This window comes from Anastrepha ludens, chromosome 6 (assembly GCF_028408465.1).
Source record: "Anastrepha ludens isolate Willacy chromosome 6, idAnaLude1.1, whole genome shotgun sequence".
In the NCBI taxonomy this organism is placed as follows: Eukaryota; Metazoa; Arthropoda; class Insecta; order Diptera; family Tephritidae; genus Anastrepha; species Anastrepha ludens.
Window position 1 is genome coordinate 47,242,744 of NC_071502.1, and position 72,089 is coordinate 47,314,832.

The 72,089-nt window shown below is 36.5% G+C and overlaps 4 protein-coding genes, 1 non-coding gene and 1 pseudogene across 5 annotated transcripts; 2 read left to right on the forward strand and 4 right to left on the reverse strand.

The window, feature by feature from the left end:
• Nucleotides 1-2,459: 2,459 nt before the first annotated feature.
• On the reverse strand, nt 2,460-9,102 carry LOC128867041 (uncharacterized; annotated as a pseudogene).
• A 23,571-nt stretch (nt 9,103-32,673) lies between these two features.
• LOC128867042 (uncharacterized) lies at nt 32,674-33,279 on the forward strand. Its single transcript, XM_054108133.1, has 3 exons — nt 32,674-32,751; nt 32,869-33,042; nt 33,124-33,279. Exons 1-3 carry the CDS (start codon nt 32,674-32,676, stop codon nt 33,277-33,279), a joined length of 408 nt encoding a protein of 135 aa, XP_053964108.1.
• Nucleotides 33,280-40,750: 7,471 nt separating this feature from the next.
• Nucleotides 40,751-41,430, reverse strand: LOC128867043 (uncharacterized). Its single transcript, XM_054108134.1, has 4 exons — nt 41,425-41,430; nt 41,251-41,352; nt 40,986-41,159; nt 40,751-40,906 (listed from the first exon to the last, which is right to left on the reverse strand). The coding sequence occupies exons 1-4, from the start codon at nt 41,428-41,430 to the stop codon at nt 40,751-40,753; spliced, it is 438 nt and encodes a 145-aa protein (XP_053964109.1).
• An 8,703-nt stretch (nt 41,431-50,133) lies between these two features.
• LOC128867044 (uncharacterized) lies at nt 50,134-52,217 on the reverse strand. The gene is made up of 4 exons (XM_054108135.1): nt 52,197-52,217; nt 50,623-50,775; nt 50,361-50,534; nt 50,134-50,289 (listed from the first exon to the last, which is right to left on the reverse strand). The coding sequence occupies exons 1-4, from the start codon at nt 52,215-52,217 to the stop codon at nt 50,134-50,136; spliced, it is 504 nt and encodes a 167-aa protein (XP_053964110.1).
• Nucleotides 52,218-58,390: 6,173 nt separating this feature from the next.
• LOC128868386 (uncharacterized) lies at nt 58,391-59,199 on the reverse strand. Its single transcript, XM_054110416.1, has 3 exons — nt 59,050-59,199; nt 58,758-58,931; nt 58,391-58,677 (listed from the first exon to the last, which is right to left on the reverse strand). The coding sequence occupies exons 1-3, from the start codon at nt 59,161-59,163 to the stop codon at nt 58,522-58,524; spliced, it is 444 nt and encodes a 147-aa protein (XP_053966391.1). The 5' UTR covers nt 59,164-59,199; the 3' UTR covers nt 58,391-58,521.
• A 9,460-nt stretch (nt 59,200-68,659) lies between these two features.
• On the forward strand, nt 68,660-68,733 carry Trnat-agu (transfer RNA threonine (anticodon AGU)). The gene has a single exon. It is a non-coding gene; the product is annotated as a tRNA-Thr (tRNA).
• Nucleotides 68,734-72,089: the final 3,356 nt, after the last annotated feature.

Here is a 72,089-nt window from a genome sequence, read left to right on the forward strand (position 1 = left end):
TTTAAGTAGGTAAACCGAACCTGGACTAAGGAAGTTAGTCACGAAGTTTGAATAGGCAATACAAGGCAAAAAAACACAATTGAATTGAAAATATCGCTGTTGTAAGGTAAATTAAAAAGTAGTAAAGTTAGGTTAGGTTGACATGGCTGGTTGGACCCTAGTGGTACCAAATGGAGCTTGACCCTTACGTTTCCTTGTAGGAGATTTCTTGTAATATAATAAGCCTGCGTCTTTTGCGAACCTAAGTGAGCTCTGAAGCTCTACTCCCGAGCATCATTTTAACCTCTCATATTGTAGAGCTTGTAAACATTTCATTCGGGATCTAGCTAATGCAGTGTTACCTTGCTCATTAGTGTTACCTTGCTCATTAGTGTTACCTTGCTCATATGTAGTTACCTTGCTCATTGCATTGCATGAACTGCAAGCGAAAGCGCGGAACGAACGACAAAACAAACAAAGCAAACGAACGGCAACGTTCGACATCTTGCTCTCTCCTACTTAAGTGAGCGTATATATGTATGTATATGCGCATATGTACATATATAAATTCACGTATTTGTATTTGCATATGCCTTCTTATTGATTATTATTAATTTGATTCACTTGAAGAATTTAAAATAAAACCAAGTTTGTTAATAATACCTGTTGTTTTAATGTTATAATTATTAATTTTTTTATTATATATGAAGGAAAAAATGTATTTTAATATTTACCATATACCTTATAAGATATGTTGTCTATACTAATATTATAAAGAGGAAAACTTTGTTTGTTTGTAATGAATAGGCTCAAAACTACTGGACCGATTTTAAAAATTCTTTCACCATTCGAAAGCTACATCATCCACGAGTAACATGGATTATATCTTATTTTGGAAATAGGGCTCGAGATATAGGTCAAAACGTGGACCAGGGTAACCTTCGGATGTGTATATACAATATGGGTATCAAATGGAAGCTGTTGGCGAATGTTTTAGTCCAGAGTATTTTTCATGCCGCTCCGTGACTAGGATCTCGAGATAGAGACCAAAACGTGGACCCTAGAATGTGTTTGTACAATATGGATATCAAATTGAAGCTGTTGGTGAATGCTTTAGTACAGAGTATTTTTCATGCCGCTCCGTGACTGGGGTCTCGAGATATAGAACAAAACGTGGACCCGGGTAACCTTTGGTTGTGTATGTACAATATGGGTATCAAATGAAAGCTATTGATAAGTGCTTTAATACGGGGTAATTTTCATACCTATTGATGACTAGAGTCTGGAAATATATGCCAAAACGTGGACCCGCCGTGTCTTTGCACCGAATTAAACCAAACTTACACACATTGTTAAGTAGGTATTGAAGATGATTTCCGTATAGTTTGAATACCTATTGGTAGATAGGGTCTCGAGATATAGGTCAAAACGTTGACCCGGGTAACCTTCGGATGTGTATGTACGATATGGGTATCAAATGGAAGCTGTTGGTGAATGATTTAGTTCAGAGTTTTTCCATCCGCTCCGTGACTAGGATCTCGAGATAGGGACCAAAACGTGGACCCTAGAATGTGTTTGTACAATATGGATATCAAATGAAAGCTGTTGATAAGTGCTTTAATAGGGGGTAATTTTCATACCTATTGATGACTAGGGTCTGGAAATATATGCCAAAACGTGGACCCGCCGTGTCTTTGAACCGAATTAAACCAAACTTACACACATGTTATGTTATGTGTTGTGTTGTGTTGTGTTGTGTTGTGTTGTGTTGTGTTGTGTTGTGTTGTGTTGTGTTGTGTTGTGTTGTGTTGTGTTGTGTTGTGTTGTGTTGTGTTGTGTTGTGTTGTGTTGTGTTGTGTTGTGTTGTGTTGTGTTGTGTTGTGTTGTGTTGTGTTGTGTTGTGTTGTGTTGTGTTGTGTTGTGTTGTGTTGTGTTGTGTTGTGTTGTGTTGTGTTGTGTTGTGTTGTGTTGTGTTGTGTTGTGTTATGTTATATTATGTTATGTTAATGTTAACTCATTCTCTATATCCATACAAAATATCTATCAAACAAATAAAATTAAAATTTTCTTTTGAAAAATGCAACCATTCAATCAGTATTTTCTTATGACGTTATCACGTTAAACTATCGTCAGTAAACCGACTTTACAGACAACCTCTTTTTAACCATCTAACCTTCATGCCGCAAGACGAATATTATGTACTCCCTAAATCCCATTCATTCTCAAGTCATTCTGTAACTTGAAGCCATTTTCAAACCCTGTAAAATGCTTGGCTTCAATGCGAGCTTCTTGCATGGAAACCACACGCTGTATGGAGCTCAACCACTACCGGTTACTCGACTGTAATCTAATTTTTTGTGCCCTAAACATACTTAACATATTTCGATTTTTAGTATTTCTATTTTATTTTTATTTATTTATTTATTTTCAAACCCTACTTCAATTACTTGATTATTTGAACAATATCTCAAGGAACCTTTTCACTTATACATCAAATATAGATCAGCCTTCGCTGCATTAATGCCATTTAATATAGTTTCCAAGACGTCAACAGCCCATACTCCCCAGATATATAAGGCACTCGCGCTACATCGACATCGTTGATAGAAAAGTTATTAACGATCATGTAGTCCTTTAAAAAGAAAAGAATACAAATATGATAAACAAGTAAAGAAGTGTAGTGTTTGAGATTTGAATAGAAATGGATTTGATTGTATATATTTATTATTTAAAAAATATGTAAATGTATTTATCTATTTAAAAAATAGCATAACTTTACCTTTTATATGAGCTAAGAGCAATTTTTGAGCGATTTTAAAAACTGCCAGTACATAGAGATTTCAGCACCAGTACTAACATATATTATTTTTAAGATGGATTTCTACTAGCATATGGATGGCTCCATACAAATTTCAAATTATTTTTATTGTGTGATTGAAAATATTCATCACATGTTTTTGCTTTTATTTGGTTCCCAAATTTTTGATAATTCCATTGAAAAATTCAGGAAAAATCATGAAGAATAAATTAACATAATTATAAATTTTATCAAATACGCGCTTTTTCAGCAGGCAATCGAAAAGGCGCACAAAATCCTTTCGCAATGAAAACTCAGAAATATGCGGTACAATGTTAAAATACAAACACGTTTCGATTATTAACGATCACAAAACAGAAAGAAATATAAACTCAGAAAAATATTTTTTAAATATTAGTTCGAGGAAAATGAAATCCATTAGTTATGCGCAAATGGTCTAAAACTGTTATGTAGTCGATCTTTAGCTTCTGGGCGATGCTATGACTACTAGCATTTACGTTTATTTCGATTGTTTTTGTGATTTTATTGACATTTTTTTTAACATCAAAAATGCTTGAACGACGAAACCAAAATTGCATGTAATTGATTGTTGCAGTATCGGAACATTGTACATTTTTGTCCTTATCAAAGAAAAACTTAATAATATGTACAGAGTTTTCTTCTTATTGACTTCCATTAACACTCTGTAACTCACAACTGAATAGAACAAACTAAAAAAAGCAGAGGAATTTACAAGGTAAAGTTCAAAGTAAACAAGATTGAGCTAAAATAGAAGCGACAAAAGCTTTGTTCTGATAACTTCGAATTTATTTATTCAAAATAGTCCCCTCTGGCCTCGATACACTGTTTTACGCGATCTAAAGGCTTTTCAAAAGGGGTCATAGACCGGAATATCCTTCAGTTACAAGGAAGTTTTCATCTTTTCTCGCCTCTTTAATGAGGTCTTTATGCTAGTTGAATTATGAGCAATTTTTGGTCCTTAGTTAACTTGTGCGGAATGAAACGTGCATAGACTTTTCGTAAGCCCAAATGATCAATTAAAATGCGATAAAACGATGTTTTGGAGATATTTAACTCCGATTCCGTGAATCTGAACGATGATTTCGGTTAATTATTCAATCACGAACAACTTCGAGTGTTTTTGGGCGGCCCGTATGTTCATTGTCATTTATGTCCTCACAATCATCTCTGAAACGTGTAAGCCACTCATGAACTCCAGCACTAGATAGACAATCATATCTATCTCCACTAACTCCTTAAAAATATGGCGCAATCAAAAACATTTTTATGACGCCAGTCTTATTTATTTTGAACTTTACCTTGTATTTAGTGGGAAATGTCACCTTGACAACGAGCATTCATCTTAAATTGTTTGGCCTAGATATCTTGACCGTAAGAAAGACACATACCTTCAGCAAAACACAGCTCCATCTTAGGTTTTTTGGGAGTCCTCAGTTTGTACATATGAGGTACAGTGATGGGTAGGGGGCGCAAAAGGCCGAGGAGTCAAAGTGCATACCTCATTTATATTCATTCGTTCATTCATATTAAAGTCATATGAATAAAAAAGTTTTTAGATTAAAGTAACCAGTTTGAAGTGCATTATTTTAAAAATATACCTGATCTTGGTGCCAGGCATAGAAATAGAACATAGATACTTCCAAAGCAGATGAGCTTGTAAGGAAAGATACAATACTAAACATTCAGCCAGATAATGCACTAATACTGATTCCCTTAGCTACGTGCAAACTATTATAGATGGACTATCTATCAATGCGGCTAATCCACGTTGGTGACGGTCACCCTTTTGCCAAGTAAGCTGGCCAGAATGGAACCATGGCCATACAAAATCGCTACTGAAACTTAGTGGACAAGATATGAGAAGCGGGATAGAGGTGCTAACAAGTTATTGTATAATTGGAAGGCAGGCAAATAGACTGATGCTACCAAATGACTTTTTCGAAACTGTCTAAATCATGAAGAAGAAAAAACTTGTGTACATGAGAAAGGTTTTCCATGCTCGGATTCGCTTTTCTTGACAGCATTGAAGAGGTCTCACAAATATGGTTGACGAAATTCCTTAAATCCACAGATTGCTTCAGAGAACTAAAAGGAGTGTAAAGGATGAGCACCAGTGGTGGTATCACAATGGGACTATTGAGGCCTAAGTGTGTCGGATGCCAGCCACTCAACCTAACCTAACCTAACTTAAAAAGTTTGAAAGTTGAATGTACAAATTTTTCTACATCGATAGAAATTTTAACTCGGGTTGAAACTTGAAAAATAAAATAGAAATTGAAATTTGCCAATAAAATCAAATAGCAAAAGTGATTTTCATACAAAATTGAGCAAAATAACAGAGAAATGAAACTCTGTTGTTGAGTTTATTCAGTCTTCAATTAGAGTTAAAAATTAACCATTCAAGCCTATTTTCTCTACCCGTACCGAATATATGTAAGTGAGTAGAAATGAATCATATTTTCAATACATCTGTGTTCATAATAATAGCAGAGCGACATGTTGCAAATTTATTACTAATTTTTTTTTTCTAATTTTTTGTAAATTTTTTTATTTTATAAAAATTTAGTTTACACTAGAATCAAAACGATATACAAGAACATATCTTACAGTTACAAACTTCGCACAAAATTAAAAAAAATTCAACACATTTTCATTAAAATTTCACACTTTTTAATCAGCATCTTTAGAAGAATTTCGAATATGCAGTTTTATAGTATAGCCCATCGAATTTTGATATAATAAAGTGCAACTTTCAAATTGTTCAAAAATAGCGTTGACTTAACACAATTTTCTCTTTGTTATTAACAGTTGTAAGCATTTTTTCCATATAAAAAAATTTTCAAGCATTCATTAAGTGAATCATCATCAACCAAACAAATTATCAAAAATCAACGGGAATTTTAAGTCACTTTAAACTTGCACAATATTATATCCAAGCTGAATGGGCTACAAAACAGCCTACTCGGAATTTTTCTAAAAGATTGAAATTTGGATAGAAGTTTGTGGAAAGCTAAATGGTTTTTGAGGTAGTATGAACTATATTTTTATTAAAAAAAAAATGAATAAATAGTCTAAACTCTGTTTATGTCGCTATTTGTTATGAACACACTCCTATATAGGCGTATAGGCGAAGGAACGAGCGGCCGGACAAAAATCGAGAATTTTATTTCATGTGGGCGGTACTATTTAAATTTTTTTTTTAAATAGAATAAACTATTTAATTTTAGAATATTTCAAAGTCACTTTTAAAAGAAATTTCTAAGCTTCAGCAACAATTAAAAACCAAAAATTTAAATATTCCATTTGACTCCACTAGTTTTGTGAAAAGCCCACAGTTACACAAATACTTACTTTGAATGGACAGCTGTGATTGAGGTTTGTGAATTTTTCGAAACGCGAATAAAGTAATCTGAGCACTGGATTACGTCGATTCAATATAAAAGCGCAAACATCAATATTATCAAATTTGTACAGCACACGATTGAGACGATTCGATGTTTGTATTATTGAAATGTTGGCCTGAAAATTTGGTTTCCAGATTATTGAATTTCAAATAGTATATTTGTATATATTGTTATATAGAACTTTCCAGTTCCAAGTTCCCCTCACTAAAATCTATCAGTTAAAATTCTATACCAAGGTAAATTTTCCACTGAATGTTTGAAATTTCGACACAAAGTAAAGAAAGCTTTAGCCTTTTCCAATATGTACAAAACATAAAAATCGGTTGGTTAAAAAAAAATCGGTCAAATGAGCTTAAAGCCTGACTAGCACTAAGTTGTCCTTGCTAAATTCCTTGAGTCAAAGTTGTATATCTCCCTCAGTTTTCCTCTGATTTACTTGAAATTTTAAAATCAAACTTAAGGAAGTATTAAACTTCAGAAAAATGTAAAAAAAGATCCAGCTTTGGAAAAAAAGTCTGCCAAAAGGGCTTACAGCCGCACAGGTTCCCAGTTTCCCTAACTTCCCTCGCTAAATTATTTCCGTTAAAGTTTTATAACTCCCTCAGTTTTCCTTTGATTTGCTTGAAATTTTTACATTGAAAACACTTTGTCATTACACAAAAAACAAACTTCGTCAAAAAAGTCTTTTAGACTAACTTGAAACCGCTAACCACGAAATTGAATTTGATTAAATTTTCCAAAGAAGCGTTTACAAGATATAAGCCAAAAATTTGTTTTTTAGATCTCTAAACTTGTTCTTCTTCTTAATTGGCGCGATAACCACTTACGCGATTTTGGACGAGTTTAACAAAGCGCGCCAGTCGTTTCTTTCTCGTGCTACCCGCCCAGTTGGACACACCAAGTGAAGTCCAGTCCTTCTCCACCTGATCTTTCCTCTGCTACCACCAGCTGGTATGGCATCAAATACTTTCAGAGCCGGAGCGTTTGTATCCATTCGGACGACATGACCCAGCCAACGTAGCCGCTGGATCTTTATTCGCTGCGCTATGTCTATGTCGTCGTAAAGCTCATTCAGCTCATCGTTCCATCGCCTGCGATATTCGCCATTGCCAGCGTGCAAAGATCACAAAAATCTTGCGCAGAATCTTTCTCTCAAACACTGGAAGCGTCGCTTCATCGGATGTTGTCATCGTCCACGTTTCTGCGCCATACATTAGAACAGGCATGATGAGAACCTTGTAAGTGTTAGTTTTGTTCATCAAGAGAGGCCTTTACTACTCATTTGCCTACTTAGTAAAAGTAGCACTTGGTTTATGCCTATTTAGTAAAAGCAGCACTACGCTGGATTTATAGAAAGTTCTCATCCGAGGCTTTGCACATATTTTCATCTTCTCATGTTGACTCACTCCCGAACGGGTGTTAGGAAGCTATCCAAAGGGCACTTGGGCTAATCCCAGAAGTTTTTTAGCTGCTTGAATCATAAGTAGACGATTCGCCCTGGTCACTTCCAAGTGAATGGCGATTAGTAACTTTCCCCACTTGCGTGGGCATATGGAATCATTCTCCTAGATCTTTAAACAGTCATTGCAAAAAACAAAAACACTTCAGAAAAGCCAGTAAGCCAACCTTTTATGAGCATCGTTCGCATAACCACCTCTTCGTATGGCCTCTTGTGTCAATCGTAATAGTATTTTTGGAGGCGTTTAAAGTCAATAAATAAAAAAATTTCAAGAAAAAATAAAAAAAAAATTCTTCAAAAAATTTTTTAATTGCATTCCTCTTTTTGGTTTAAAACTTTGTAAAGAAATTGAAAATGTTAAAATGACAACGACAAAACAATTTCATTTCGATCCTTAAGCGCCTACATGAAACAGAAAATGTAAAGGTTGTGACGAATTAAAGCGACAAATTTAAATTTTTGTCACATCCATTCTGCAATCGGAGAGAGGAAACAATTAATTAGTATTTGCAGATTTTCAACTGATACTTTCTTTCGCTTTTCTGGAGTTTTTTGGAAATAACTACGTAAAGTTCTAGAAAACAGATTTTTCGCCTGCACTTGTGCTCACATAATTAAGCCACTTTATATTTTTGCAATGTTCGCAATTTTTTCAAGCAAAATTCTCTTCGTAAATTTTTATAAAAAATATAGTTCACTATATAACAAAAAATTTAACATATTTTGTAGAAAATTCACAAAAATTTTAAATTTCTTCCAAAACTTTCAACTTTTCAATAAATAATTTTAAAAATTGTCTTTGTACGCAGTTGTATAACCCATTTAATATTAATATGTAAATGTAAGTTTGAAGGTGCTCCAAAAATCATATTGATTATTGAAAACTTTGTTTACATACGATGTTCAGAAGCCTCCAATTAGTCTAAAATAAGCTTCTTTTTTTTGAAATATCACTGTTTAAGAAAATATTTGTATATTATATATATGTATACATACTCGCACATATACATATTTGGCGCTTACGCCGTTTTTGGGTATTTTACCGAGCTCGTCCTCCTATTTGTGGTGAGCGTCTTGATTTTATTTCTTAATTAGTTTTTTTCTGATTGAACTCTCTCTACTTAGTACCACTATATGTATATATATATCACTACCCATACGTACATATACACTATAAATAGGCTCCAATATCTTTTGTTGAATAGTTATTGTAGATGTAGTCCCCACTCTCTGAATGAGGCATTTTTCATAGACTGTTATGGTATGTGTACTCTTGCAAAGAAGTTTAGTGAAACGAATAAGTGAATCTACCTGCAACAAACTAAATCAATAATGGTTGCGAAAATTATTAATATTTTTTAAATTTTACTTACACTCACAAAACTGATCAAGAAAACCAACGCAACTGCGAAATAACGCATTTTCGCTTAAGACATTATTTTATTTACGTTACTCAGTTTAAAAAGGCATTTCAGTTACAACTCACGTCGTGAGCGGTGCTTAGAACAAGAACCTGAATAAAAAATTGATTTATATCTGAATTTTTTATAGGTTTTCGAACTCAATTTTTATAAAGAGCTCAATATAAGTATGCCTAATTTATCTATTACTGAGATTGCATGCTTCATTGATTCACTAAAACAATACTTCATCGACCTTTAAATGTAATTTTATTGTATCTGTTTACATGACGCTACCAATTAAAAATTCAAAACGATGAAAAAAAATAAAATAAAAAGTACAATATGTGTAATTATTAAAATGTGTACTCTGAAATTATTACAAGGGCACCACATTGACAAGTTTTTTTTATAAAAATATAATTTAATTAAGTCTATAACTAAATCTTTGATATTCTAAGTCTCGATGATTGTGCAAGATTTATAAAAATGCGACAAATTTTTACCAAAATATCAAAATTTTTAATTAGAGTTTAAAAAAAAGTGCGTGTAGCGTAGTACACTTAACAGAAGTGAAACTTTCCAGGCAGACAAAGAAAGAGGGGAGACCCGAGAGAGAATGAGAAAGAGAAAGAATAAATATCTAAATAAATTCACAACATTTGCAGAGAATACAAATAGACAAAATTTACAAAAAACGGAGAAGGGTCGACTGGTGTAGGTAAACGGCGGACACAAACCGTGGCGCTACTCCGAGCGTTTATCACCCGCACAAACGCAGCGATTCCAGGACTGCAGTAACGGCACAAATTACAACAAGGCAATACCAATAAATTCGACGCCGGAATGGATAACACTTTATAGTACTCCCAAGCACTAGCCAGGAAACGGAAATGAGCGCCAAAAAAGTAGGCACCAAAAAAAAACGCCACAAAAACTTAGACCCAAAAAAGCCCCAAACAGTAGGCACCAAGGAAATATAACGCCAAATGTAGGCACCAAAAATATATTTTCTACAAGTTTGCACCAACAAACAAGCGCCAAAAAGTAGCTAAATGTTATTTCTCACTAGAAATTAGCATCGACAAGGAAAAACTCCGGAAAAATAGCCTAAAGTGTATCTAAGATATACTATATATCTCTCTCTCTCTCCTTTTTCTCTACGTTATATCTTTTTCCTCTCCCGCGGAACGAAAATGCCCAAAACGTTGCATGGCCTTGAAATTTTACTCTCCATTCTCGCTCGACCATCGACGCCTAAGAAGTTTCACTCAGGTGCGCAGTTTTAAATTTTAGTATAACTAAGTGCAAGTTTCAAGTCATTCAAAATTTTCTTTGAATTCTTATAATTTTTTATTCTGATGATGTTTCGTATTTTCTTCGTGCATTTGCATTTCTACAATAGTTATCATAGCAATCGTGTTTTGGAATAACTTTTGTTAAATAAAAAAAATGATTTTGAGTGATAGAAATCTCTATTTTGAGTTGTACTCTAGCCGTCTAGCTTAAACTTATAAATTTTACGGTAAGGGGATTAATTTTGCGCCACCTACAAAACCAAAACAACTAATGTATATTTTGTTACATATATATGTTTATAATTGGCACGTACACCCTTTTTTGGGTGTTTGGCCGAGCTCCTCCTCCTATTTATGGTGTGCGTCTTGAAGATGTACCACAAATGGACGGATCTACAGTTTCAAGCCAACTCCGAAGAGCAGATATTTTTTATGAGGAGCTTTTTCATGGCAGAAATACACTTCGAGGTTTGCCATTGCCTGCAGAGGGGTGACCGCTATTAGAAACAACTTTTTCTTCAATTTGGTCTTTCACCGAGATTCGAACCTACGTTCTCTCTGAACTCCGATTGGTAGTCACGTACCAACTCTTTCTGCTACGGCGGCCGCCGGGTTACAAACTTTTTTTTTATTAATTTGTTCGTCTTTGAGATCATCACATTTACGATGGATGCTGTTTAGAAAGGTGGTTTGCTTTTCTAGTTCTATAGTCGCAGGAAATTAAATCGCATGAATATAGTGAAATAGGATACCAAAATTATTTGCCTTTTTTAACGAAAATTCAATCACAATTTTTTACCGATAATTCCTTAGAAAATTAATAGTTACCTCATTCCAGCGCAAAAGGGGGAATTAGCTGCATGAAATGCAAAGGAGATGTTTGTTCTTTTTATCAATAATATATTTATTCTCGTTTCTCGTTTTCAAGTTTTTTGCTCTATGCAGATGATCTGAAAGTGTTTCGACTGTAAAAAATTCAGAAGATACCTGTGGCTTCATAATAAATTATATTCTTGGGGCAGTAACTTTAGCCAGTAACTTAGTATTAATAAGTGTTTCATTTAATATTATTCTTCAAAGCACTAACATATTACGTACGTCTTATACAAGGTAGCGCAAAATAATCATCATCGCAATTTTATTTTTGAATAACTTTTTTACTAATTAAAAAAATTAATTTTGAGTAATGGAAATCTTTATTTTGACCTTTACGCGTGCTATTGCTTGTGGAGCAGCCATTTGCAAAAGTTAATAAATCTGCCGATAGGGAACTGCTCTGCAGAAGGTTGGCGAAATGAACAGCTTAGGTGTTATATTTGATTCGCAGTTCATTTTAATAATCACAATAAACTTATCATATCCAAATCGTATACGACTCTAGGTTTTCTACGTCGAAATAATGCCAACTTTTCATATCCTTATGCATTGAATGCATGCACATATCTTTCGTTCGCCCCGAACTTGAATATGCTGCATTTATTTGGAGACCTGATCACAAATTTCCCATTGATATAATCACGCATATTCAAAAGATCTTCATTAAATATGTCCTTAGTGAACTTAAATTTTTTGGGCGTGATAAATGACAATATTGCGTAATATTTGGACTCCAGGACTCTTCATTTGAAGTTTCCTTTTATACGAATTGTGCATGCCCGGTACTTCATACCCAAAAATTTTCTAAAGATTCTCATTAAAGAGTAAACATTTCCTGGAATATGCAAAATTTCGGTGAATATCGTACACAGTTTGGAACTTTAATTTAAAGGGTTTTTCAATAAGGGCGGGTAGATGTTGAAATCGTCAATCGTGGCGTTTGCAGTGTGGCACGTAGCGCTGTCCTGCTGGAACCACATGTCGTCTAGGTCCATATGGGCCAATATGGGCCTTAAGAAATTGGTTGTCATCGTTGTGTAGCGCTCGCTGTTGACGATGACCGCCTCACCAACGTCGTTTTCAAAAAAGTACGGACCAATGACGCCGCCGGCCCAAAATCCACACCAAACGGTAACTTTTTGAGGATGCATTATCACCTGGTGAACCTCGTGTGGATTGGTGTCGTGCCATATACGGCAATTATGTTTGTTAATACAGCCATTCATCCAAAAATGCACCTCGTCACTAAAGATGATTTTTCGCCCAAAACTGGGGTTCTCTTCCAAACGATTCGAAGTCCAGTCAGCGAACAAACAGCGTTGTCTATGGTCATCAACTTTGAGCTCCTGGGTCAGTTGGATCTTGTACAGGTGTAGGCCCAAGTCCCGACGCAAAATTCGCCAAGTTGAAGTCTGCGAAAGACCAAGTTCTTGTGCACGACGAGGAATAGACTGCCTCGGGTCTGCTGTACACTTTCACGGACCGCGGCAATGTTCTCGGCTGATCTTGCGTTCCTTGAACGTACGGGTGTTGGCCGGTCGTCTCAAATTTGGTCACCAAACGTTGAAGAGTCGACTTTGAGGGCCACCACGTCTACCGAAAAATGGGCGCAATGCGCGCAACGTTTGCGTTAATGAACACTCATTTTGATAATAAAATTTTATCATTTGAACGTGCTGTTCAATCGTGTAACTTGCCATGATGATTTGGCATAAACAACTGAATAATATACAAAAAATTTGACAGATGTCACCAAAACAAAATGGCAGCCACAGGGCGCCAAAATCGACCCGCGCCAATTGAAAACCCTTTTATAAAGTTTTTCTTATACAATGAAATATTTTTTTTATAAAATCTAAAGAAAAAAGTTTACCATGAAAAATATTGTGAATATTGTATCTAAAAGGATAAAATGACTTATGTAATTATACGAGCACTAGTATACACCCCAGTAGCGCACTTACTTTGAGAAGTAAACGAGATTTCAAATTCTATTAGGCTTGATTTTTCTATGTCCAAAAACGTGTTTTTTAAATGAACCAACTCAGTATTATTTTAACAGTTTCCGTAAAATGTTTTAATCTAGATTATCGATTTAGTCAGCCAGAACTTTTGAAGTTTATTGACTTTTCCAATGTAACAAACACACAAACTCAAAAATATATGAAAGTCCTTAGTAAAAGTGTGAACTCCTGTTTTCTGTTAAAAGGTAGCACCTGCGATAATAAGCGGATAATAAGTAGAATATAACGAATGTAGATATTATATATATGCCCTACACTAAATGAAAAAAGGAGGGAAAGTGTAAGTTAAGACCTTAAACATATTCACATATATGTACATATATTCATATATTAGGATGTATCGCAACGTGTTTCAAAGTAAGAATTTGTTGCCGACTGTTTCTCAAATTTTTTCTTCAAGTTTTACCACCCTTAATGCAATTTTCAATGCTTTGTGGAACTAACAAGTTTCCGAATTTTTCGGCAGGGAAGAAACCATACAAATGGACCTCGTTCGAATGTTTCACAGCTTTTTGGGAGCAGTCTGACTCTTTTTTCTTTTATTTAAGCTCTTTTATGATTTTTTGTGGTAATGAATATATGTATATTTCAATTTGGTCCAGTCGCGATCGACATTCTGCTATGTCCAGGTCAAATGTTTTCTGGCCAAGCCTTCTCTCCGTAAGGGTTTGTGGATTGTTCTCAGATGTTTTACATTGCTTCAGGTAACTGGTTGCAAATAATGCTCATAGGTAATATTCCTTTTTAGGTATTTTTCATGCATTATGATGCCGATATTTATGAGATCAATCCGTCTTTAATACACAAGGAAAAAGGAAATCTCCTACAGAGAAACTTCACATCTGTTTTCAGAGTAGAAATGATGGTAAAAAGCATATATGAAGAGAGTAAGTAAGTCCTCAATGTCTGGCATAAACCAAAATATTGTCCATTTAAGGCATACCCTATTGTACAATTATACAACCTATGTGTTTGTGAAAAAGCATGCGTAAAGCCATTTATTTCTAATTCGCCTTTCTAAATGGAGCGCAAATACTGCCGTCAGCGACTCATTGGCACGCGAGGAATATGGCTTCCGTGTATTTGTTGTGAGGGAAATTATTAGCGCATGCACGTACACAAAGAATAATGGATAGGAAGGGTACGTGACGAGGAGAAAAATCACTTTTAAATAGTTCCAGAAATAAATATACATACATATTATATTTATGCAAAAAAGCAGATCCGTACGCTAATAGAAAAGCCTCTTCAAATAGATACTCGTATGAATGTTAAAGTATAAAATAAGGAAAAAACTTGGATTACAAAGAAGAAGAATTCATGAGTATATAAGTTAGGTAACAAGAAACTGAGTCTAAAAATCACTTATATTAAATTTTAAAATTTTTGCCACCAAATAGCAAAATACTATATTTTGAATGGCCAAATAAATAACTTGTATGACCTTAAAGTGCATGCCCGTATATCACTTTAAGTAGACTAATAAATTTGAATAGTATAAAAATAAATAAAATGTTCATCACGATAAGGAGAAATGGAAAAATTATGCGCAACAATGCGGCTGATATGAAAGTAACAACTGAAGTAGTAGAAGCCAGTCTGAAAAGCAAAGCAGCATTTAACCACCTGCTGAGCGGTGTAATAACGCATGAAGTGGACCCCATATGTGTACTATGTACATGTGTTTGTAAGGACACAACGACTTACACTTTTTCATAAAAAACAACAACAGATTTAGTCCCAAGTATGCAACCTAAAAATGGCCTAACCATATAAATGACCTACAGTTAGTTAGTGGGGCGAAAATTAATTAAAATATAATGAGCGTTACACACGCTCACAGAAGGGTAGCGTCAGAATGGTGGTACGAGGGTGACTTCAAACTTCTTTTTTCACATTTTGTAAGTATTTAAGTATAAGTAAATAAATACAATAAAATCAAGCTGTAAAAAATTGTGAAAATTAATTATAATTAGTAATTGTAATGGTAATTACATTTGTAATTTTAACTGTAGATGAAAATATTGTTGCAATAGGTATAGTATTTATAATCGCAGTTGTAATTGAGATTTTAAATGTCATTATAATTGTAATTATAGTTGTAAATGTAAACGTAATTGCGCATTATGTAATGTAAAGGTAATTATAATTGTAATTAAACATGTAATTATATTATAATTTTGATTATTATTCTACTTGTAATGCAATTATGTAGTTGTAATTGTAATTTTAATTATACAGTCGAACTTCTCTACAGTGAACTTCCATATAATGAAGCTCTCCTTATAATGAACTGGTTTCGAAGACACTGCTTTTTCGTTCTACTTTCGGTGTATTTTTGTCTCCTTATAATGAATTTCTATATAGTGAAGTTTTCTATATAATGAACAAATTTTACAGCTGGAAATTCAAGCGTCCTAAGTTTTTGTCTTCATATAGTGAATTTTTTCAAAAGTTTTCTGTTGCAAAAAATTACAGTTAGATGTGGAAATTAAAACAGAAAGAGCTGAGCTATTACAGTTTTATTCCGTGATTGAAGTTAAAATGATGCATCGAAGCAGCATTTCGCTTGAAAAAAAGTTATTAATGATTAACAAAGTTAATGAAGGAAAGAAAAAAAAAAGATATTGCCAATGAATTCGGAGTTCTTCCCAGCACTTTATCAAATATTTTAAAAAATAAGGAAGTGATTTTAAAAAATGCGGAGGATGTGGCAGTAAATACCAAACGCAAAAGACTTCGACCTTGTCATTTTGAGGATATTGACGAAGCAATGCTGAAATGGTTACTCGTTGCACGTGGTAAGAATCTCCCTTTATCTGGACCATTATTGAAGCAAAAGGCCAAAGATTTTGCGGAAGCACTAGGACACCACGAATTTGAGGCAAGTACAGGTTGGTTAGACAAGTTCAAAAGTCGGCATGGCGTTATTCAAAAGACATTATGTGGGGAAAGTGCTGACACCAACATAGAAAACCGTGATGAATGGGTGACGAACGTCTTACCGAAATTAATTGAAAATTACAACATTAACGACATTTTTAATGCCGACGAGACTGCTTTGTTTTTCAAATGCTTGCTAACTAAAACACTGGCATTCAAAAATGAAAAATGCTTTGGTGGGAAGCAAAGCAAGGAGAGAATAACTGTCCTGGTGGGAAGCAATATGACTGGATCAGAAAAGCTAAAATTGCTGGTAATCGGAAAGGCCAAAAATCCGAGGTACTTCAAGGGAATGAAATCTTTAGGTGTCGATTATGAGTTTAACAAAAAAGCATGGATGACCAGTGAGATTTTTACGAAATGGATTGTAAAACTCGACAAAAAATTGTGTGATCAAAACAGAAAGGTGTTGTTTTTTGTTGATAACTGCACTGCCCACCCTAAAGATGTAAGAGACAAGTTGAGAAACATTCATCTCGCTTATTTTCCTCCCAACATGACTTCGTTACTGCAACCAATGGACCAAGGCATTATCTACAACATGAAACAACATTACAGAAAACGAATTTTAACGAATATATTGACTCAAGTGGATGAGGGAAATTCTGTTATGGCCATAGACTTGCTGCAAGCAGTTCGAAATCTTAGCAATATATGGAATGTCTATGTTAAACCGGAAACAGTTGCCAACTGTTTTAAAAAGGCTGGATTTTCAAAAGATGTTATGCAGATTCCATTTGAGCATTGGGATGAAGAGGACCTTCTTTTAATATCGGATTAGGCCGCTTTACAGTCTTCATTTAAAAAAGTAGCAAATATCGAAGTATCGTTTGATGACTACGTAAATGTTGATAATGGTGTGCAGACTTGGGACAAACCATCCGAAGAAGATATTCTCAACAGCATTTTTGAAAGTCGCGGAGTTCCAGCTGAACCTGGTAAGCATTTATCTTTTTATAGTCAAACAAAAATTTAATATGTAAATATTATTTCAGATAACGATGAACACGATTTGACCGTTGAAGAATTGGCAGAAACTGAGGAGGCATTACCTACGTTGATACAAGCTGCTTCATCCATTAGCGTAATTAGAGCCTTTGTGGAAATGAGGAATGACGTGCCGATTAATGTTTTCAACTCTCTACATGATTTGGAAGCTTTTATTGAAAATGAAAAATGGAAGACTGTAATTCAAACCAAACTCACTGATTATTTTAAATAAAATTACATAAAAAATCAATGTTTCTTTATAATGAAGTTTCTATATAGTGAAGTGATTTTCAGGTCCCGTGCGAATTCACTATATGGAAGTTCGACTGTAATTATAAATGTAATTCTAATTATATCTATAATAGTACTCTAATTGCAATAGTAATTGTAACTGTTTTTGTGATTGTAGCTGTAATGTTAATTATAATTGTAATTATATGTAAGTGTAAATGTAAATGCAGTTATAATTATGATTGTGACTATAATTGTAATTATAATTGAAATACAGATCGGATTTGTAATTATAATTGTAATTGTTATGAGGAATTGTAATTGAACTAAATGTAATTAGAAAGTTATGTAATTATTATTTTACTTGTAATTATATTTATAATAATATTCTAATTATAATCGTAATTGTAACTGTTGTTGGGATCGTAACAGTATTTATAATGGTAATGTAGTATAAATGTAATTATAAATTATAATTATGTGTAATTGTAAATGTAGATGCACTTGTAATTGGAATTGTAATTGTAATTATAATTCTAAATGTAGTTGCAGTTGTAACTGGAATTGTAGTTGTAATTATACCTAATTACAATTAAGGGGTTACATGGGTTTCGTGGGACAAAAAAGGACTATTTTCAAAATATTTTTTTCTATGTAAAAAATTATTTATTTAATTGAAACTTTTTTCTGTCTTCATTACATACAAATACATATTTAAAGAATAATTTCTGAAATTTTCAAAAAAAAAAATTAAAACTCCTCCATTGTGACGTCGTTTCCGGTGACTCCTCGAAAAAAAGGTGCGTCCGCGTTGTCAGCATAACTCCTGACAGGCTCATCAAAAATGAAAAAACAAAAATAAGTGTTTAAGTTAAGACCATAAGCTCGTGCTTGAACGAAAGAAAGAAAAAAAAGTAAAAATTGGAATTTTGGCAGACATTTTTGCAAAAAAATGAAAATTTCGATAAAATTTGCTTGAAATTTTGTTTTTTTTAAATAGTTGTAATTGAAAAAAAACAAAATCCGTCGTTCAAGCACGAGTTAATTGTATTTAAAACACCTGTGTAAAATTTCATCACTATCGGTTGAGTAGTTTTCGAGAACATTTGACAACCGACTTTGAAAACATGGTTCCGAGAAAAACGCGTTTAAAGTTTGAGTAACAATAAAAGTGGCTCGCAGCGCACACCTTCCCAAGGCTGTATCTCCGAAACTTTTATTCGGATTGTCTTAAAAATTTAGGATAATATTCCTGAGATGTTGTAGAAATTAATAAGCCAAAAAAAATAAATCGATTTTTTGAACCAACGAAACCAACGAAACCCATGTAACCCCTTAATTGCACAGTTTGCCTTTTGATGCTAGTCAGCAAAATCACTAAGAATGCACAGTACTTGCAGACTAATGCACTACTTGTTAAGTTATTTCGTTAGCTATAGGGTTGCCTAAAAATGTATATGTAAAAACATATTGTGTGCTTAGCCGGCTTTAGGCCAAATTATAGTTATTTATAATTGACCGTATACACCAAACTAATTACATACACAAACGAGATACGGTGGTCGTTCGCTACGGTTTACCAAAATTCGGTCACTTAAACGCGACTAATGAACACGAATTTAATAGTATTTTTTCGGCTCTTCTCATTTAAGTGAACATTTTTGTAACGAATCAGGTGAACTGAAGCGACCATAAGAAGGTTTGCTTAAAGCTGCTGAAAACTTGGTGAGATTAGTGCTTTCAAGTATTCATACCTATATGGATATAACGCGCCAATAAATCGCATATGAAACGCATTTACCAAGCAAATTTAATATTTATTTAGTTTTCCATTTTTATATTTTTCGTACATAGCTTTTTTCTTTTGCTCATTTTTTATTACTTCTATTTAGTTTCCTCACAACTATTTTCTTTATCGAAAATACTTCAGTGCAAAGGCGAACTCTTGTTTTATTAACAAGTTGCTAAGTAGTTGACGAATAAAAGCACTTTTTTAAGAAAAAAATGTAACTTAAACGTGACTATTGTAAATGATACATTTCAGTGTCTAAATTTTTATTTTATCTGTAGAAATTTCTTCAAGCCATATAACAACACAAACACTTTAAAATGCAAAATTGACTCCATGCAGCGAACACTCCACATAATATCTTTATTTTGGTCTTCCCTTAAAATACCTTCAAATGCACACATACCCATGTATACACTTAGATTTTTTAAGTGAATGATTTTATGTCTTTCAATATAGCAAACGGCTTATCACATACGCCCTCTCCCATCCATTCACAAGACGAATCCATACATTTTTACACCCACATAGACAACCTGCAAATCCTACCTCTGTGTGCCTACTACTCTACTACTCCCTTAGTGCTTGGCATACACATGCCCACACATATGGGTATGTGTATGCGTATGTACGCGATTTAAGTCCTCTTCTCCTAAGGATTGCCATTGTTTGCCCCTCCCTTGCCAACCAATATAACTGTTTGTGTTCGATTGTTTTTATGGGCTTACATTTAAAAATAAAATAGGCAGAGATTTAGCAATAATACGTACTTGAGGTGGGGATAGAAAGAAACACAGAGAAGGCAGCAAACATAAAAATCTGACGCTAAGAAAAGAATATCTATAGAAAAAAGGGTCTAGAAAAACTCTACATCTAAATAAACGTTGATAAGAAGAAAATGCAAGGGGACGCAATAGTCTCATTCCAGTTTTGGTGGCATTAGTACTTTGGTTTTTTATACAAAACAAAAAGAAATTATTGCAGCAATGTTACTTTTCAGCGTTTGTTTCAATCGCCCTTGTTTCATGTATTTTCTTATTTGGTTTTTTACTTACACCCAAACATTTATATATTTGTGTGAGTGAGGCTTTCAAAGTTTCTTTGCTTTGGATATATGTAACTTAGAAAACCCTAGCTCATTTAAGTTTTTAACAAGTCGCTTTAAGGAAAAATATGTCCACACGTATACGCAAGGAATACTTAGCTTTTGTTAAAAGAAGAATAACCAAAGTGAGTGGAAATAGTACTCTAACACTCCGCTCTGAAAATAGTGCAATGTATTCATTGTTGCAAACATAGTTCTTCAGGCTGTTAAACACCTTTTTAGAGTGCACTTAAGCAAGCGTTGAAGTACTGCATTGAACAGTTGGAGGTGAAAATTACTTAACACTTTTGTAAGGCTTGTTGGCAGAATACGAGGGGTGCCTTTTATTTATTTTATTTATATTTTTAGGATTTCGCAACCCTGGTGTTGCAATCTGGCAACTGACAGCTGTATCGCAAAGTTTGACATTTTTTGGCTTTTACGTACTCAGAACGTTTTGAAATACCAGCGCTATTTGTGTTGTTTACAGTAACTTAAAAGACTCATCTCGGTCCAAAAATGGAATTAAATCGTGAACACACATTTTCGTGCGATTATTTTTTACAACTTTCGACGTGGATTAACTCAGCAACATTGCATGAATGAACTTAATTCATTTTTTGGCGATAAAGCTCCATCAAGGACCAGTGTTTATCGATGGTATGGTGAATTCAGTCGTGGTCGTGGTTCAAGACGAATTTCGTGAAGGTCGTCAAAAATCAGTTGTTGTTCCGAAAACCATTGATGCTGTGCGCGAACTGATATTGCAAGATCGTCATGTGACCTATCGTGAGATTGAGACAATCTTAGGCGTTAGTGGGACCAGCATTCATTCAATATTGCATAAACATTTGACTGTCAAAAAAATTTGTTCGCGTTGGATCCCACACAATTTGTCAATCGCTCAAAAACAGACTCGTGCCGATTGGTTGAAGGAAATGCTCAAAAAATACGATCGCGGGGCTTCGAAACACGTCTATGACATCGTGACAGGTGATGAATCATGGATTTACGCGTATGAGCCCGAAAGTAAACAGCAGTCGACTGTATGGGTGTTTCAAGATGAGCCAAATCCAACAAAAGTTGTTCGCGCACGAAGCACTTCCAAGCAAATGGTCGCCTGTTTTTTCGGAAAAACTGAACATGTCGCAACCGTACCACTAGAACAGCGCTGAACAGTAAATTCTGAGTCGTACACAACCATTTGTTTGCCAGTTGTCTTCCAAGAAATTAGGAAAAACAATCGCCAAAGACGGATCACTCTTCACCAGGACAATGCGAGCTTTTCGGCTCAAACAACTGCATTTTTGAGCACCCAAAACATCGAATTAATGGGTCATCCGCCGTATAATCCTGACTTGGCACCGAATGACTTCTTTTTATTCCCGTACGTAAAAAACAAACTAAGTGGTCAACATTTTTCAACACCTGAAGAAGCGGTTGCGGCATTCAGAATGCATGTTTTGGAGGTACCTCATTCAGAGTGGCAAAAGTGCTTCGACAATTGGTTCAAACGCATGCAAAATTGTATAGACCTTCATGGAGAATATTTTGAAAAACAATAAAGTGATTTTCGATGATTAAAATTTGTTTTTGTTCTCTAATCCCGACATATAAAAGGCACCCCTCGTATTATCGTCACATAGTAGAGCTGAATAAAAGGAGATTGAATACAGATGCAAACTAAATGTTTGACGGACGCTGGACGAGAGAAGTTAAAAGAAAAAATATATTGTAAACTGAGTCTACTCCTCTTTTGATAATTTGAAAGAAGTTCCAAAATTTTAAAACTAACCAGCACCTTTCTTTTCATGGACTTCTTGTAACACAACTGCTGATATTTCTCTTTTTGCAACTAAAATAGTTTGGAAGAATGTGCCTGCGGTCCTGCCTTTCCAGGGCGGAAGTACAGTTCTGCAGCGCTCGTTCTGCATATTCCAATTATCTTAAGAATAAAACCAATTAGAAGGTATATTAAGAATGCAGGGATGCTCGTTGTGCCCTTACTAGAACAAGGCAGTAACAGTATTAGTGGCGCAAACTTTCGACGACGTGCTAGCTTCGACAAAAGCCATACTGGTATACCGGCAAAACTATCTCATGAAAAGCGTTGCCATTAGGCAATAATTTGTGATAATTTCCCTGACTTGCTTGACGAAGCACAACACGCTCGAAGTAGTTATATAAGATGGTAAGTTATTTTCTAGCCGACTTTAGACTAGAAGGAGTTATATTTTTGCGTCATTCACCCAGCGGACTACATATACCTCACAGAAATAAGTATACGCGCAAGGGTATTTTCATATGAAAAACTATAAAGAAGCAGGAGAAAGGTTCAACCAATAATTTTAATATATATTTAGGAAAAATTGGAATGAAAAATTATACAATAAAAATACAACTTAACTAAACTTATTGAATTAAAAAAGAAATTAAAATAACTTCATATGAAATAAGTATATGTGTATTGGCCTTTCTTTGCACTTTTTTTCAACGTTTCTATAACTTTCGATTTTCTAATAATTAATATGTTTTCCATTTTGAGAAAGGACATCATTTATACGTTTAGGCATAGAGTCTGTCAATTTTTGAAGAGTGAAATCACCTATCTTATCCCACTCTTCCACTAAAGCACCTTTCAGATCTTTGATTGTCTCAAACTGCCGACCATTTTTATAAATACGGGCCGGCAATATTTCCCAGAGCTCCTCAATTTTGTTTAAATCGGGACTTAGTACTGGCCAATCCAGAACTGAAATTTTTCTTGCCGATAGGAAGGCCCTAGTTAAACGAGCCGTATGGATTGAGGCGTTGTTTGGCTGGAAAACCCTGTCGTCTCCGTATATGTTTCCCGCAAACTCAATGAAAACATCGTCTAATATTTCAACACATAATTCTGCGTTTGTTCTTGTCGGAATAAAACAAATTGGAGACTTTCAACCATGTCCGAAAACGGCCCAAATCATCAAAGACCCACCACTGTAGTTCCGCTTATGGCGCGTTTGCCATGGTTGCCTAAGGTCCCGCCAATATTTCTGGCAACTATCTGGACCATCTAAGTTGAACTTTTTTTCGTCCGAAAATACAACGTTTCGGAACTCCTTAGTCCAATATTATATTTTCTGGCAAATGCCAAACAAGCCTTAATGTGGCGTGCTAATAGTCTTGGTACTGGCTTCCGCAAACAATATTTAAGTGTTCCGTCCTCGAACAAATTTGATGTATGTATTTGTCTATCGGTGACCTTAAGACATAAAACGACGAATTTCTCGTTCATCTGCTATCGATGTTAGCTGGCCTGCCGCTTCATTTGAGTTGACCATATGCTTCTGGATTTTTAAGGAAGTTGCTGATGGTATTCCTATGCCGATTTACTTTAGCAGTAAATTCGTGAATACTTTTGCCACTTTCGCTTAGACGACGCTCTTCACCGGATAAATGGCTTCCACGTGGCGTTCTACAGATTAACCCATCAATAATTAAATTATTCTTTGTTCAGAAGAAGTAATCTATTTTACTTACATTTTTCTTTATGATATCAAAGCAAATAATACACAATTTTTTGATAACTTGCTCTCTATGCTTGCCAAATCAATACTGATCTCTGATTGCACATTAGGGCGGGTCGATTTAAAAATCGCTCATTGCTCTGTGAAAATCGTATTCTAGGGATCAAAATAAGAAACTTTGCCGAAGGAAACATACCTCTAAAACGAATTCTGATGTCCCCCAATTTGGGTCGAACGAAAAAATCCCACTTAGACCCATTTAGAGTGCTACGCACGAAGCACTCCCAAGCAAATGGTCGCCTGTTTTTTTGGAAAAACTGAACATGCCGCAACCGTAGAAATTAGGAAAACCAATCGCCAAAGACGGATCACTCTTCACCAGGACAATGCGAGCTCTTCGGCTCAAACAACTGCATTTTTGAGCACCCAAAACATCGAATTAATGGGTCATCCGCCGTATAGTCCTGACTTGGCACCGAATGACTTCTTTTTATTCCCGTACGTAAAAAACAAACTAAGTGGTCAACATTTTTCAACACCTGAAGAAGCGGTTGCGGCATTCAGAATGCATGTTTTGGAGACCCATTTAGAGTGCTCCAAGCGAATCCAAATGTATGACCGACCCCCACTAACTTTGGACATCCGATCCACCCATGCCATTGACACACCCCCTGGGACTCCCCTGGGGGGTTCCCCATACAATCATTTCAAAATATCCCATTTTTGGCCTTTACATGAGAAAAGAAACTAAAAAGTTCGACCCAAATTGGGGGCATCAGAATTCGTTTTAGAGGGACGGTTCCTTCGGCAAAGTTTCTTACTTTGATCCCTAGAATATGATTTTCACAGAACAATGGGCGATTTTTTTTGCCTCCACACAAATCGACCAGCCTATTGCACATATACTATATGTACTTATTTCATATGAAAACCAAATCTCACAACACAAATTTGTAATAACGGTACTAAGAATAATGACTAAACAAGAACTTTGCAAGCGAATAGCTAAATTGGACTGCAAATACAGACTTTGGCATACCAAACAAACATGTACCGTTACTATCAAGAAAGATATAGATATAAAAAACTTTGCACATGTACTTATTTCTGTGAGCTACAATATATAAATGCATATGAGGTTTGAATAATCAGTTCTCAACAATTTCAGCTACTACTACTTGTGAACTTAATAAAAAAATACTATTTTATTCTGACAAAGCATTGAAAAGAGTTTACGGAGCTTGAATCGTATTTAGCCCTATTTCTCACGAACTCCCAACCATTTTCCCCTTTTTTTTACACGTTTACATAAGTTTGTCGCATGCATATCCGAGACATCCTCTAAATAGCCTGCGCAGTGACCATCTTTAACTTCACTGCGCAACAACGAAATTTGATTTTAAGCGCGCAATTTTAACTTACGGTGAAAACTTAAAACTCAAAGGAGTGATTTCTGAAGATTATACTCTTTCGGCCTTATAAATTTTACATGACCGTTATTTTATTAACTCTGCCAATAATATATTTCGTACTTTCGAACTACACTGATCTTATTTCTTTAATAAACCATTAGTTACAACTTTTATTTCGGGAATTAATTTAAAATTTTCTCTTATCTATCAAATAATTGAAATCTTATATTAACCACAGCTCGCAGTACGTTATAAGCGTACCATTTTGTGATGAAAGTGAATATACCTTTGCCAAATGTTAGCACTTTGCCCACCGCTTTGCCATCGAATGGATAGTGATCAAGAAGCAAATCGTGCTAGACGAAAAAAAAAATTATAAATTAGTTAATTTGAAAACATTAGAAATCAATAGAGTATTTAAACTATGCCTACTCACATCATATGGACAGCTGTGATTCATATTGCTGTACCGATCAAATCCGAAAACACGGTAGACAATTTTGGACAAGAAACTCCGACGTTTGTTAAGAAAAAAGTTACACCAATCGCCTTTGTATTCGAGCACAGGTTGACGATCCTCATAACCGCGCTTCACAACGCTGCTTAAAAGCTTTAAAGTAGAGAATTTTGTTTACTCCTAGCCCTCGTACATTTATTATTTATTACTAACAGCCCTCGTACATTTTCAACAATAATTTTTAATAATTTCTCCTGAGGATTTATAAGGATTTACATAATATTGATTGAGAAACTTACCGTTGCATTATTTATTGGCCCTAGGTCCATTGCAATCGCTACGGTCACTTCATAAACGTCTCCCCTCACGTGCTCCATTTTGCATTGTGTGAAATTTACATTCTTCGGCTGCATAGATTCGCAGGTCATCTCAAGCAATTTGACTATATTGTCCTAGAATATTAATGAATTTTGTATTTTATTAACTGTCGAATAAAAGAAAATAATCGAACATGGAAAACTAACATTTTTCACAACTCTCAATTGCAATGCAGCAAAGTAGATGAAAATTATTTTAAAATTTTTGCGTAGCTTAAACATTTCAGAGTAAATTCCAATAAACCAATTTTTGTAATTTTTTTAATAGTCAATGTTGAACTTCTGACTATTAAATGTATAAATTGTATTCTTCGCTAGGCAAGATAAATAATTATTTGGTTGCATATGCTTGCGTGACACTAGCAATGAATTTTTAATAATTTGTATGTAATTTCTCTATTTGCAATGGCAGCCACTGTAGAAAAGTGGGTCCGTGCGTAGTTATTATTCGGTTGGATAGAATGGCAAACCACTGAACAATTAAATTTGGTTTCATTAAACAAGATTAAGTGGTTTTTTAGACACTACTACCTAACCCCATATGAACTTCACACTTAGTTTTATTCAGGTACCCACAGTTTCCCTTAAAAATCTGCTGAAATGTCTACGCGTAGGTAAGCAAAATTATTCAATTTGATTATAACATAAGGTGTATATTAAACGCTTGAACTCGTAATTGTTTCTGCCAATTTTAGAACCACACGCTCTCCCAAGGTTCTATCAGTAACTTCAGTTTCCCGTCCACTATATACAATATGTGTCATAAACATACCTGATTTCTGCATCGCATCTTGTCCAAAGTTTGATTACGCTTTTGACAGGTTTCAGGGAGAGATATTGTTTCAGACTGGACCTCCCTTTCAATTTCGTCATTGACTCATCAATGGATTGAAATGTGCTGTCAGTTCTCGCTTTCAAAAATGTATATTTCAAGCAGAATAAAACTTCTTCAATGTAATACGTTTTTGATGCAGCTGGAGGTTTTTCGGGATCACAGAAATACAATTTTGATACCAGTAGCATAAAACCATCTCGGAAAATGCATTCTGATATTGCTGCGTTCCGGAAGGATTTGTTGCGAGAGCAATACTGATGCATTCGTGGTACACGATTAAATGACATTATCAATGAACAACCCAGAATCATTTTTACTTCTCACCTTTGCATTATTGAGCTTCTGTAGACGCATATTTGTATAATTACTTATCTGCATTATGAGACTCTTTGGAAAGAGTTTATAAAAACAATCAAGCTTGGTCGAACCTCTGGTTAGGTTAACCATTATAATTGTCTTGTCCTCTTGAGGCAGTGACATTTTTGAGGAAAAATTATCAATACCGCCGTGCCAAATAAACTTACTATTGCTTATTGTTTGTGCAGGAGCTGTGTGAGTGAAATTTACTTCTTCAGAGTTGTTACCACCATCTACATTTTCATGCATCTGGATATCTTCATAATCTGAAGAATCCGTGATATGTACTTCAGAAGATGTGGAGGCATCAGCGCCTTTATAAACTGTGTCAATGCTATCGTCACTGCCGTGGTAAGTATACACCTCGATATCAGATGAATTATCCAGCTCGTCCTCAATTTCTTCGTTAGTCAGTGTTCGATTCATCCTAAAATTCGCCCGTCAACTGTGGCCGACTCTAAATGCTAAACGCACAGAATCTCTGCTTAGCCAAAATAAACACACTCTTAGCACATTGATCTCAGTCATACGGGGGAACTGCCTAATAGGTAGACACGCCCAAAGGATGGGTGTGCAAACACATGACTTCTGTAGAAGTTGTCTAGACGAGGACGAGGAACAGACAATCTCGCACCTATTGTGCCACTGCACTGCTCTATCCAGACGCAGGTTTACTATTCTGGGTAGACAATTTTTTAATGAGTTAGAAGACCTCAGTTTAGTATACCTCAGTTCAGTATAGAAATCAGATATATTTTAAAATTTTTGAAAAGCACACATTGGTTTTAGGGGAGATAGGACAAGCTCCCCACGCGGCATCACAATGGGCTGTGAGCCTGAGTGTGTCCCACAGGACAACCGCTTCAACCTAACCTAACCTAAATGTGACATGCAATTTACCTTTTCCTTTCGTAATAAGAAACATAAATTTTTTTTTCCTAAAACACGTAGAAAAAACTAAAAATATTGCTTACACGTGTATGCACGAAGAACACTCTTACACTTATGGTAGTAGCCCGGTGTGACGGGTTCAAAAAATCGATTTTTTTCACATTTTTCGGAAGAAAAACATCTTAAAAATATACTATAAAAATTTCACACAGAAATTTTAATTATTTTTAAAGTTATAGCTAAAATAAGAGAGTGCGCCGTAGTGTGTATGAAAGCGTGTGACACGCCAGCAGCAGCTGTTGTCGAAACTTTAAACGCGTTTTTCCCAAAACCATGTTTTCAAAATTTCGAGGAATAACTGACTCAAAACTATTCAACCGATTTGACTAATGATTTAACTCGTTATTCTGGACACACATATCTAGATCCCGGATCTTTAAACTGTTTAATTTCTTAATAATAATTTTTTTTTTTTTTTGTCGGGACAACTAGCAAGTCCAGCACTCAGACATTAATTGAGTCCATTGTACTACACTTGGATTCCCTTTTAATTTTCTTTAAATCTACCCGATCTCCGAAGAAATCTGAGTAGATCTTGTGGTGCCAAGGAGCCAAGATGGTCACTTCTTAACACAACAGTGCCAAAGACCTCAAACCTGATTCGAGCGAAGGCGGGGCAGACACACAGGAAGTGGTCCGCCGTCTCTTCCTCCTCTTCACAGGCTGGGCAGAGTACACTGTCTGAGATGCCCAACCTTTCCATGTGCTTTGCCCACAGAAAGTGGCCCGTCATCAGTCCAACCAGCCGTCTACACTCCCCTCTGCCTAATGACGAAGAAGGGTTTGCGACAGTCGATCGGACATGACAGGTAACATCAGTTTTGTCCATCTGCAGCCTCTCTCAGCCTGCCAAGCTCGCTTGTGGATGGTAGTTACCCATTTGCTAACCGCGGCCATGATGGCCGCAGAAGGGAGTGGCAAAACGGGCTCTGGGCCAAAGAAGTTGGCCTCAGAGCCCATCTTAGCTAAGGAGTCAGAGGTCTCGTTACCCGCGATACCCACGTGTCCCGGTACCCATGTTAGCATCAGGCTATTATGTCTACCGACATAGTTCAGCCTGGATTTACAGGACTTCACTACCCCTGATGTGGTTGGAGGGCTGTCTAAGGCCATAAGCGCAGCTTGGCTGTCGCTGCAGACACATATAGATCTGCCTCTCCATCGTTTTTCCACAACAAAGTTCATCGCTTCTTGAACTGCATACACCTCCGCTTGAAACATAGATGCATGCATTCCAAGAGCAAAGTGCAGTTTTGTCCCGCTGGATTCCACGTAGACCCCAGAGCCGGAGCCATGCTCGGTCCTGGAGCCATCCGTAAAAATGCGAAAACAGTGTTTGCCGGGCTCATTTTTTGAGTCTCCCCACAACTGACCCTCTGGTAACACTACACTGTATCTCTTTTCAAGTACAACCCTTGATGGCATGGAGTCAAGGGGCATGGAGAGAATCGTTGGATCGATGCCCATGCCTTCTCTGTGTTCCAATGCCGGACAAGGGCCGTACCAGTTCCCACTGTGTTTCAGTATGCAGATGGCCTTCAAGGCCTCTCCTTGGATGAAAGCATCAAGTGGTGGTAAACCAATCAGAGCATCTAGTGCCGGGCCTGAAGTAGTCGGAAAAGCTCCGGTGCAACAGATGGCCACAGTGCGTTGTAGTCTCGATAAGGTCCTCCTGACTCCCACTAGAGAGAGTCTGCTCATCCAGACCTCTGCTGCATAGGTGATAATGGGTCTTATCATAGCCGTGTAGATCCATAGGACCTTGCTAGGAGAGAGACCCCACGTTTTCCCAAAGACACCTTTGCACTGCCAGAAAGCTGTCAGTGCTTTGGATGCCTTTGTTTCAACGTGTGATTTCCATAGGAGCTTACTATCGAGGATTACTCCAAGATATTTAATTTCCTTGGATAGCTGGATTGTGACTCCTTTTAGCTTTGGCAGAGCGAGTCCATCAAGCTTCCTCCTTCTGGTAAAGAGGACAATACCAGTCTTGGCGGGATTTGCCGATAGCCCGTTCGCACAGCACCAAGTGTCAATCCGATCCAGAGTTTTCTGCACTTTCCTGCAGATGTTCATAAGCGATGGGCCTGTTACCAAACAAGCAACATCGTCCGCATATGCTTGTGCGTAGACTCCCGACTCGTTTAAGGTGGTGAGTAGAGGATCGATTACCATGCACCAGAGCAATGGAGACAGCACACCGCCTTGGGGGCAGCCTCTATTAACCCCAGATGACACCAGCAGATCTTCCTCTGCTCGCACCGAAACGATTCTTTGGGCCAGCATCGAACGAATCCAATTTACTAGCACCCGGTCTACGCCGTGCCTACTGGCAGAGTTACACATACTATCAAAAGTGGCATTATCAAACGCCCCCTCTATGTCTAAAAAGATGCCCATAGCGTAGTCCCTCCTGTCGATGGCCAGCTCTAACCTAGCTACAAGGTTTTGCAGTGCCGACTCTTAATAATAAACTATTAAATTTGAACAATTTATGAAGAAAAAAATTAAATTTTGAGAACAAGTCCGCTATTTTGTTTTTGTTTTTTATTTTTATGTATATTTTAGGTTCGGGACCTGCAGAATAATAATCTCTTTGAATTTTTTATTTCAGATGACTTTGGAAGGCTGTGTGCTTCCCCGAACCAGCTCATCTTTTTTTTAAGAACTCCACTTTAACGTCAAAAATTTTAAACAAATTAATATAAAATTAACTTTAAAAATTTTTTTATATACACTTCAAAACACCACTAAAAACATGTAAACACTTTAAAATGATCGCATTTTATTTTCTTTTTAAAAAAGGTTAATCAAAAAACGTCGAAATTTCGGTCGTTACACCGGACCACTACCTTATGACCATATATCCAGTACAAATTAGTTAGGTTATGTTAACCGAAGCACGTGTTGTGAAGTGCTGACACAAACTACGGTTTACTCCCATCCCAGTGCTTTTAAAGCGAATATTTTTCGCTCCACTAATTTTTGAACATTCTCTGGGACTTATATATCCCCGCAGTATTGAAAGGGTTAATCACCTTTACACTGACTTGAAAACGCTAACAAGTGCGCCTGCTATATTGGGTTGCTTTTAAATTACAAAAATACATTTAAGGGGAGAAACCGGTTTAGGAGGCCAACATTTTGGTGTTTTTCGAGAATTTTTTGAACAAAGAAGGAATAATCAGAAATTGTTTAAGTTTAGAGGATATTTTCTTTATATTTTTAGGTACACTTTTAAATTTTTTTGAAGCTATTTTCGCGGGAGATAGTGGCGTTAGAGCGTGCTGCCCATGGACGATCGTCATCCGAGTGTCTTGCTGGAGGGAATTCCTGAAGTTGCAATTTTTCTCTGGAATCAACAGCAATTTTTTTTTTATTAACAACATATTTCCTAAGAATATGAACCTAATTGTGGTAAAAAATATTGAAAATAGCATGCTTTTGAGGCGCTTGAACACAAAGTAGTTTTTTTATAATATATTTTTTCATCTAATTTTGCTTAAAAAACCATATTTTAAATAATAATATAATCCCAAAATTAGGTTCATAGCTTAGAATTGAACAAAGAAAAAATCCCGAAAAATTTTAGAACAAGTGGTCGATAACATTTTAAGTTAGAATGCCCACCAGTTGAAAAAAGTACTCCCGAGAAAAACATCGTTCAACTAACGCGCGCTACGGTGCGGAACCGACAAGCAGTCCCTTAAGTGCTCATAGAAACGGGAATCATGCGAATTTCGCTTTAAAATTTTTACCAAATATTCTTGAGAAGTTATACTAATGATTTATGTAATAAAAAAAATCGAGTTTTTAATCGATCTAAACCAGTTTCCCCCCTTAAACTTGACACTGTGGAGAACCTAGGAAGAACTTTCATTAGAAATCTGCTTCTGGCAAAAACGTTCTTAATACCAATGTTACTTAATTGTTGTGAACTGTATGCCGCCTGTGATAGTCTATGCCATAGTAAGTTTAATGTCCTTCAATATTGCGAGGCACGATTATTCATTCATTGCAGTAATGATCAAATAAAACAATTAAGCAAACTTGACTCAAATTCATGTACTAAAAAAAATTTTAATTATTTTTAAACACAAATTATTAAAAAAATCATTTGTTGGGGCTCGTAGACTTATTAGCCTAAATAACAATTTAACGAGCATTTTGCCTAGTAAAAAATAAAACTCATACAGTTAGTAGTCAAAAGTCATACAAACTGGTTCATTGAAAATTACTCTAAAATGTTCAAACAATGTAAAAATTGTATAATAATTTTCATCTACTTCGCTGTATTGCAGTTGAAATCTGCTCAAAATGTTAGTTACCAGTATTTTATTGTATTGGAAAGGTTAAAAAAAAATAAACTCATTTAATTTTTAAGGAAAAAATTGTCAAATTGCTTGAAGTTACCTGCAAATCAATGCGGCCGCAGTATTTCAACTATACAGAATGTAAAATGGAGCATGTGAGTCGAGACGTTTATGAAGTGACCATATCGAGTGCACTGTACCAAAAGCCGGCAAATAATATAACGGTGAGTTTCTCAATCAATATTAAATCCTCGAAAATTAGAAAAGGAAAAAATTATTCAAGACAATCGTCGAAAATGTATAAGGGCTGTTACGAGTAAATAACATTCTCTACATTAAAGCTTATATGCAGCGTTGTGATGAGTGGCTATGAGAATCGTCCACCTATGGTACAACACACAGTCGATTGGTGTGCCTTTTTTCATAGTAAACGTCGGAATTTCTTGGCAAAACTGGCTTATAGTATTATGGGGCTCGAACGGTACAGTAATATAAATCACAGCTGTCCATATGATGTGAGTAGGCATAGTTTAAATATTCTATTGATTTCGAATGTTTTCAAATTAACTAATTTATAAATTTTTTTTTTCGTCTAGCACGATTTGCTTGTTGATCACTATCCATTCGATGGCAAAGCGGTTGGCAAAGTGCTGCCATTTGGCAATGGTATATTCACCTTCATCACAAAATGGTACTTTAATAATATATTCAATGGTGAGATTAAAATACGTTTTCAAGCATTTGAAAGATAAGCAAAAGTTTTAATTAATCATTCTCGAACAAAAAAACTGTCACCATTTGTTTAATAAAATACCTAAAAAGTTATAAAAACTATTCTTCGGGCTGAAATCTATAAAGACAACCTTATTTGAGTACGGAAACCTCTCATATGAAAATATGGTGACCATTTTAAAACCAGAGCATTAGCCAAATATTTTGACCCATATCCCTAAAATAGCAATAGAAAACCGGTCAAACAAGAAAAAAATTTCATTTCAGCTTATTTATCTGTCAGTGCAGAGGATTCCGGCGAGCCCGAAAAAACAATTGGTAAGACGAGGAATGTCATGCTGCCGCCGAAAGAAAGGATGCTGCCTATAGAGCCACGCTGCGATCGGGCGCAACGCGAGCCATGTGGGATCGCTACAGAGAGCTGAAAAAGGAAGAGAGACGTATTATCCGACAGAAGAAACGAGAGGCCGAAATACGTGAGTGCGAGGAGCTTGAGATGCTGGCCAATAGGAACAACGCCCGAAAATTTTACCAGAAAGTTCGGCGGCTTACAGAAGGTTTTAAGACCGGGGCGTTTTACTGTAAGAACAAAGACTGTGATCTGGTGACTGACGTACAGAGCAATCTTAAAATATGGAGGGAACACTTCTCGAACCTGTTAAACAGTGACAGCTGCGCATGTCACAGAGAATGTGAAGATCCCGATACCCCAATCGTTGACGACGGAATTATCGATCCGTTACCCGACCATGACGAGGTGAGAATAGCAATATCACGGCTAAAGAACAACAAAGCCGCGGGCGCCGACGGACTGCCGGCTGAGCTATTCAAACATGGCGGCGAGGAGCTGGTAAGGTGCATGCATCAGCTCCTATGCAAAATATGGTCGGATGAAAGCATGCCTGCCGATTGGAATTTAAGTGTGCTCTGCCCAATCCATAAGAAGGGCGATCCTGCAATTTGTGCCAATTACCGCGGGATTAGTCTTCTAAATATCGCCTATAAGGTTCTAGCGAGCGTATTGTGTGAAAGGCTGAAGCCCACCGTCAACCAACTGATTGGACCTTATCAGTGTGGCTTCAGACCTGGCAAGTCTACCATCGACCAAATATTCACAATACGCCAAATCTTGGAAAAGACCCATGAAAGGAGAACCGACACACACCATCTTTTCGTCGACTTCAAAGCTGCATTCGACAGTACGGAAAGGAGTTACCTGTATGCCGCGATGTCTGAATTTGGTATCCCCGCAAAACTAATACGGCTATGTAAGATGACGTTGCTCAACACCAGCAGCGCCGTCAGAATTGGGAAGGACCTCTCCGAGCCGTTTGATACCAAACGAGGTTTCAGACAGGGTGACTTGCTGTCGTGTGACTTCTTTAACCTGATGTTGGAGAGCATCGTACGAGCCGCAGAACTTAATCGCTCAGGCACAATATTTTATAAGAGCGTACAATTGTTGGCGTATGCCGATGATATTGATATCATCGGCCTTAACAACCGCGCTGTTAGTTCTGCCTTCTCCAAACTGGATAAAGAGGCAAAGCGAATGGGTTTGGTGGTGAACGAGGACAAAACGAAGTACCTCCTGTCTTCAAACAAACAGTCGGCGCACTCGCGTATCGGCACTCACGTCACTGTAGACAGTTATAATTTCGAGGTTGTAAAAGACTTCGTTTATTTAGGAACCAGCATTAACACCGATAACAATGTCAGCCTTGAAATCCAACGTAGAATCTCTCTTGCCAACAAGTGCTACTTTGGACTAAGTAGGCAACTGAGCAGTAAAGTCCTCTCTCGACGAACAAAACTAACACTCTGCAAGACTCTCATCATGCCCGTCCTAACGTATGGCGCAGAAGCTTGGACGATGACAACATCCGATGAAGCGACGCTTGGAGTGTTCGAGAGAAAGATTCTGCGTAAGATTTTTGGACCTTTGCACGTTGGCAACGGCGAATATCGCAGGCGATGGAACGATGAGCTGTATGAGCTTTACGGCGACATAGACATATCGCAGCGAATAAAGATGCAGCGGCTTCGTTGGCTGGGTCATGTCGTCCGAATGGATACAAACGCTCCGGCTTTGAAAGTATTCGATGCGGTACCAGCTGGTGGTAGCAGAGGAAGAGGAAGACCTCCTCTGCGTTGGAAAGATCAGGTGGAGAAGGACTTGGCTTCACTTGGTGTGCCCAATTGGCGCCGGTTAGCACGAGAAAGAAACGACTGGCGCGCTTTGTTAAGCTCGGCCAAAATCGCGTAAGCGGTTATCGCGCCAATTAAGAAGAAGAAGAATAGTGAGAATTTCATATTATATATATGTATATAGTATAATTGGCGCGTTCACCCTTTTTGGGTGTTTGGCCGAGCTCCTCCTCCTATTTGTGGTGTACATCTTAATGCTGTTCCACAAATGGAGGGACCTACAGTTTCAAGCCGACTCCGAACGACAGATATTTTTATGACCCAAACCATTCGTAGAGAATTTAATACACCATTCAAAAGTTTTCTTGCGAACTATACCAATATCGAATCATATTTTTTGTCACTCGAATTGTGGTTCGCAGCCACTGAAGTTGCATAAGATGCTAACAAACACAGGCTCTTCATGCCACAGCTATCCGCAAAACAAACAAATGGAATTGAAACTTTGTAAACAGCCAACAACGACGAGCCCTACGTTTCCTCCCTGACGTGCCGTTAGGTGATCTAGTGATCTACAGTGCTTCTAGACCTGTGGGACTCACGTTTACCAACACACGCTCAAGTTGCAGTCAACGCATCAAGGAGCGATGCTAGAATGCAACAGATATTGCTCTGTTGACGAAACGTTTTGAGTTTAGGATAGAGCAACGACCAGGAAGCCATAGCCGAGACCGACAACGATATCAACATAGCACCCACTAAGAGGTTACTTACACAAATGGGTTATTTCCATTAACTCGAATGCGCAAAACGCCTTAGGTTAGGTTATATGGTTACATCACGAAAGCAATGAATATCAATAAATTTTCTATTAAAATGTTTGATACGTCATGCGCGTTTGGTTGTTGGATTTAAGAGTGCACTATGGGCCAGAAGACCAAAAAATTTGGCCAAAAGTCATTGAAAGATTTTTCAAAATGCAATATAGTATCATCATATAGATAAGTGAAATTAGTTATTTTGTAAATTTTATAAGTTTTAATGAAATATTTAAGCGTGTATAATAAGTTAATATAAGTGTAAGGCTTAAATGATCACCATATAGCTATTGTTCTAAACTGTCACTGTTTTACTGAAATGTAGTATTTGTCATTAATTATATTGCATTTTCTCATTAGTTGCAATCATGTAGTATGTGAAAATAGTCAATAGCTGAAAAAATAAATCTGATGCTAGAAATATTGAGAATAATTGTGAAAAATTTTGTTTTTTTTTACTACTTGTTAATACGCCGATTGAGCCTTGCGCAAAACTCCAGAAGCTATTAACTATTTCTTTACATTAACGACTTCAGTAGTTCATGTGTAACAAGCTAAAGGTGCGGTTTGCTGCGGTTTTTCATTTTCTTTTTAAAAAAAATGAAGTTTTACTGATCTATGCGCGAGTTGACTGTATATCAATCATTTGCCAATAGGGTGTAAAAAGTTAACCAAGTATTAGGCATACAAGTCACACAATTTTAACTTATTTAATTCATAATGACTTCATTGAAGAAAAAAGAGGTTCTTCAAATTATGTTAGGTAATAATGACATGAATATAACCGTTGATTCAATTTTAACTAAAATTGGTATCAATAAATCAGATGTAGGTTGTAAAGGATTGGAACGCTTGAAAAATGCTTTAAATAGTTTAAAGTCAAAAAGAAATGCAAAATATCAGCATTGCAGTAGGAAAATAGCTGTCTTTGAGTCACAAAATTCAGAGTGGTTAGATTCCGAATTTACTATTCCTGACTTAGACCTCACAGCTAAAATAAGTAAGACTGAAATACTTAAAAGAGGTCGTCCATCGCTCGATTTTGCAGAAAAATCTACTAGATCGAAAAGACGAGAAGTGTCTAAAATCAGTGAAGAACATGATAATGATCGTCAGAAACTATTAATGGCTACTAGTCATGCGGCACGAGTTTCAGGGGAAGCAGATTTGCGATCGGTACTTAACGAACTTTCAAAAAGCGAGGAACAGGCTAAGAAAATTAGAAAAATAATGACAACACCTTTTCCTACAATAGAAAAGAAAAGCCCAGAAGTGGCTTTAGCCTTTATTTTCGATAATTCTATGTCTAAACAAGTCTATCAGAATATGCGATTAGCGACCAAATCTAGTGGAGCAGACATTTGGCCTGCATATAATGCGATTAGAGAAGCCAAAGAAAAGTTAAGACCGTCGAAAGAGTAAATTAAAATTTCTGAAACGTTAGCTGAAGTATCACTTCAAGAACTTTTAAACAGCACGGTGAATAGAATAATAGAACTACAAAGAGAAGTTTTACACTGTCTTATTCAAAAAAATAAAATTACTGAGCTCAAAACTGTTCTGATGTGTTCTTGGGGATTTGATGGGAGTAGTGGGCATTCGCCTTAAAAACAAGGTTATGATAGTGTCAATGAGAAACAGACTCCTACAGATGAAAATCTGTTCGTTACTACACTTATCCCCTTATCGAGTAACAAGTTTCAAATTAATCAGATAAAATTTAAAAAAAAGGTCCGCATAAGGGATTCGACATTTTTAATTTCTAAAATCTGGCAGCAGATTCGTAATCAGCGCCCCCAAAAACCCCTAAATACTAAGTTTGGTAAAAAATAATTAATTTTAGAAAATTTATGTCCGCCATATTGGATCCGCCATTTTGAATTGTTGAAATCTGACTTCATATTCGTAATCAGAGACCCCAAAACCTGTACATAGCGGTATTAAAAGTTATAAATTGTTGGTGTTTTGGGAATTATGAATTTTGGCCACTTATAAGGGTCTCCTGGCCCATAGTGGAGTGTAGTAACTTAACTTGACTGGCCCAGTTAGAAAGTCCTACGCAAACTTAACTAGCGCATCATCCTCAATCATTTGCGTAGGACGAACTGAGTTTTGCTTCTCCATACATGGCCGATATTTATGTAGCATCAGAGTTACCAACTGAATATTTATCGCATCTTCGTCAATTTTACGACTATGCGGAAAAATACTTCCTACACACAAATGCCACAAAGTCTGTGTTCTGCAAAGTTGATATCATGTTTTTGGGCCATCCGGTTTCGGATTTCAGGGTTTCACCACCCTTGAGACCCCGGTAGTGGACATAAACCTTTCTTAGCCATGATAAATAGATTATAGACGATTTATTCCACGCGTCATCGAGGCGCGACGGCTCACAATTCAAGGAGACGGATACGACCACAGCAGCATTTGAAAAATTAAATACCCAGCTTTCATTGTGATACTTCAAAAATTCCTGTATACTTAAAAATTTCATGAAAGCGACCTTCTTTTCGTATCACGAGTATCCAAAATAATCAACTCTTGATTGAAATATATATCTATTTTAGGAGGTTGTATTCCCCTTGCCTAGGACGGGAGTACATTTAGAACAAGTGATCTATTGGGATATCATAGCATAACTTTGCGCCTTCATGATATCGCACAATAGCGTTAAATCGCAGCTCCAAGGTGTCTAACTGACATCACCGAGACAGCTTTTAACACTTTTATTGAACTTGGGACGCAAAGTATCAATTGTGTGATAGGCTGTGGGGTTTTACGAGCCATTCTGCTGAAACCTTGATCGTTCAGTTCCAAACGAAACAGCGTCTTGAAAAAACAAAATTGGCCAATGATGCCATCGCTCCAGAATCCATCACAAACTGTTACTCTCTCTGAGGACGCATTGCCTCTTCAACGATCGTGTGCGGGTTTTCCTCACTTCTTTTCAAAAAATACACTATTTGAGCTACATATCATTGTCTCTGGAAGTAAATTTTCAATATTTCCCAATTTTATTAAGTGCAAAACTATTTATTTCATTCCGTGGATATAGCATATGAAACTGGCTTTCTGTTAAACCTGTCGGTTCGACCACTCACAGCTGTCGCTATTAAAATAACATGATTAAATGACACCCTGTGGTCGTCCATACTTTCGACTTTTTGGCAGTGTGCAGCAGCGGCAAAAATCATTACTCCAGTTCGCCACGTATCGAAAAAGTATACGCTCCAAGTAAGTTGTCTTTTCTTGCCCATTTGAGGCGTTTTTGACGAAATTACGTCGCTCGAAAAAAATCAAACATGGATATTATCGTTCGGTTCACAGTTACCTGATGTATTTCCATTTTAATTACTATGTATGTGTGTAAGCGGCTAGCTTATCTAGATTTTTTTTGTACTCGTTTTCTGTCCTCGATGAACAATTTTTTTTAGCAATCGAGTGATATTATATTATTGCTTTTCGAATACCAGAGACGATGAAGTGACTCATTGCAAGTTACAGATTGCATTACTGATTATTTACTTGCTTGGTGATCACTGATTCTTGATGCAAGCTCGACATGAAGGTCGCCGAAGTAGGCTGATAGTTGGATGCTCAAGTGTAGCTGTAAAATTCCGGTTAGTCTAGTAGCAAATCAGCTTCCCATTCACTATTTGGGGTTATTCGTATAAAGAAAACATATTCGAAAGAAAGAGACGGCATTCAATATTCTGGATACTTGAAACTTGGGGAGCTGCGTTCGAGAATTTTGAATTGGCCTAATATTGAGGCTCCAAAGGCTGATTGTTTTACAGCTTGCCTTGACTTCTCCATATAGTTCAACTAGCAGAAGGTAAATTAATATTTCGGTCACTTTTGAGGATATAAAAAATAAATAAATAAACAATTGGCACCCACAATTGTGTTAAGTTTTTAGCCGAGCTTGTCCTCCCATGAAGAGCTTTGTCATAGCAGAAATACACCCGGAGGTTTGCCATTGCCTGCCGAGGGACGACCGCTATTAGAAAAAACTTTTATCAATTATTGCATGGACGGAGATTCGAACCTACGCTCTCCGGAATGATATGGGAGGAACTACTGTTTCATAAACCAAGAGAGCTACATATATACTTACAATTTTTAGCTATCGCAGACTACTTTCGAAGTACAAGGCAACTAAATTAGAATGATATAGCCTATCACACATCGAAGAGTGTTTTAGGGACTTGAATCAATTTTCCCAAATATATTTTACATGAACCCCAAACAAAGTGTTTTCCAACGTTTTTAGTGTTGGTTCATATCCGAAGTATCCTCTTAACAGCCTGCGCAGTATAAATCGCAATAGATAATAATCCATTTTTAAGCCGAAATAAAATTTAGTTAAAAGTCACAATTTTTGAATTGGAATTTTTGAATAATACACTTTTACCGTAAACATTAACAGTATTTCTCAAAATCAAAGCACGGAAATATTCAAAATAAAAATATTAGTTAGGGTTCCCAAAATCATTTCGAAAAATAAATTAAAATTTTTCTTTTATCTGTCAAACGTTTGGTAGCGTATGTTCACCACAGCTCTCAATATATTATAGGTGTACCATTTTGTATTAAAAGTGAATTTACCATTGCCAAATGGGACCACTTTAGCCATCGCTTTGCCATTAAATGGGTAATGATCAAGGGTTAAATCGTGCTAAACAATTTAAAAAAAAATTAGAAATTAATTAAATAAAAGAAAAAAATTATAAAATACTCAAACTATGCCAACTCACATCATATGGACAACTGTGATTTATATTACTGTACTGCTCGATCCCCAAAATACGATAGACAAATTTGGCGAAGAAATTCCGACGTTTGGAACGAAGAAATTCACACCAATCGATTTTATATTCCACCAAAGGCTTGCGATCCTCATAGCCGCTCTTCACAATAGTGCCTACAAACTTTAGTTGTAGAGAATTTTAGTTGGTATGGTTAGCAGGTATTAGACTTTTTTTTCGTTTTTGTTAGAAACACAATAATCGTCAAACTCACCGATGCATTATTTACTGGCCCTGAATGCATTGCAATCGCGATGGTCACTTCATAAATGTCTGGACCCGCATGCTCCACTTTGCATTGTGTGTAATTTAAATACTGCGGTTGTGCAGTCTCGCAAGTAATTCCAAGCAATTTGACAATTCTTTCCTAAAAAAATAATACATTTACCTCCATTTCCCTATTCAATAATAATAAAATACTCTAGCTTTGATCTAACTAATTAGCTAACGTACATTTTGCACAGCTTTCAATTGCAATATAGCAAAGTAGACGAAAATTATTTTAAAATTTCTAAATAACTTCAACATTTCTGAGTAAACAAGCAATGAGCTTTTGAACACCAAATGTCTAAGTTCTATGTTTTAATAGGAAAAATGTTTATTAAATAATTATTTGGGTTAATAAGACTACGCTTAGCTGCAAATGAGTTTTTAATAATTTGTGAGTAAATATAATCTCAATTTCCTAAATTATATACCATATTTTACCAACTTTGCTTAATTGTTTTACTTGATCATTAACAGGTACACACATACATTAATACGTGCATACCTACTTACGTGAAAGCAAATTATTTATTTGAATATTTTCTTCAAACAAATTTTCCATGTTGAGGCCTCATGACGTTCATTGATGAGAGTGAATCTGGAGAATGGTCCTGTAGTTTCCGTCGAACCACAACTTCCTAACCAATTGTTTGCGCCTTTCTATGGCAGATATGTAGGGTTACCTAATAAGAGGTGTTATTTTGATATTCAAAGAAAAATGCTATTTCTTAATATAAATGATCGGATGTTTATTTCTTTATAAAGAGGAAGGTATGCCATCATATGGATAATAACATCAAGCAAATGACCGCCACGACCACGCTTGCGGGAAAATATCCTTTTTTATGAAATTTTCAATAACCGAATTGCAAAGTGGCTGCCCTATGTACTCGATAGTCTCATGAATTCCATTTTTGAGGTCTTGAATCGACCCTGGGCTGTTGGCGTAGACCTTCCCTTTCACGTGGCCCCAAAAGAAAAGAGTCACAAGGTGTTAAATCACAAGATCTCGGTGGCCAATTGTAATCACCTCTTCGAGAGATAACACGATCCGGAAACTTTTCACGTAAAAGATCAATGGTTTCGTTGCTTGTGTGGCCCGCAGCGCCGTTTTGTTGAAAATAAGCGTTGTCCAGATCAATACCATCCAATTCCGGACATAAAAAATCGTTAATCATCTCCCGATAGCGATAGATAAAACCTGTTATTGGAAAACCCTTTATAGTGGAGCGCCCGGGGGTTTTGACCTCGGATCTCATAGGGACTCAATGAATTGCCATGTAACCAACAGGATTTTCTTTTGTATGCTCTAAATTGTAACTTCTACCAATTTTATGTCGTGCAATTAATTTTTTCATTGTTCAAACAAAAAAATATGAAAAACTAAAATATTGGAGCATAATATTTAGTTGGAAATAATTTGTTTTTAGTTCAAACATCTTCCTAACGTTCCATTTTATTTGAAGGCTCGAAGAGACCTTAAGCAGGTAGTCCAACTTGAAGAGGGGAACGGCAGCTGCGGCGTGCTATGAATTTGTTCTGGCTAGTTCAATTATAAGTGACACGTGTTGAGTGAATGTTTTTAATACGTAATAGGGAAGGCTGCACAAATTTATCTGCAGGATAAGAAGGAATTACAGTATAAAATGGATCCAGCAGAGTTCGAAAAATATACAACAGGTTATTTCACATCTAGGCGATCAGATTTTTTTTTTTCTGGTATTGCAAGTGATCAGACTATTGAGCAGACTTTAATGAAAGGAATGAGCGTCGAAGGGGGTCCTTTTAACCGAGGTGCCACTGAAAGTGTAGTTTATAAATGGATCAGAGGAGTTATTTATAGTAAAGATATTATTGAAAGCATAGACAATTTTTGTGACATATCTTTCAATAAAAGTCATCAACACAGTGATTCTACAGATGCTAGAATAGAAAGGGATGGTATCGATGTAAAAAGATTGGTAGACTTTTTCAAAGAACACAGTCCTTTTCCTGATACAGATGCAATTATGTCAATTGCCACTGGAATTACCGGTGATAAAAGTATAAATTGTTACAATGCTTTTGAAGAAGGCTTAAAAGTTATGAAGAAAATCAAAGGGAGAAATGTACGCGAATTGAAGTTATTAAGGAAAGATAAAATAAATTCTCTATTGGCTAAAAATAATAAAATAAAAATGCATGACAATGTTATTCCCGTTGATCCATTGTTGCTGTTTCAACGTATTTGTGTGTTGAAAAAAACAGATGATGAACTAAAAACTTATATGAATTATAAACTGGCACCATATCCACTTGCTCTGTTTGAAGATGGCCAACTGCGAAAGACAAAAAAATCAACTTTCTACGAATTATTCCCAGAAATTCAGATTAATTTGAAAAGCTTAGAAAATGTTCATTATGTTATTGATGGAGGCATGTTGTTATATTACATTACGTAAGATATTTGAGGAATAATTATAATAACGCATACGTGGTATTTGATGGATATAAGAAGGACGGTATTAAATCTGCTGAAAGAAATCGTCGCGCACTAAAAAATATAAGTACAGATATTGAATTCGATGAAAATATGCCATTAAAAATCGCTCAAGATAAATTTCTAACGAATAAAAAAAATAAATCTCGCCTAATCGAAATGTTAAGAATAAAATTAGCTGATAACAATATTTTTACATGCCAAGCGGAAAGCGATGCAGATAAATTAATTGTTGATACAGCAATTAGTTTAGAATCTCAAAATATTGTTGTAATTTCTGAAGACATTGACGTCTTGGTTGTGTTAACGGCATTGGCGCCTACTGATCGTGAAATATATTTTTTAAAACCATCCCGAGGCAAAGTTAACCAACAAATATTTTCATCGAAAAGTTTAGAAAAATCTCTACCAGCATGTAAAGAACATGTTCTATTTTTACATGCTTTCACGGGCTGTGATACTACTTCTGCGTTTTACAATAAAGGAAAAATTAAGTTTATCAAAAATTTTGAGAAGCGGAATGATCTACATGACTCAGCAGCAGTATTTAAAAATGTACATAAAGATGCAAATAATACATATATTTCAAGCTGGTATTACATGTATTTTGGAACTGTATGGTGCTTCGGCAAAAATGACAGATTTGAATACATTCAAGTTCAATTCCTTCATCAAAGCAACTGCCAAAGACACAAGTGTTCTTTTATCTTCGTTACCTCCCACATCTGATGCAGCATATGAACACTTAAAACGGGTTTACCTACAAATCCAGATGTGATTAGGGAATGATTTAATCATCGAAAATTAGGGATGGAACTATTCCAATAATACCTATCATCCAATATTTACGAATCAATTACCTGCTCCGTAAAATTTATTAAAAATGTTATTTTGCAATTGCAAAAAAGTATGTGGAGCTGCGTGCGGATGCCGAAAAAGTGGATTATACTACAGTGTAGCATGCCTGAAGTGCAACGACGACAGCTGTCTAAATGTAGCACCTATGATTAACATCAGGGAAATTGAAGATGATATTTGAAACAATGTAAATTTTTCAATAGACAAATTTTTTTGTTAATTAATTTTTTTCTTTTAAATAGTCATAATTTTTTTGTTTTTAATAATTAATTCGACTTTACTTTTATGCTAATATATAATAACAGAAAACAATTTTTTATTTATTTTTGTATGCTATTTATTTAAATAAGCAAATAGTTTACATAATATTTCTTTTTTAACATTTAATTATCCATAATCTATTTATTTTTTCAGTTGCTTCCACCTCTGTTACAAAAAAAATAAATTCTACAACGATATTTGCATTATAGCGCATAAGTTATTGCAATCATAAATTTTTGCTATTTAAAAATCAAATGCACAACTTTTAAATAGGTAGAGATTATTATTTATGTTATTCACAACACGTTTTCGCAAAGCTAATTTAATTTCATCCAGTCCCTAAGACATCCTAGGTTTTAATGTTTTTAACGCTCCAGACACTCCACTATTAGTACGCGGCGCATTTGGTGTACTGCGAGGAGGTCAGCTCTATACACTGCGTTAATTAGATATAGAAATTAAACTTATTGACAAGTTTTGACTATTTATTTATTTCCTATTTGGTGGTAATAACTTTTTAATGAACACATAGATTATTCTTACACAAAACCCATACAAAACTGAATTTTAAACTTTGTGCAAATTTAACAAAATAAATTTTGAAAAAAATTTCTAACTTTTTAATCAAAATTTTTTGGAAAAATATTTGAAGTATACAGTTTTGTAGCCCAATGAATTTTGGAGTAATGAAGTGTATGTTTCTAATGATTTTATATATTTTCTCCATGTAACGAAGGCTCAAAATTTTATTTATTTATTTATAATAATTCTGAAACAACGATTCAATTATAATATTATTACACTAAAACAGGAGCACGGTTGCCAGGGCTGCGGTATTAAAAACATTTTTTTTTTTTGAGATTTGGGCGTATAAAACTATCTATAAATTGTGATAAAAACATATATATAAGTTTTCATTGGAATATATGAATCTTATTTGATCTGTTCGCGTTAACTCCTTCCCTATGTAGTATCCATATGAATACACTTTGTGAGCGGCTGACAGTCTCCTCGCCAAAAAAAGCCTAGTTTTCAACTGATCTTTTAAGGTCTAAAGAAACAACTACTGTAAAAATATTTCAGGTTTTTTTTAACTGAGAAAAATATATTATATTTTTTTTTTAAATTTTGGTGAAAAAGAAGTTTTGTTATATAAATGTTACTTGTACTAGGTTGTTCAATAAGTTTTGCAGTTCGATAAGAAAACCACAATTTTATGGTTTGAAATGCATTTTATTATTTAGTATAGTCTTCTTGAACCAACTCTGAATCTGAACTCCACCCTGAACTCCACCCTGAACTCCAACGAGATTCCAATTTATGAATTCCATCCCTTAAGTAAGAATTTGGAAGGACTGCAAAATATACTTCCACAGCTGTTACAACCTCATCATTTGATGAAAAACGTTTTCCACGTATGCATTTTTTAGGTCTGAAAGCAGATGGATGTCACAAATCAGGTGAATGCGGTGAGTGCAACAACAATTAATAATTTTTTCCATTGTCAAAATGCTCTTGTGACACGCTGCATTCTCCTGATGAAAATTAATTTTTTCTTTTGCAAACTGGGTCTTTTTTCACCAACTTTCCCCTTCAGCTGGTCTAAGAGGTTACAATAATCTTCCGAATTTATTGTTTTATTAGTTTGCAAGTAAATCGCAAGCAAAATTCCTTTTGCATACCAAACAACTGATGCTAACACCAACTTGGCCGATTTCGGGACACAAACTCATTTAAGAGCCGAAGAACGAGATTCACACCACTCTTTGATTTAATTTAGAATCATGGTGCTAAAACCATGTCTCATTCATAGTGATGAATCGATGCACAAAATCCACTTTGACTTTTCGAGAAGGCTTTAAATGTTGCTGAGGAAGTCGCATTCGAATGTGTTTTTGTTCCATTGTTAGCGAATGCGGCACCCATTGCGCACACAACTTTCTGAAATCCAATCCATTCAGTCAAAATATTCATTATACTACCCAATTAGATGCCAAAGACTTCTACTCCACGATTTTTCAATACGATATCTTGTATTTTTTGAACGATTTCTGGTGTTGTTGCAGTTTTTCGGCGCCCTTGGCGTGGGTCGTCTTCAAGGCTTGTACGACTACATTTAAATTCAGCAGTCCATTTTTCAACTGTACTAATTGATGAGACGCCAGGATAATAAATGGCTTATAAACAAAGAATGAATTGAAATAGAAAAAATGTAACCTAGTAGCAACGCCCTCTCTTATCGAACCGCTAAACTTATTGAACAACCTAATAGTATATGTGACCATATAATTATTTTTTAAATATATCAAACACGATGATGAGGGTACTGGGGAAATTGATATAGTAGAGTGCCATTCAGTTGATAGAGCAGTTCAAGAAAGTGCTGCTTGGTGAATTTCACAAGTGGCATTGAAAAAAGCTGACCAAGCTTGTGGAAAAAAAGCTTCTTGGACGATTCCAGAGGCTTCTTTTCGGCAACGTACCCAAAGAAATTTATCAAATTACCTATAGAGTATTTCTTGGAATGCTTTAACCAAACATAGTAGCAATGTAGATTGGGAACAGTAGACAAATTGCATTTTATCTTTTCCTTGTACAGAATTTCCATACGGCCTAAAAAGTGTACTCTGACCACCTTATTGATTTAGCAGTATCCAATTCATGGTTAGAATATAGAATGTGTCACGAAAACAATGGATACAAAAATAAATATATGGACTTGCTGAGCTTTCGTAATGATATTGCGAATAGACGAATAGCTTAGTCAAGTCAACAGGCATGTTCTCGTAAACGGCAACGCCCAACATCATGTTTAACACTTATCCTGTATAAGTGGGTCAAAATTGCCCAAACGACTTTAAAAGTTGCATATCTATTTTTATGCTTCATATAATCTGGTGAAACTTCTCGACTTTTATTATTTAATAAAATTAAACTTGAAAAAAGTTTTCGTTTAAATGTGTCATCTACAGGATAGGCTGGGCAGAAATAGTTACATATATTGTATAAGTGGGTCAAAATTGCCCAATAGTAAAAGCAGTATGTGTACTCATATGTTTGTAAGTACATATGCCCGTGCACATTACGGACAATATCAATGAACCTCGCGGATGACTGACATGTATGTATGTATGTATGTACATGTGTATGAATATGAATAGAGAAGAAATTGAAGCCCTTCTAGCGAACTCCGATTTGGATGATGAAGCACCAAACGATACCGAAAGTGATGATGAAGAAGACCAGATATCAGAAGTGGAATCCCTTTACGATCCCAAAATTATCAGATGAAACAGACGAAGAGGACAGTTCTGTCCTTCAGCATAATGTTTCAGGAGCTTTTCCGTCTAAGGATGGAAAATATATGTGGTATAACCAATCAGTTGCAAGCGGAGCTGGCAGGCGGGCTGCAGAAAATGTTATTACCACCGCACCCGGTACTACACGGTATGCCATTGCTCGGACCGATGGTATAAAATCTTCATTTATGTTATTTATGCCGCCCGATGTGGTGAAAATAGTCATTGAGAGGACTAATATAGAAGATAAGTCACTTGCAATTGAAAGGCAGAATTATATAAGTAGAAGTATGTACCTGCATGTAAAGTAATACCTGGGGATTTGTTTCAGGTCAATCAGTGTTTGAAAATAATTGGGTCGAAATAGATAGTATTAGTTTGGAAGCATATTTTGGACTTTTGCTCCTAGCAGGTGTATTTCGATCACATGGAGAAGCACTCGAAAGTTTGTGGGATGATTCTAAGGGCCATCCGATTTTCAGATCAACAATGACTTTACGCAGATTTCAGAATATCTCCAGAGTCCTGAGGTTCGACAAGAAATCTGACCGGAATGAGAGGCGAGCGCGAGATAAACTGGCACCAATCAGGGATGTTTGGAATCGCTGGGAATGTAACATACAAAAGATGTATAATCCTGGAGAATTCACCACAGTCGATGAACAATTGGTTACATTTTCCACTGAAAAGCCAGAAATCATACAATAGATTTTTACAACAAAACTAAATCCGGGGTCGATATATTAGACCACGTTATTAGGACATACACCTGCAAGCGAAGGACAAATCGATGGCCACAGTCCTTGTTTTACAATATGTTGGATATAAGTGCATACAATGCTTTTGTAATTTTTAGGGAAATAAACACTAAATGGAACAAAAATAAAAAAATTAAGCGTCGTTTGTTCCTAGAAGAGCTCGGAAATGAACTTATTTTACAGGAAATAATAAATAGGAAACAGGAATAAAAAATAATAAACACTCAAAAAACAGCAGAAACTACTGAAGAGACTCCGAAACCTACAAATCTAAAACGTGGTCGTTGCTTTATTTGTCCAAGTCGATCAAATAGTACGAAATATAGCAGTAAATGCGGAAGATGCGAAAACTTTATTTGTAAGACTCATTCTGAAACATCTATCTTATGTACTAGTTGCTTAAAATCGCCATAAGAACACCTTTTTGTACTTACTTAACTGAATTTTTCAATTTTTTAAATAAAAAATGTTGAATTCTATAATTTATTAAATAAAAAAATACTTTAAACCTTGAAATAAAATCAAAATCTTTTCATTCGTCCATTGGGCAAAATTGACCCACTTATGTCACGTACGTTAATTTTTTTGAATACAGGATAAGTGTTAAATGAAAATATCCCAATCTGTCCAACGACGTCCGGGAAAAGACATAAAGCTACACCATCGACAAATACTCAGTATTCGAAACATTTTTAGTATTGTCGTAGGACTTGAGTGTTTTATGTGGCGGGTTCTAATTCCGTTGCTGGGAAGATTTTGTATTTTTACTATTATATAGCGAGCTGCTCATTCCAAAATAGACAACGCTTGCATGTGCACCTAGTGGAGTGCGATTTTGCATATCCTTTCAATCCTTCAAATCGAAGATGTCGGAGTGGCTTCATCATTATCCGCCTTCTGAGACTAGATCGCTTTCAAATGGTTGTTTTATCGGTACCCAAATGATACTTGAGCCATCTCAGTCAGAAGTTGTGGACACCTCAAGCCGTTGGCAAAATAATCGTTTCTGGCTACTCACAGTTGAATGGTAGTCACAAACTTTCTCAATTCACTTGAACTTTTCCACACATATTTATCTACTTCTTTATTTGTATGAACATTTTTCTACATACTCAAGAATACTATTTATAATTGTTTAAATAATTTATTAAACCACCCGTAAATTTTATTTTCATTTATCTATCAATTGCTTGGAAACGTATATCAACCACAGCTCTCAATATATTATAAAGATACCATTTTGTGGAGAAGGTGAATATACCACTGCCAAATGGCGTCATTCTACCCACCCTTCTGCCATTGAATGGGTAATGATCTACAAGCAAATCGCGCTAAATAGTTGGAGGAAATTTATTAATTTAAAAACAACTCAATCGAGAGTACTTAAACTACGCCCACTCACATCATATGGACAGCTGTGATTCATATTGCTGTATCGTTCGAGTCCCATAATATCATATGCCAATTTGGCACTAAAACTCCGACGCTTGTTACGAAAAAAGGCACAACAATCGATTTTGTATTCCAGCATAGGTTGTCGACTCTCATAGCCACTCTTCACAATGCTGCCTATAAGCTTCAATGTAGAGAATTTTATTTAATAGTTTTTTGATAAGTAATTCTGTCTTCATTTTTGATCAATTATTATTGACTGATAATCTCACCGTTACATTATTTATTGGCCCTTGGTGCAATGTAATCGCTACGGTCACTTCATAAACGTCTCCCCTCTTATGCTCCAGTTTACATTGGGTGAAGCTTAAATACTGCGATTCCTTAGAATTGCAGGTAATTTGAAGAAGTTTGACAATTCTTTCCTTTAATAGAAAATATTAAAAATTTATGTTTTTTTTTAACTATTCAATACAATAAAATACACTAACTTAGAAAACTAACATTTTCAACAACTCTCAATTGCAATGCAGCAAAGTAAATGCAAATTATTGTAAAATTTCTGTATAGTTTAAACATTTTAGAGTAAATTTCAATAAACAAATTTGTGTGAAATTTTGAATACTCAGGGTTGAACTTCTGACTACCAAATGCCTAAGTTTTATTCGTTAAGAGATTATTTGGGTTAGTAAGCCCGCGCGTTACTACAAATGAGATTTTAATAATTTGTGATTATAAGTAATTTCTATATTCAAAATTATGTAGTATAATTTAGCAAGTTCGTCAGTAGTTTTGTTTGGTCATTATTGCAATGAATGTACGCATAATTGACGCTTACACCCTTTTTGGGTGTTTGGCCGAGCTCCTCCTCCTAATTGTGGTGTGCGTCTTGATGCGACAAATTAAGGGACCTACAGTTTCAAGCCGACTCCGAACGGCGGATATTTTTTATGAGGAGCTTTTTTCATGGCAGAACTACAATCGAAGGTTTGCCACTGCCTGCCGAGGGGCGACGCTATTAGAAAAATGTTTTTTCTTAATTTTGGTGTTTCACCGAGATTCGAACCTACCTTCTCCCTGTGAATTCCGAATGGTAGTCACGCATCAACTCATTGGGCTACGACGGCCGAATTATAAAGTAGATATGTATAAAAGATATATATTTAAAATTTGTTTACATGAAAGTATGCACAAAATTACGAGTCGCAATTACTCAATAACCCGTGTAACATGTAACAAGACTACATTTTGCGAACATGACACACGAGTTGCTTTAAATCATAGACTGGCCTTCCAGCAAGATGGGTTTTCATAGTTCTCCACACATTTTCAATGGGGTTGGCGTAGGAGGCCTGGGCAGGCCAGTCCAATACTGTGCCGCCATTTACTTGTTTTGTTGTTTCTCAATGTGTTTTTCAGAGAGCAGTGGTTTTGATGATGTGGGACGGTAGGATATGTTCGCCTCCTTCAGTCGACGTTCAATGGAGTTGATACTCACATCTATTTCCTTTTTAGAAAGAACTGATTGTGCTTGGCATAGTCACAAAGAAGAATTCCGCTTAAAAAGTTGGACGATCACTTTATCATGCTTTTTTATCGTCACTTGTTTCAAGCCACACTCGTAAAAGTCATCAACAGTTTTGTACACCTTACTATATACCGCTGATTCCACATCATAACAAAGTTTTTTGATTTTTTAATCACTTTTGCAGCCGCGGCGTAAGATAATTTCGGCCCTTTCGAATGCGCAAAATACCGCATAAAAATGTCGCCTCAAAACGCTTCGCGTACTTCCCACTCATTTTTGTTTCATTGCGTTTAAGGGAAAGTTTCGAACGGCACTAACCTGAGTTAGCAGTAACGTCATAGCCTTTGAGTGGGACAATTACGCAGCAAAAAGCTGAACAAAATATATCTTGAAGTTACATGAAAAAAATCGGTTATTTTCTTCTGACACAGACTGTCCAATTCTTGGGGTGCTTAGTAATTTGCTTTGCCGTCGAGGCAATTTTTATCAATTTTTGACCATTAAACACTAATCGCACTTCTAAGGCCTTTAGCGCTATCGAATTCAACGCCAATCAATTGAAAAAGTATTGCCCATATGTTTTCGATTGGGTTAAGGTCGGGGCCTACAGGTCTAGTTGGTACTTTTTTCGCTGCCAAAAACTCTTTTGTTGCTTTTGAAGCATGAACGGCGGCTGCATTGTCACGCAGGAAAATCTACTTCTCATCGAAATTATCACGAAAAACAGTAATAAGTAAGACGCAGAAGTTCTATGTACTCGACATTTTTCATTTGTGTGGAAATGAAACACTTTTGTCACCAATGGCTGACAAAACCATGACAGAACCCTCTCCGAAATCACAAGCTATTCTCCCTCTTTGTTTTTCCGTTTCTCATTTCAATACATTTAGATAAATTTCTTCTTCGGATAAATTACTCTTTCCCAATTATCTTCACAAAATTTGTATTTTTCAGCAAACGTTTAATCTGGCCTGCTTGTGTCGTGTGGTTAACTTAGATTTAGGTACTCGTTTTACATACATACCTATTATAGACTAGAATTCGCTTGAAAAATTTGTTGCAAGCGACGAGTAGTAATGTCCAAATTAAGGATTTGTTTAATTTCAGCAGGGCTATTTGATTCATTTATAGCTAAACGTGGGACCGCGCTGGGTTGGTGCGTGACTATCAATCTCGGTGCATGAACACTTTCCTATAGCTTTAAAAAAAAGCCACGTAAAATTCAGAAAAATATAAAAATTGAAATTAAATTTTTATTTAAATCAATAGTGCAGTCCATGTAATTTAATGTTTGAAGATTATTTCTTGCATATGTTGACCGCGACTGCGATTCAAATGGTCCATCCGCTTAGTCCAATTTTCGCATACTCTTTCCAATGTTTCGGCCGGTATCTCACATATAAATGCTTTAATGTTGACTTCCAATGCATTAATTGAAGCAGGCGTGTCTGAATAGACATGAGCTTTAACATAGCCCCACAAAAAATAATCTAAAGGTGTTATATCGCACGATCTGGGTGGCCAATTGACAGGTCCCGAACGTGAACTCGCCTCTCAACAATTCCATTGTTACGCGTGCTGTGTGGCATGGGGCACTGTCTTGCTGAAACCACATGTCATGCAAGTCAAGCTCTTGCATTTTGGGCAAAAAAAAGTTGGATATCATTTCACGGTAGCGCTCACCATTCACAGTTACGTTACGATTCGCAGCATCTTTGAAGAAGTACGGTCCAATGATACCTCCAGCCCATAAACGGCACCAAACTGTGGCCTTTTCTGGATACATTGGTAGCTCTTGCAATTCTTCTGGCTGACCTTCACTCCAAAATCGACAATTCTGCTTATTTACGTACCCATTGATCCAAAAATGAGCTTCGTAGCTGAACACAATTATACGATAAAAAAGTGGATCTTTGGCCAACTTTCCATGAGCCCATTCAAGAAAAATTCTGCGTTGCTGTACGTCGTTCGGCTTCAATTTTTGCACCAGCTGTATTTTGAAAGGCTTCACACGTAAATCCTTTCGCAAAATTTTCCACGTTGTTGAGTAGCAGAGGCCCAATTGCTGCGAACGGCGACTTTAGGACTTGAACTATCCATTCGACTACCAGCCGACTGCAGCGTTTACCAGGCAGAAGTTCTAGCTCCAATGGCTCAATAAAGAACTCGGACATATCATACATAGCATGCAACTTCAAATTGAAAATTTTTGTAAGAGATGCAAGCTAATATTTTTATTTTTATATTTTTCTATTGGGTATTCAAATAGAACTCTGAATAGTAATAATAATTTACAAATCCATTACCTCCTTGTTATAAAAAATTTATCATGCAGCATTCGCAAAATTGGTGTCAAAAACAGAAGTCGGACATCTGGCATTATTGCTATTGTTTGGCACTTTAAAACGGGGAGTCCCACAATTAATTTGCTCTCGGTAGAACAGTGCAAAGAAGGAATCAAACGTAATAATTTAAAATAAAATTAAATCTATGTCTATACGTTGTCCGCGCATCACTACGAAACGACAACACCAAATGACGTAAAATTTTTTATACATACATTCATATTTTCACCCAATGAAGGCTATTTCATGTTTTTATGATGGAACTCACTTCCCACAGCCCCCAGACCTCGCCACCACTCTCATTCGTCACTAATAATCGAATATTTGCTTTAACTTAATCTAAAAAATCTTAGTATTTCCTATTTCCCACTATTTATAGCACACTCTGGACTTCATAATCCGCATAAGCTGTTCAACTATGACCCAAATGCAAAGTTTAAAAACGGTCTGCGATAGAAAATTAATAAAAATAATTTTGCTTGATATTTTTCTGATTGCTTGTTTTGATTTTATTCAACGAGGCATAGCAACGGATGCCGGGTATTGTAATATTATGGTTATTAATAAAAAAATATTTTCTATGAAATTATTGTTTGTAATTCTTTTATATACATATCCTAAATCCCTCAAAACTACTCCTACGCGAGCGGGGCCGCGGGTTGAAGCTAGTAATGAATAAAAATCCAATTTATAAGCATGGGTAGATAGCGTGGACAAACCTCAATTCAACTCAGAAATTGTATTATTAGTCATCATGAAAAGGGCAAAACCGCTCGGGAAATCGCAGAAATAGTGGATAGACCCTGTTCGACTGTATACGACGTAATAAAACGTTTCAAAGAAACAAAATCCAGGGAAAATAAGAAGAAATCGAGACAACCAAAACTGTTTTCGGATGCAGGTGAAAGGTGCATGGTGCAACAAATTAAGAAAAATCCAAATTTGAGCGCTCCTAAGCTCGCAACACCTTAATATTAACTACAACCCCAAAAGTATGGAGTAGTAGTAAAAAAAACCCTTCATCAACGAGGTTAACCGACGCAAGAGAATAAAATTCGCAAAACGTCATGGGGATAAGGATTTCGAGTTCTGGAAGCAGATTTTATTTGCCGATGAAAGCAAGATTAACATATTTAGGTCAGATGGACAATCATATGTGTGGAGCAGTCCTAATGAAGAGTTGCTGGAAAAAACTTACGTCCGACAGTTAAACATGGGGGTGGATCGGTAATGGTATGAGGTTGTATATCCGCTACTGGTACTAGAAATTGGTGCTTCATTAACGACAATATGGACCACAAACAAAATCTAATAATTATGAAAGAAATTCTCATTATTGAGGCACACTGAGTCGATTGGAATGGTTTTTAGTGATGGTTCTTAAACGAAGCGTCAATCCATCCAATGGGAAAACTAGGTAGTTCACTGAAAGCTGAAGGAGCTCAAATGAGGAAAATAAATGTGATGTCTTCACTTTCTTGACTGGACTTCTACAGCTCTTCTAGGAGTATCGATCGAAATTTTCGATTTTAGTTACTGGTTACTAAATTGTCACAAGATTTTCATATCAAATCAAGATGTCTTTATAGGTTTTGTATCGAAGAATAGTATTTACATATAAGTTTTTGGATATTTTATTAACCTTTAACTACTGAGGTGGTGGTAAATTTTACACCTCGTAGTTTGTTTTCTCTCTCACTCTCTGCAGTTGAGCGCTATCAATTTCATTCTCTTGGTATCTTCTCGTCATCCTATGATTATTATTCAGTTGTGTTTCTACAGTCGAGGGTATTGTATAAGCGGAGATATACCAGTGCTGGTGTCAAAATTACCACTCGTCCGGGGTTACGTATTTTTTAATAGAAATTATTTTACCACCACATCAGACTAAGCGTAAGTATTTAATAGAAAATAAAATACCACTTCTCAGGCTTAGCGTTAGTTTTTCGTGGAATCATTTTGACTACTCCTACGATTTATTGCAACTTATTTTATTAGGTTATGTCAAATTCAAGCAAATTAAATGACTTAGCGATAGCCAGATTGCTGGAAGACGATGACGAAATCAGTGACGTTGATGATGAAATTGCTGATCCTGATTTTTGCCTTCAAGATAGTGATACAGATGATATAATGAGCATTGAAGATGAAGAAGGAAGTGAATGTGATGTTTCCGAGGAAGATGTTGCTCAAGAAATTGACAATGCTAATGAACATGGAGATGGAGAAGACACAATTGAGTCAATAGGAGTAACCAAATATTTTTATGGAAAGATGGAGAAGACGCAATTGAGTCCATAGGAGTAACCAAATATTTTTATGGAAAAAATGGGCATAAGTGGTCAGCAAAAGAGCCAGCACGGTGCAGTAAAACTCCATTACATAACATCGTGCGCTTGCCAAAAGCATTGCAGCAAAACCTTGAAGATGGAATAATTGGGTTTTGGTCAAGATTTTTCGATAGAAATATAGAGAACCTAATTCTTCAACACACAAATACCAAACTAAAGGCTAAGTTCGATAAGTCTCAAAGAAGTGAAGCGAAATATTTGGATATTATTGAGTTGCGAGCATTTTTCGGTGTTTTGATATATTCGTCCGTTTTCAAATCGAATCACGAAGACACTAGCCTTATATTTGCAACAGATGGAACAGGCAGACAAATTTTCAGGTCCACAATGTCGGAGAAACGATTCCTATGCATCCTTAGCTGCTTACGATTTGATGACTCCACAGACAGAAAGGAACGATTATTAACGGATCCATTGGCTGCCATTTCAGAACTGTTCAATAAGTTTATAGAAAACTACCGAAAAAATTATACAATTGGCACCCATGGATGCATCGATGAAATGTTAGTGCCGTTTCGCGGTAGGTGCAGATTTAAAATGTATTGTATATGCCAAAAAAGCCTGCAAAATATGGCATCAAAATAATGGCGTTAACAGATGCTCGCACACAGTACCTTGCAAATGCTTATATATACCATGGCAAAAATTCTGACGGAAATGGTCTCACAACTGAAGTAAAAAGGCTATCAGTACCAACACAAGCCGTATTAAGGCTAACTAAAATTATAGAAGGAAGTAACAGAAATATTACTGCTGATAATTGGTTTTCCTCAATGCAGGTTATAGAAGAATGAGAAAAAAGACAGCTTACGTACTTGGGTACATTAAAGAAAAATAAAAGGGAAATACCTCCCTAATTTCAGCCCAATAAAAACAGACCAATTGGATGTTGTTTGTACGGTTTTACCAAAGAAGTTACCATTTTATCATATGTGCCTCACAAAAACAAAGCTGTTCTTTTGTTATCTTCTATGCATCCCACCGAAGAAAGCGATATCCAAAGTGGAAAGCCGGCAATAATAGCAGACTATAATAACACAAAAGGGGGAGTTGATCAAATTGATAAGAAGTGCTCCATATATTCAACCACTCGACGTACGCGACGCTGGCCACTCGCAATTTTTTATAGACTACTTGATATAAGTGCTGCAAATGCTTACGTTATATATCAATATTGTGCTGAGTTTGATGATAAATCGAGGGCAGACTTTTTGAAAAGTCTAGGCCGGCAATTGATTTTACCACATTTGCAAAGGCGACAGCATAATCCTCGACTACCCAGGTTAATTCGAGACAATATAAGTAGCATCTTAGGACCAGACTCCGTAGCTTCCCCTCTAGTAGAGCCGGCCACAACTGCGAAAAAGTTATGCTACATTTGCCCTAGTAGGTTGAAGCGGAAGACTCCACATGTTTGTTTGTTTTGTACTAAGCCTATGTGTATGGGATGCAGTAAATGCGTATGCGTGAAGTGTGCAAATAAGGAATTTGATGAGTAAAAATCCTCCAAAAAGATTGATCTGCAGTTTTTTTTTTTTGAACATAATTTTTGTTTTTTTTTTTTTTGTGATTCTAATATCATAAATTTGGCTGTGAAAAGTGCCTTTATCTAGTTTTGAATTTTTTCTTACAACTGTTTTTAAGTTATGTTAGTGCTGTTTTTTTAGTTTTAAGAAAAGTGACTATGAAATAAAGTCCTTGTTTTGTTAAACTAAAAGTTCGTTTTCTTTAAATTTATTACTCTATTCATTTAAAAATATGTTTTAGTATTCCAATTAAAAACAAATAGTTTGAAAAAATTTTTCGTTCACAAAAATTATTTATAGATTATAAAGGGGTAAAATTTACCCTCACCTCAGTAACTACGTCCAATTATTTCACCTCAGTAGTTAAAGGTTAAACAATAAGTGACATTTTTTTCTATGAAATTTAATAATAAATTTTTGCTTAGCTTTCAAATGTTTGAAAACGTATATTAACCATAGCCCTCAATATATTATAAGCGTACCATTTTGTGATGAAAGTGAATATACCATTGCCAAATGGCAGCACTTTGCCCATCGCTTTGCCATCAAATGGATAGTGATCAAGAAGCAAATCGTGCTAGACGAAAGAAAAAATTATAAATTAGTTAATTTGAAAACATTGGAAACCATTAAAATACTTAAACTATGCCTACTCACATCATATGGACAGCTGTGATTCATATTACTGTACCGTTCGAGCCCCATATTACTATAAAAAAATTTGGCCAAGATATTCCGACGTTTACTATGAAAAAATGCACACCAATCGATTTTGTAATCCACCATGGGTTGACGGTCCTCATAGCCGCGCTTCACAACGCTGCTTGAAAGCTTTAATATAGATAAATTAATTTACTCCTAACAGCCCTCATACATTTTCGATGATTGTCCTTAACACTATTTTTTGCGGATTTGCGAGGATTTACATAATATTGATTGAGAAACTCACCGTTATATTATTTACTGGCCCAAGGTGCAATGCAATCGCTATGGTCACTTCATAAACGTCTCGACTCACTTGCTCAATTTTGCATTGTGTGTAATTTACATACTGTGGCTGCATAGATTCGCAGGTGATTCCAAGCAATTTGGCGACTTTCTCCTTGAAAATAAAATAGATGTATCCTTTTTTAACTGCCGTATAAAATAAAATAATCTAACTTTGAACACCAACATTTTGCACAACTCTGAATTGCAATACAGCGAAGTAGATGAAAATTATTATAACATTTTTGTACAGTTCAAACATTTTGGAGTAAATTTCAATAAACCCATTTGCATAAATTTTTAAATACTCTAAATTGAACTTCTGACTATCGAATGTCTAAGTTTTATTTTTTACAAGGAAAAGTGCTCGTTAAATAATTATTTGGGTGAATAAGTCCACGCGTAGCTACAAATGATTTTTTAATAATTTGTGAGTAAAAGTCATTTCTATTTTCAAAATTAGTATATAGTATATTTTAACAAGTTTGCTCAATTGTTTTATTTGATCATTACTGCAATAAATGCAGCACATAAATCAAAAAACAAAATATAAAAATTATAATAATATGCAAGTAGTGATTCTATTTTTTGTAACTATGATAAATGTTAGTATTTAATGAGAGACTTTGCAATCCAAACTTCCCACATGTGACACGTAGACTACCTATAGGATAGTTTTTTTTTAATTTAAAGGGTTTTCCAATAAGAGGGGTTTTGATCAATGGTTTCGTCGCTTGTGTGGCACGTAGCACCGTCTTGTTGAAAATAAACGTTGTCCAAATCAATACCATCCAATTCCGGCCATAAAAAATCGTTAATCATCTATCGATAGCGCAATCCATTCACCGTAACTGTTGCTCCAGCTTCGTTTTCGAAAAAGTAAGGTCCAATGACTCCGCCGGACCATAAACCGCACCAAACAGTCACACGTTGAGGATAGAGAGGCTTTTCAGCAACAACTCTTGGATTGTCTGAGCCCCAGATCCGACAGTTTTGCTTGTTGACGAAGCCACTCAAGATGATTTTTCGATGGAATTCCGGATTATTTTCATGCATTTTAACGACCCAATCAGCAAAGGCACGTCGTTGTTGATGATCGGTCGGCTTGAGTTCTTGTGTTTTCACTTTATAAGCCTTAAGACCCAAATCTTTATGCAAAATACGGTGTAATGACGTTTGTGGAGTGCCTAATTCCAAAGAACGACGAGTAATGGACAAACCTGGGTTTTCTGGAACACTTTCGGCGACAACAGCAATATTTTCGGCTGTTCTTGAGCGACATGCAGGGGTTTTATTCTTCACATCACTAACTTGTCCCAACAACTCGAATTGGTTCACCAATTTCTGTATTGCTCTCCAACGGTGAATGAGTTTTAATAATTTCAATGCGTTGAGCGTAGTAATGGCGTAATTTCTACTTGTCAAACTTGTCCCCAATTATATTCGAGGTTACAAACCGTCTCTGCCAAATTTTCACCATTTTTATAGTGAATTTTAATAGTTTCAGTGCGTTGTGCGTAGTAATGGCATAGTTTCTACGTATCAAAAAATGGCAGCTTCAAAAGTGGCACCTAACGTGGCACCTAATGTACCTACCGGGACATGCTCAACGAGTTGTTTCCAAAAATTGAAGAGGATGACATGGACGACATTTGGTTTCAACAGGACGGTGCAACTTGTCACACTGCCAAAGTTACACTCGAACTTTTGGCTACCATTTTTAAAAACCGAATAATCAGCCGGAAATTCCGATTTCAATTGGCCGCCTCGGAGCTGTGATTTAAGCCCGTTGGACTATTTTTTGTGGGGCGCCGTTAAGGACAAATGCTATACGAACCATCCAGAGACGATTGATGCTTTAAAACACGAAATCGAAGTTGCCATTCATGAAAGTGGAGAAATTTTGCAAGGCCCACCCTATACTTTGTTATATTAAAATTTAATTGGCTATAAACTGCACTCCCAAACTTTATTTCTTGAAATTCTGCTTAAGTCTTAATAAAAATTTGTCGAATTTGAATAAATCTTGTACAAAGTTTAAAACTTTGCTTTATATGATGTTTATACTTATAGGGGAATGAATAATATTTTTAATAGAAATTAGTGAAAATATAAAAAAAAGAGTTTTCTCGCGGGTGGTATACAAACCCTATTTTATACACCATGGCTACATATCTTCACTTCAATAAAAGTAAAAGTAAGTAAATAAATAGTAAAATCATAAATTTAAGATAGCATATACTATCCCTTCCCTATGAAAAATTGGCACATTCCATAGGTCTAGTCAATTCAAAATTCTGCATACTTTGAGGTAATTTTCCCGCTTGACCCAGGTACAAACTTCTGAAAAAAGTGTCATTTTCAGTCTATTCTAGAAATTACTAACTGGGGCTTACCGATTTTCTACTTATGGTTTTCATTTTTTTTACCCTACATTTGGCAGACACTGGAAGGCACCTAATGAGCTTGACCAGACTCCCATACATTTTGTACTGAATTTAATGCAATATTTTGCTTTTTCTCATTTACAGCTGTAATAACATTATATTTAGTGACGAAAGGTGTGGAAAGTAAGGCATGAGTGATTCCTTATCCATTCCATTATGGACATGGTCTAACATTTTTCTGAAAACTGGTTTATTTATTTGTAAGCTGAAAAAATTGTAAATTTGTAATTTTGATATTTATTCAATTATTGAAAATATGGATTGGAGTTTTTTAAGTCAAATATAATATATTTTTTTGTTAAACTTTTAAGATTAAATATTTAAAAAAAAGTAATTTTTTTTGTTAAATTCTTAGGATAAAATATTAAAAAAAAAAACAAATTCAACTTTTTATTAACATTTTGGGGAATACATTTTTGTTTGACATTTTTGATAAACGCCTTCGCTCAGATTTTTTGTTTTTCATTATTAGCGGAGATTGGAGGATGGTTCCATGAGTAGAAGTCCACGCAAGGGGGGGGAAGTTACTGATCGCCATTCACTTGGGAGTGGCCAGGACGATTCTTCTGCAGCTCACAACGTCCGGGATTATCCCACGTATCCTCTGAGTAGCTTCCGAACACCCGTTCGGGAGTGAGCTAACGTGAGAAGGCGAAGCATTCCAGGATAGCTGGTTGTGCGCTGGGTTTGGGACCCGCCACTTAAAAATCCCCCCCAATGAAAAGAACTGCAAAGCCTCGGATGAGAACTGCCTTTACTGATGACGACTCCTGCAAACGAAATAAGGAATATGATTTAAGGGCATGCACCTGGAATGTCCGGTCCCTTAATGGGGAAGGTGCCTCTGCCCGGCTAGTTGATGTCCTCGTGAGAGTAAAGGCTGACATCACTGCCATCCAAGAGATGCGATGGACGGGGCAAGGAAAGAAAACCATAGGACCTTGCGACGTCTACTACAGCTGCCATGTAAACGAGCGCAAATTCGGTGTCGGATTTGTTGTGGGAGAGAGACTTCGTCGCCAAATACTGTCGTTCACTCCGGTGGATGAGCGTCTCGCAACAATCCGCATCAAAGCCCGTTTTTTAACATATCGCTAATTTGCGTCCACGCCCCGACGGAAGAGAAGGACGATGCGACCAAAGATTCCTTGTATGAGCGCCTGGAACGTTGCTATGAGCGCTGCCCCCGCCACGACATAAAAATCGTGCTTGGCGACTTCAACGCCAGGGTGGGCAAAGAGGGAATTTTTGGTCCCACAGTCGAAAAATTCAGCCTGCACAACGAAACATCCGGTAACGGACAGAGGCTGATCGACTTCGCCGGGGCCCGAAACATGGTAGTCTGTAGCACCAGATTCCAGCATAAAAAGATACACCAAGCTACCTGGCTGTCTCTTGATCGAAAAACGCGAAACCAGATCGATCATGTTGTGATAGATGGAATACACGCTTCTAGTGTATTAGATGTACGTACGATCCGAGGACCCAACATCGACTCGGATCATTACCTTGTTGCAGCCAAACTGCGCACCCGCCTCTGTGCAGCAAAAAACGTACATCTACCTACGCAAAGAATGTTCAACATCGAAATGCTGCAATCACAACAGACAGCCAGAAGATTCGCCACTCGACTCTCACTCCTGCTCTCAGAGACCACTGCCCAACAAACCGGCATGCACGAGCAATGGAGCAACATTTCTCGTTCCCTACGTACTGCCGCCGAAGAAGAAATCGGATACCAGCGAGCCCGAAAAAACAGTTGGTACGACGAGGAATGTCATGCTTCCGCTGAAAGAAAAGATGCCACCTATAGAGCCACGCTGCGATCGGGCTCAACGCGAGCCATATGGGATCGCTACAGAGAGCTAAAAAAGGAAGAGAGACGTATTATCCCAAAGAAGAAACGAGAGGCCGAAATACGTGAGTGCGAAGAGCTTGAGATGCTGGCCAACAGGAACAACGCCCGAAAATTCTACCAGAAAGTTCGGCGGCTTACAGAAGGTTTTAAGACCGGGGCGTTTTCCTGTAAGAACAAAGACGGCGAACTGGTGACCGACGTACAGAGCAATTTTAAATTATGGAGGGAGCACTTCTCGAACCTGTTAAACAGTGACAGCTGCGCATGTCACAGAGGATGTGAAGATCCCGATACCCCAATCGTTGACGATGGAATTGTCGTTCCGCTACCCGACCATGACGAGGTGAGAATAGCAATATCACGGCTAAAAAACAACAAAGCCGCGGGCGCCGACGGACTGCCGGCTGAGCTATTCAAACATGGCGGCGAGGAGCTGGTAAGGTGCATGCACCAGCTTCTATGCAAAATATGGTCGGATGAAATCATGCCTGCCGATTGGAATTTAAGTGTGCTCTGCCCAATCCATAAGAAGGGCGTTCCTGCAATCTGTGCCAATTACTGCGGGATTAGTCTTCTAAATATAGCCTATAAGGTTCTAGCGAGCGTATTGTGTGAAAGGCTGAGGCCCACCGTCAACCAACTAATTGGACCTTATCAGTGTGGCTTTAAACCTGGAAAGTCTACCATCGGCCAAATATTTACAATACGCCAAATCTTGGAAAAGACCCATGAAAGGAGAATCGACGCACACCATCTTTTCGTCGATTTCAAAGCTGCATTCGACAGTACGGAAAGGAGTTACTTGTATGCCGCGATGACTGAATTTGGTATCCCCACAAAACTAATACGGCTTTGCAAGATGACGTTGCTCAACACCAGCAACGCCGTCAGAATTGGGAAGGACCTCTCCGAGCCGTTTGATACCAAACGAGGTTTCAGACGGGGTGACTCCCTGTCGTGTGACTTCTTTAACCTGATGTTGGAGAGCATCGTACGACCCGCAGAACTTAATCGCTCAGGCACAATATTTTATAAGAGCGTACAATTGTTGGCGTATGCCGATGATATCGATATCATCGGCCTTAACAACCGCGCTGTTAGTTCTGCCTTCTCCAAACTGGATAAAGAGGCAAACAGTCGGCGCACTCGCGTATCGGCACCCACGTCACTGTAGACAGTTATAATTTCGAGGTTGTAAAAGACTTCGTTTATTTAGGAACCAGCATTAACACCGATAACAATGTCAGCCTTGAAATCCAACGTAGAATCTCTCTTGCCAACAAGTGCTACTATGGACTAAGTAGGCAACTGAGCAGTAAAGTCCTCTCTCGACGAACAAAACTAACACTCTACAAGACTCTCATCATGCCCGTTGGCAACAGCGAATATCGCAGACGATGGAACGATGATCTGTATGAGCTTTACGACGGCATAGACATAGCGCAGCGAATAAAGATCCAGCGGCTACGTTGGCTGGGTCATGTCGTCCGAATGGATACAAACGCTCCGGCTCTGAAAGTATTCGATGCGGTACCAGCTGGTGGTAGCAGAGGAAGAGGAAGGCCTCCTCTGCGTTGGAAAGATCAGGTGGAGAAGGACTTGGCTTCACTTGGTGTGTCCAATTGGCGCCGGTTAGCACGAGAAAGAAACGACTGGCGCGCTTTGTTAAACTCGGCCAAAATTGCGTAAACGGTTATCGCGCCAATTGAGAAGAGAAGAAGCTGAGATTAAACACCGGCCCTTGAAACTTAACCACCCTTTATATATCTTAGATACACTTTAGCCTATTCACGCCTCCCTTTTGTTTATTTTTGTACCATATAATATTATATTATAAATTGTTCAGCACCGTCGCAACTAAAAGAATCATGGCCGCTGCGACTGCGTCTACGAATGTATTTTGTTTTTATAGTCCCTAGCCTTAGATTTTGGGCTTGGATGACTTACGCATGTTGAGCCATGAAGTGAATGCGCTGTGTTTTTGTTGTGTTTTAGAACATTTTGGAATGCGTGGTGCCAATACGGCCTTCGCGTTGCGCTTGCTGCTGCTTTTGCGTCAATCAAGGTATTTTGTTTTTGTAAATGCAATATTCGGATTATCGACTGGTGGAGGACAAAAGGACACGGAAGCAAGGGCACGCGGAGCGCTGTGCTCGCGCATATATGCATGTACATATGTATGTTTGACCGTGCATGGATGTAGTTAAATACTCGTATGAATACAATTATTTTGTAGGAAGTTTAGAAGGCAAGTAGGTATGTGTCTATGTATGCATGCTAGGACTTAAAGTGGGTATATATACATACACACCTACACAGGCTTTAGAGCAGAATTGTTTTTGCACCTGTTAGAAAGAAACTCGTTCACTAGTGCGTATGTGTATCTGATTTCTTGCAGGAATGTGATGGGCTGTCACATGTGAATAAATAAGTCAAGGTTATTTGGGCATACATGCACAGGGTGGGCCATATAGCGTTTGCTTTTTCAACCGCTTATTTTTTTGAGAATGGTAACACAAATGACATGTCAAATGTGTTCATAATTTACTTAAAGATTCGACATTTACGAAATGGAAGTTCAATTGGGACAAGAACTGAAGCCTAATGACCATCAAATGCGTTTTCGGTTCGATCAATGGGCAGAAAATCGTTTGACCGAAGATGAACATTTTTACCGAAAAATCATCTTTTCTGATGAAGCTCATTTTAACATCGGTGGCTGCGTCAATAAGCAAAATTGTCGGATTTGGGGCTCAGAAAATCCACACGTTACTGTAGAAAAGCAAATTCATCCACAACGAGTCACTGTTTGGTGCGGTTTTCGGTCTGGCGGCATCATCGGGCCATTTTTTTTTCGAAAATGAGCGAGGAGCCGCTGCTACAGTAAATGGCGAGCGTTACCGTGACATGCTCAACGAGTTTTTGTTTCCAAAAATTGAAGAGGATGACATGGACGACATTTGGTTTCTACAGGATGGTGCAACTTGTCACACTGCCAAAATTACACTCGAACTTTTGGCTACCGTTTTTGAATTCCGATATCAATTGGCCGCCTCGGAGCTGTGAGTTAAGCCCGTTGGACTATTTTTTGTGAGAAGCCGTTAAGGACAAATGATGCTTTAAAACACGAAATCGAAGTAGCCATTCATGAAATTGGAGCCCAAACAATCGAAAATGTGCTTAAAAATTGGGTTGATCGAATGGCCTACTGTAAAGCCAGTCGTGGTAGTCATTTGAACGATATTATTTTTCATTCATAAATGACAATGTCCAATCTTCAAAATAAAATAAAAGATTTCAAAAAATATTGATTGGTTTATTTTTTTTATGGCGGATTCAAAAAGCAAATTTTACATGGCCCACCCTATATATGTACATATGAAAGGAAGATGATGTTCTTGCGCTTGTGCATTATTGTTTTTCATATACAAATGTACATCCATACATATGTAATTTTCCGTCGAATACATAAACTATAAATTGAAATACAACATAAAATAAGTGTCGATTTATCTTAAACCATTATTTTATTTTTGTAAATTTAGGCTATTTGTATTCTCTGCAAATGTTGTGAATTTATTTAGATATATATTCTTTCTCTCTCTCTCTCTCTTTATCTCTCTCTCTTTCTATCTCTCTCTCTCTCTCTTTATCTCTCTCTCTCTCATTCTCTCTAAGGGTCTCTCCCTCTTTCTTTCTCTGCTTTGAAAGTTTCACTTCTGTTATGGCTACTACGCTACACTTTTTTTTTATTTACTGACGAATCGAAGTTTAATATAATATATTTGCAAGTAATGGCCGGACTAAAATAAGGAGAAGAAATATATCCGCATTTCTTCTGAATGAAATGAAAAATTTTACACCTATTATCAAGCTCGGCGGTGGTAGAGTAATGATTTGGGGAGCTATAGCTGCATCTGGCGTTGGAAAGACGATCTTTATTGAAAGGACTATCGACTGATATAAATACAATAATATATAAAAACAACAACATTTAAAACCAACATTAGAATGATTGGGTCTTGAGCAAGGCTGAATTTTCCCAACAAGACAATGACCCCCAGCATACTGCACTAATTGCCAAAGAATGGTTCTCAACTAAATACACTTCCGCAGAGTCCGGATTTAAGTCCGATAGTGTATGTTTGGTAGCTTTTAGAGAGAAAAATTCGACGAAATACAGTAGCTGACACAAAATTGATAAAGAAAGAGTTGATAGAACCGGCATGGAGCCGAATATCGCAGGAAAATCTTACCGAAATAGTTGGATCAACGCAACGGTGCCTTCAAGCAGTGATTAATAACGGTGGTGGAGCTACTAAATACAAAAAGTATTCAAAGAAGCTAGTTATAAAATGAATAAAGTTATTTTTTAAGCTAATTGAACTGTGTGTGGACTTTTGTCATACCACTTTTCTGTTGATTTATTAATTTTCTTGTTGTAAAGCAAGTGAAATAATTTAATTTTTATAAATTTCTGAATAAATATGAATTCCGAAAAAAACTAATATACATCAACAGTTCTTTCACTTATTGTACACCTTCTGAGAAATAAGAAAATATGCTGTGGTATGTAGACTTAAATCCTTCACTGTAACCACTGACGCTTTGCGCTCAAAGCCGGCGCTTTAGTAAATAATAATAACAATAATAAATAAGTGTGATGTGAAGACTGCAAAATTCCCCATTTTCTCTAAAAAATACCCAAGTAATGTCCCTTCCGGTGCGGCATCAGTGGCTAGAGTTATAAAAAATGCAATTTGAACCACTTCGTTCCCTTCTTTCAACTCTCCATTGCGAACATATTCGTACTGCTACAAAGCGCTACAAACTACAAGTGCTGTATTTCCTTTAAAGATTATATTGGAATTTTTTGAAGTAAATGAATTCATTTACCAAAGAATACTCGAAATTACTCATTCTACAACGCTTTCCGCACACTCGTATTTTACCAACGAAGTCTGCGTTGCGGCGTTCTTGATTCCCTAGTACACAAAAGAGCGTGCATATTAATTCATGTGCACATTTTTATATTTATGCGTATGGACAAATGTAAATATGACCGCTTAAGTTTTAACCCATTCTCCACACTGTTACTTCGCATACTTTTAGGCTACCCTCCTGCCTTGCTTTAATTGCTGTGCTCTCAAATTCCTGTTACTCTCACTGTCGTTTACATTAGTTTAACAGTAAAGTGTAACAGATTCTGTTAATATGCAAAAGTATTATAAGTGGATGTAGCACTTCATGAACTACTGTTAGAAAATGGCGCCGTGGCTTAGTTGGTTAAAGCGCCTGTCTAGTAAACAGGAGATCGTGAGTTCGAATCTCGCCGGGGCCTGTATGTTTCAAAAAACACTTTTTTTTTTTTCATCAGTAAATAAACGTTTCTTTGTTTTGTGCCATAATAATAATTGCTGATGATTTTAATGAAGGAAAATAATAAGTGATAAATTAGCTTATGAATAAGATTGATACACACAGGAATAAAATTTGTTTTAATGAACGTGAAAACGGTTCTGCCACATATATGTAAATATATTTATATAAGTATGGCAATTATTGTTTTGTTGAGCATTGCCTTCTATGGAAGAAAAGGCACGACACCTCAGCGAACAAAATTGCCAAAAATCAACCATATTTTTTCCTCACTTAAAACTTGCACTTGGTTGTACTAAAATTTAATGGGCTGCATACCCAGAATATATCTAAAAATCTTAGTTAAAAAAAAGTTGAAAGGTTTGGAAAAAATTAAAAAAAAACTTAATAAAAATTGGGTACAATGTTTAAAAATTTGCGTTACATGATTTTTGTTGTAGTATGAACTATTTTTTATAAAAACAAAACAAAATATATATGCAGATCCATGGAAATTTGAGCGAAAAACCAAAGTCAGCGGTAATTGGAAGGATTCTCTATAATTAAACGCCATCGCAAACATATCTTGCATACCGTGAAAACTAACTAAATCTGAAATATGGCTTGAAGTGCATCAGTGTTTTTTTCTGGCATCAGCTGTCTGTTAGTTAGCTAAATGACAGTCCCGAGTATTGGTTACAACCGCGCGGAAACATTTTGCCGTGAGTAAACGCGAAAAAAGAAAATCAGTAATACATTTCAACGTACTACTGTGATTGCATTACATTTCACTCGAAAATCAAAACCAGCGATTGTTCGTGAACTCGAGCAACTTAAAGTAAATAAAGTTTGTGTTTACGCGTTACAATGGTACTGGTAGTATCGCGAAACGTCATAGAGGTGGTCATCAAAAGATTGCAACGTCACGTGAAATGGTTCAAAAAGTGAAGAAGCGACTTGAGCGAAATCCCCGACGAAGTGCCAGTCAAATGGCGAAAGAACTGAAAATATCTGATCATAGCATCCACCGTATACTGAAAAAGTATCTCAAAGTCAAGCCTTGCAAGATCCAAAAGGCGCATGATCTCACACCAAAGCAGCAACAAATCAGACTTGAGAGAGCGAAGGAGTTACTTCGCTTGGCCGAAAGAGGTCAATTTCCGTGTTCCGAACATTGTGTTTTCTGACTAGAAAACTTTTCAAATTGAGTAATTCATAAACTCCCAAAACGATAGGATTTATTTGACCCACCGCTCATACAAGAATTTGAGTCATCGATTGGCCACAAGGAGGCTGCACGCGCCACAGGTAATGGTGTGGGCCGCTGTAACCGCAGATGGACGCTCTCCAATCGTTTTCATCGAACCTGGCGTCAAGGCAAATCCGAAATATTATCGGGAAAGTATGCTGGAGGTTGCTTTGAAGTCGTGGGCAGAGAAACATTTCGCTGGCAGACCGGTGGCGGACGTTTCAACAGTACTCGACACCGTCTCACAAAGCTCGAGCCTGAACCTAGAATGACTAAAAAACAACATTCCGATCTTCATAACGTTTACACAATGGCTCTCAAATTCACCAGACGGGAACGCAAAATCGATGGATTATTCTCTTTAGGCCATTCTGGAGAGCAAGGTTCGAACTAAAAGATTCCCCAGTCTCGAGGTGCTGAAAAAAAGCCATTGTCCGCGAATGGGCCAAAATACCTGCAAGTCATATTCGGGCAGCTTGCGACTCGTTTCTGGACCGTCTCAAGGCCATAGTCAAAGTAAAAGGTGGTGATATCGAGCAGGTTTAAATTGATTCTTATTTTTGTATTATTTTCACACATTTTTTACTTTGAACTGAATAAAAGTAATTTTCCAAACTAAATTTATGGCTTTTTTAGTTGGTTCCACTTCGAGTGCCGGACCCTGTATTTATTGTGATGCTGTTGCTCATTTGAAAACCAAAATACTTTCCTTAAACGAATGTAGGCAACGAAAAGAAAAAAGGGGGCAAAAAAATTAAAATAAAAATTAGTAAACTTGAAACCAATTTTCTGTCGACTATTAAATATATATATGTTATATATATAATTGGCGCGTACACCCTTTTTGGGTGTTTGGCCGAGGTCCTCCTCCTATTTGTGGTGTGCGTCTATAGTTGTTCCACAAATGGAGGGGCCAACAGTTTTAAGCCGACTCCGAACGGCAGATATTTTTATGAGGAGCTTTTTCATGACAGAAATACACCCGGTGGTTTGCTATTGCCTGCCGAGGGGCGACCGCTATTAGAAAAATGTTTTTTTTTCTTAATTTTGGTGTTTCACCGAGATTCGAACCGACGTTCTCTCTGTGAATTGCGAATGGTAGTCACGCACCAACCCATTCGGCTACGGCGCACACTGGGGATTTTGCGGAAAAAAGTCAAATTTCCAACATACCACCTACGCAATGTTTAATGGTATTTCTAAATTCCAGAATAGAACCAACAATAAAACCAAGAAGAATTACTAAATTCCGACTTACAGTTTTTTTTTATAGATATGTGAAAAGTATAATTGTTTTATAGTATTGAACTGACTAAGAAAAAACTTCAAAGCCCAAGGTGGTTTTTTTTCCTTTTGCTTGAGCCGACTTCGAATTTTTTATTTTTCATTTAGGGTACGATATTTTTATATATTTTAGCCGGAAGAACAAAGGCTGTGAAGCATTTGGTTATCTATTTATAATTAATTTTACAAAAACAAAAAAAAAATTATATTCCTTCATATTCTTGGATCTGCAAGTTGAGCTACATTTACCTACGGTCAGAAACTAGTATCAACGTGTTCCTTAATAGCGTCTCTTTCAGTTTTAATCAATTGCAGGTGCCACCAGGCGCCACTGCCTTTTTTTTGGCAATGATAACACAGGGCAACAAAAAAAAAAAAAAATCTGCGGCAATAATTTTGTTAATGGTTTTCATTAGCACTATTAGCATCATTATATATATTGAATATGAAATTACATTTTTTGAATTGACTCTGGTTCTTGAGATAAACGCAAAATTAAAAATTACTAAACAAATTTAAAGTGCCCTCCTACAGTTCCACTAATTTGATTAAACCTAACTACGGTTTCGTTATCTGTTTGCATATTTAGGTAAAACACTTTCTGCTGTTAGACTCAGAAGTTATCAGTTAGTGTCATTTTTCAGTTTTAAAGAAATTGTTGTCTCGAAATTTGAAATTTGAGAATATGTGTAGTTTTTCTCAAAAATTGTAATTTAAATAGCCAATGGTCACTAATTTATACGCATGACGAGTATACTCGTCAATACACAAAATTTTGCCACTTCTCCATGACGAGTATACTCGTC

Coding starts and splice junctions, on each gene's coding strand:
- LOC128867044 (XM_054108135.1), bottom strand. CDS start 52,217: ATGACGTTACTGCTAACTCAG. Junction 50,535..50,622: donor GGCCAATAAATAATGTAACG/GTGAGATTATCA, acceptor TCTACATTGAAG/CTTATAGGCAGCATTGTGAA. Junction 50,290..50,360: donor ATCACAGCTGTCCATATGAT/GTGAGTGGGCGT, acceptor CCAACTATTTAG/CGCGATTTGCTTGTAGATCA.
- LOC128867042 (XM_054108133.1), top strand. CDS start 32,674: ATGGAGCATGTGAGTCGAGACGTTTATGAAGTGACCATATCGAGTGCA. Junction 32,752..32,868: donor AGCCGGCAAATAATATAACG/GTGAGTTTCTCA, acceptor TCTACATTAAAG/CTTATATGCAGCGTTGTGAT. Junction 33,043..33,123: donor ATCACAGCTGTCCATATGAT/GTGAGTAGGCAT, acceptor TTTTTCGTCTAG/CACGATTTGCTTGTTGATCA.
- LOC128868386 (XM_054110416.1), bottom strand. CDS start 59,163: ATGCAGCCACAGTATGTAAATTACACACAATGCAAAATTGAGCAAGTG. Junction 58,932..59,049: donor GGCCAGTAAATAATATAACG/GTGAGTTTCTCA, acceptor TCTATATTAAAG/CTTTCAAGCAGCGTTGTGAA. Junction 58,678..58,757: donor ATCACAGCTGTCCATATGAT/GTGAGTAGGCAT, acceptor TCTTTCGTCTAG/CACGATTTGCTTCTTGATCA.
- LOC128867043 (XM_054108134.1), bottom strand. Junction 41,160..41,250: donor GGCCAGTAAATAATGCATCG/GTGAGTTTGACG, acceptor CTACAACTAAAG/TTTGTAGGCACTATTGTGAA. Junction 40,907..40,985: donor ATCACAGTTGTCCATATGAT/GTGAGTTGGCAT, acceptor TAAATTGTTTAG/CACGATTTAACCCTTGATCA.